The 62,584-nt window shown below is 42.7% G+C and overlaps 1 protein-coding gene, 1 non-coding gene and 1 pseudogene across 2 annotated transcripts; 1 reads left to right on the top strand and 2 right to left on the bottom strand.

Moving 5' to 3' along the window:
• Window positions 1-11,522: 11,522 nt before the first annotated feature.
• LOC132542372 (transmembrane protein 39B-like) lies at window positions 11,523-44,450 on the bottom strand. The gene is made up of 4 exons (XM_060204944.1): window positions 44,442-44,450; window positions 44,090-44,141; window positions 40,967-41,093; window positions 11,523-11,846 (listed from the first exon to the last, which is right to left on the bottom strand). The coding sequence occupies exons 1-4, from the start codon at window positions 44,448-44,450 to the stop codon at window positions 11,684-11,686; spliced, it is 351 nt and encodes a 116-aa protein (XP_060060927.1). The 3' UTR covers window positions 11,523-11,683.
• On the bottom strand, window positions 31,379-31,484 carry LOC132532493 (U6 spliceosomal RNA). The gene has a single exon (XR_009544447.1). It is a non-coding gene; the product is annotated as a U6 spliceosomal RNA (small nuclear RNA).
• On the top strand, window positions 44,449-45,671 carry LOC103128073 (protein zyg-11 homolog A-like; annotated as a pseudogene).
• The last annotated feature ends 16,913 nt before the right edge of the window (window positions 45,672-62,584 follow it).

Genomic DNA, 62,584 nt, shown 5'->3' with positions numbered 1-62,584 from the left:
GCAGAGAAGCAGCTACAGAAGCCAGAACTCCTACCTTCTGCTCCCCATAAACAACCTTGATCCATACTCCCAGAGGGGAGAAGTGCTAGGATGAAGATAAGAGGCTCTGCACTCCAGCTCCATCAGCACCCAGAGAGAGAGAAGGAAAAGGAGAGGGGCATATGGAGGTAGCTACGATGTTATGAGTGGATTAGAGAGGAAGAGAGGATTGAATCAGAAAAAGAAGGGGCAACTATGTATAAATGTGGACAGAGAGTTGTAGAGAAGATGGTTGGCCCATGTCCACAACTTTAGGCGAACTGCGGTGGATTGCAGTGGGGAGAGTGAAGATTCAGAACTCTGGAGGTGGGAATGGTGTGGATTCAAACCCCTGTCAACATGCCATTCTGTAATAATAAATATATAAATAATAGTAAAAAAACAAAACTAGCAGGACCTCCATTCACCAACTGGGTAGCCACGTAAAGGACCCTGATAGTTATCTGCAGACTATGGTGAATCACAGACCAGGTTTATCCTCTTATGCAGCTATGCTCAATTTTTCTCTTTTTTTTTTTTCCTTTGAGGGGAGGGAGGGGAGGGCGGCTGTGGGTGCGGCGCGGGGTCCCCCAGCCCTGGGCGCCGGTCGGGGTGCAGGGACCCTCCTCAGACTCCGGGGTCAGTGGGGCGCCCTGCTGTCCCCGCCCCAGGACCCCGCGAGCGCCCGGCCCGCTCACCCCTCCGTGTACTCCGCCTGCAGCAGCCCCAGGCAGGCCTCCCACTTGCTGCTGAAGATCTGCCCGCAGGTGAAGCAGCGCATGGGGATGATCATGGCGGCGAGCGGACTAGCGGACTAGCGGGCTGGAGGGAGGACGCACCGCACCAACCGACGCACCAACCGACGCACCAACCGACGCACCAACCGACGCACCAAAGGCCCACCGGAAAGACGCACTGACGCACCAGTGAGCGTAATGACGTAATGACGCACTGACGCAGGGGTGAAATGACGTGCTGGTGGGCAGAAAGACGCACCGACGTCTCTAATTATTTTTTATTGAATAGAGAAAGAGAGAGAGGGAGGGGAGGTAGGGACAGAGAAAAAAATTAAAAGGGCGGGATTAGATAGCATAATTATTATGCAAACAGGATGTCATGCCTGAGGCTTCAAAGTCCCAGGTTCAATCCCTCGCACCACCATAAACCAGAGCTGATCAGTGCTCTGGTGAGAGAGAGACAGAGAGAGAGACAGAGAGAGACAGAGACAGACACCCGCAGCCCTGCTTCACTGTTCATGAAGCTTTTCCCCAGCAGGTGGGGACTTGAACCTCGGTCCTTGCGCACACTGTCTGGCAGGGAGAGCCAACATAACACCAGGAGGCTTGGCCTCTGTGGCCTCCCTTTGCATCACTGCTGCTTGGTGGGCCTACCTCTACAAACTTGTCCTAGGGGCCTCCTCTCTTCCAGGCCTTGTGTTTGCCCAAGACAGACGTGATTCAGAAGTGGTCCCAGCCTTGAGGAGCTTCCAGTCTAATTGGGGGAATACATGCAGGAAAATTAGTATAATGTGGATGAGCGGTACTGTGATAAAGAGCTATAGAAAAGCTAGGCCCTTGGGGCCAGGTAGTGGCACAGCTGATTGAGCACACATGTGCAAGGACCTGGGTTCAAGCACCCCAGTCCCCACCTGCAGGGAGAAGCTTCACAAGTGAAGTAGTGCTGCAGGTGTCACTGTTTCTCTCCCTCTCTACCTCCCCCTTCCTCTCAATTCCTGGCTGTCTCTACCTAAGAGATAAAGAAAGAAAAGATAATCAAAATGTGATCTGGAAGGTGGTGCAGTGGATAAAGCATTGGATTCTCAAGCATGAGGTCCTGAGTTCAATCCCCGGCAGCACATGTGCCAGAGTGATGTCTGGTTCTTTCTTTCTCTGCCTATCTTTCTCTTGAATAAATAAACAAAGCAAAAAAAAAAAAAGATAATCAAAAAATAAAAAGAAAGAAAAGCTGGGCCCGCAGATGGGATGAGCCAGGTGTAGAAGGAGAGCTCAACATCTCAGGGCTCCTGAGCAGTGTGATGTCCACCTCTACTCTGGGTACAATGCAAAGTACAAAACTAGTCCTCTTCTCTGAGATTCATTCTATTTGTATGCACTGTCTATATCCCCTACAAGGCTGAGAACTGCTCAAGGACCTTATCTGAGTCATTTCTTCCCTGCTGCTCTCCTACCCTGGTTAGGGTTCACCATCAGGTAATAAAACATCACATCCTATCACTCACTGCTATTTTTTCTTTTTAATTAATTATTTTCAGGGCTTGGGAGACAGCATAATGGTTATGCAAAAGGCATGCCTGTGGCACTGAAGTCCCTGGTTCAGATCCTAGCACCACCATAAGCTAGAGCTGAGTAGTGCATTGGTGTGTCTGTCTGCCTCTCTCTCTCTCTCTCTCTCTCTCTCTCTCTCTCAATAAATAAAATTTTCTTTATTGGGGAACTAATGTTTTACATCCAACAGTAAACACAATGGTTTGTAAATGCATAAAATGTTTCAGTTTTCCATATAACAATACAATCACCACTAGGTCCTCTGTCATCCTTCTTAGACCTGTATTCTCCCCCCAGCCTCCAACCCCACCCCAAAGTCTTTTACTTTGGTGCAATAAAATTTTTTTTTTGAAGTAGATAACTTTGGGAGTCGGGCGGTAGTGCAGCAGGTTAAGCGCAGGTGGCGTGGCTTAAGGATCCCGGTTCAAGCCCCCAGCTCCCCACCCAGCAGGGAAGTCTCTTCACAAGTGATGAAGCAGGTCTGCAGGTGTCTTTCTCTCCCCCTCTGTCTTCCCCTCCTCTCTCCATTACTCTCTGTCCTATCCAACAACAATAACAATAACAACATCAATAATAACTACAACAATAAAACAACAAGGGCAACAAAAGGAAAGAAAGAAAGAAAAAAAAATCCCCCCCCCCCGAAAAAGCAGATAATGTTTGCTTGTCCCTCCTGTCCTCTTTCCGCCATCTTGCTGTGTCACCAATGTTCTGGCCGATGCTCTCAAGAGTATCAACAATGCTGGAAAAAGAGGCAAACACCAGGTTCTTATTAGACCTTCCTTGCTCCAAAGTCATTGTCCGTTTTATAACTGTGATGATGAAGCACGGTTACATTCATGAATTTGAAATCACTGATGATCACAGAGCTGGCAGAATTGTCGCGAACCTCACTGGCAGGTTAAACAAGTGTGGGGTGATCAGACCCAGATTAGATGTACAGCTCAGAGACCTAGAAAAATGGCAGAATAACCTGCTCCCATCTCGTCAGTCTGGTTTCATTGTATTGACAAACTCAGCAGGCATCATGGACTATGAAGAAGCAAAACGAAAACACACCGGAGGGAAAATCCTGGGATTCTTTTTCTAGGGATGTAATACATAAGTGAAAATAAAATGCCTCAATAGAAAATAAATAAGTAAATAAATAAGTAAATTGGGGCCAGGTGGTGGTACACCTGGTTAATTGTTCACATTATAGTGTGCCAAGGGCTCAGTTCAAGTCCCTGGGCCCCACCTGCAGGGGGAAAGCTTCATGAGTGGTGAAGCAGGGATGCAGGTATCTCTGTTTCTCCCTCTCTGCCTCTTCCTCCCATCTCAATTTCTGTCTCTACCCAATAATAAAAGAAAGAAAAGTATTTTAGTGGTCCAGGAGGTGGCGCAGTGGATAAAACTCTAGATTCTCAACCATAAGGTCCCGAGTTCGATCCCCGGCAGCACAAGTACCAAGAGTGATGTCTGGTTCTTTCTCTGCCTATCTTTCTTATGAACAAATAAATTCTTAAAGAAGTATTTTATGGTGGTCTGGGAGGTGGCACAGAGGATGGAGCATCGGACTCTCAAGCATGAGGTCTTGAGTTCAATCCCCGGCAGCACAGTTACCAGAGTGATGTCTGGCTCTTTCTCTCTCCTCCTATATTTCTCATTAATAAATAAATAAAATCTTAAAAAATAATTTTATGGGCGCAGGTAGATAGCATAATGGTTATGCAGAAAGACTCTCAGGCCTGAGGCTCCAGAAGTCCTCGGTTCAATCCCCTGCCCCACCATAAACCAGAGCTGAGCACTGCTCTGGTAGGAAAATAAAAATAAATAAGTATTTTATAAAATAAGTGAGTATTTAAACAAAAAATAAGTTCTTGTAATTATTTTCATGGGGGGAGCGGGCAGAGACAAATCAGAGAACTACCCATCTCTGGCAATTTGGTGCTGAGGATTGAACCTGGGACCTCCTGCATGCTAGCTTCATGAGCCACCACTGCATATGTAGTGGCCCTGTTTCTAAGGTACAGTTTGGAATAGGTCCCCTCATTGTTCAAAATCCTCCACAGAAGTGGTGAAATAGCTCACTAGGACAGGGTGCTGCTTTGCCGTGTGTGCAACCCAGGTTCAAGCCCGGCCCTACTGCACTGAAGGAAACTTTGGTGCTGTGTTGATTCTCTCTGTCTCTCTAAAAACAAACACAGTAAAAACCCTCTATAGATCTTCTCTGCCTGGTATGGATGAAGTAGAAGTAAATGCTGAAAGGGAGGAGACCTAGTGATTGAATGGATAAATGAATGAGGTGAGAGAAGTGAAACAACGAATGGGAAAGTCAGTCTCAAAAATGAGTGAGAAGTCAGTGGGCCTATGACTTTACTGCCTCCCTTTTTTGCCCCGACCAGCAGGGCAGTGAGCAGGGGCTAGGAACCCAAAAAGACTTAGAATGGAAGGGACACGAGACACAAGAGAATGACAGCAAGACAGGTTTCTGATCAAGCTGCAAAATTTTATTGTGTTCACAGGCATTATAAGGCTTTGGGGAAGGAAAGGGAATGCTGGAGGAGGGGGGAGGGGGAGAACACTTCAAAGCAGAATGTTCCTTGCAACAAATGGCGGAAACCAAACTGTGTGTTGACTCACTTGTGTTGACTCACTTGATTACTGATAAATGGTTTACCTAAGGGGAAATGGCCTGCCCAGGGGGGAATTAACACTTGTCTTGAGGGGTTCCATTGTCTCAAAGCTTATCATCTATCAAGCAGAGAAATGGCTCCTGGCATATCCTCCCTTTGTTATAATTTAAATTGAGGCTGGCATTTGGGGGTGAGGAGTGGAGACCCTAACAGCAGGTTTGGTGGACATAACCAAAGGGGGGAAGTATTGACCCGATTCCTCCCGTGGGGTGGGTGCAAAACCAACCTTCCCGCATCTTATAAGGCTCTCAGTGTCTTTTTGGGGAGGGGAGGCAGAGCCACAGTTTCTAGGGAAACAAATTTTGTTGCTGACACCAACCTCCATGCAAATCAGGTTTGCTTCACAGGGGACTCAGAAGCGGATGATAGGGTCCTCCCCCTGCAGTGCTTTGCCTTACACCCCTTACTGGTGTCCTTGCCCTGCCAAGGTTGGATGTCTCGATGCATAATTCTGAGTTTTATGCCATCCGAAAAGGGGGTCTGTCATCCTCAGGTTCAGCCAGGCCTCTGTCAGCCAAATCAAGTCTGTGATAATGTATTTGCAAAGGTTTTGATGCCAAGGAGTCAATCTGCCGTTTTATAAAATCAGTTATCTTATTAAAAATAGAGGGTCTTAAGGTAATCATTAACAAAAGACTAATAAGGGTCTCATAAGGGGCTCTGTTGTGACTTAAGACTATTTGTGGTGGAGTCTATAACCTGTTGTCATTTGTCAGAAAATTCATGGGAGGAATATATAGAGTGTCCTAGCATGCCACCAGCAAGTCTAAGGGAAGCAGTCAGTGGATGTTATGTCCAGGGGAAGAAACACAGCACATCTGGTCTTCTGGTCAGCACCAACTGATGAAATTTTTCTTCTTCATAGAGGGTCAGCTGTGGAACAAGCAAAACTAGGAGGCAAGGACCAGGTAGAGAAGAATTGACATGAAAATATAGGATGGTGTTGTACCAAAACACAGAGGAGGTACATACACATTAGAAGTTAAGGTGAGGTTCCTTGAACATCGAGGAATATTTTGAGAAAAGTGAGCAGTCAATAAGCATGCAAAGATGAAGTCAGCAGTGGCAGGTCAGCAGAAAGAGAAGACTTGGATAGGCTGGTGAGGTTAGCTGGACTATATACTGCCATGGCGTCCTTTGTGGGAAGGACTTGCCAACAGGGACTCTGTGGATTTTGCAAAAGCAATGTCATCCACCATAATAAAAGAAAAACAAACATGGACATCCAGTGTTGAAAAAAGAGAAAAAGGAAATATGTCTCTGTGACTGGAAAAGTGGGTGGCTTTGTCAATGAGATATAATAAATGGACAATTAGAATTTTGTAAATATTAAGAAGGTTTAGTATGTTAATTCATTGACGCTTTAGCCAACTGAATACTGGGGGGTGCACTACCCTTCTTTTTTTTATTAATTAAGCTTAAGGGTTTTAGTTTTTCTTGTTTGAGCTGTAGCCCACATAAATTTAGAAAAAATATCAACTGAGAAAGAAAAAATGTTTTTGTTTACTAAACATGGGCAGGTGAATTACATCAATCTGTCAGAGAGCATTGGCTTTTATCAATGGAGATTAATCTTAAAAGTGTGAATAACAGGATCTTAATTAAACAATGCAGGAGCCAGTAAAGTGCTCTCACTATGGCAGGTCAAGCGTTAAAATTTTTAAGAGGTTTGTAAAAAAATGAGAAAAAATTTAGGATATGAGTGACTTTAGAAGTCATCACACACCCATAAATAAAAAATTAAAAATGTTTAGTTTTAAATCTTACCATATGAGCAGTCAGTTCTTCATGTGCAGATGTACTTGTAATTATTTACTTAGGGAGAGAACTTTTACCAAGTTAATTGATGATCTAATGGTTAGAATTGGCTTGAGGTTTTTTCTATGATTTTAGAAGGCTCTTTATTAAAATATACCAATATGTTATAGAAAGTCAATACCTAATGTGTTGACATGATAAAATGTTTACCATTTTTTAGCATTATTTTAAACTGATTAGACAGTTTAAGTACAATATTATAACTTTAGTTTACTAAGATCTTTACTCATCACAAGGCTATCATGAGTAAGCATAGATATAAAACTCTTAATAGATTTTGTTCCTTAGAACTCTAATATGGCAACTTAAAAGGCTAAAATAAAACCTCATAACTTAAATATTCAAAATATTAATTTTGTTCAATCAGGATTTGCCAAAACAAATCTTCTATCAGACCAAAAGCACAATGTATTACCTTAATTTATCAAGAATAAACCTCTGGCAGTGTCTTAAAACAAACCAGATAATTTTTAAAAGCAGAAAGATATAAAGAGGTAAACCAGAGCAAAAGCCTCTGGCATGTAAATAATTAACATAACTATTGTGTTATCTTTTACTAACCCAAGCCAGTCTTGAAAACAATTTTAAGTAAAATGTTAACCTTTGTTTGCTAGGACCTTTGTTTATCACAAAGCTATCACACCCTTAGGGCAGCTATGAACAATGGTGGGTACACAACTTAATTGATCTTTTCATTTTGATTTGGATAGGTAACTTAAAAAGCTAAAATAAACCTCATAGCTGAAATGTAAAAATAAATTTTTACTGTTAACATTTCTTTTAGATGACCATTTTACACTAAATAATTTTGTTGAATCACATCTGCCAAATGAAAATTTTTTATCAGGACAGGAATATGTTTAACCCTTTTATTTTCTTGGCAAGGCCACTGCTCTACACTGATGGGGTTATTAGAAAGTCAGTTCAAGCATGGAATTAAATTAACAAACAGTGGCAGTTGGTATTGGGGTGCTGATAAGATTTACAATTCTCTCAAGAGTGAGAGAGACTGTAGAGGCATTTTACCATGCCTAGAGATCTCAGAAAATCTTTTAACTAATGAATTGATGCTGATATTAGCTATCAGAAGGAGGAAACTGTCTTATATTTTACTTTGGTAAAGGTGTGCCAACTCTATGAGTCGGGATCTTCAAAACCACATTTAGCTTAACTAAATCTTATTTAAAACTTAAAACAAACTTTAGTTACTTAGGGGTTAACACACATTAATGAAAAGAAGGTTAGCACAGCCTTAAAACATACATTCTTGGTGAAAAGAAAATTTTCCCTTTGAAAAACCGCTTTGGTTTTTGGATTCCTAACTCACAGACTATCTACCCCCCCCCCCCCCAGGAGGAGCGTTAGTGGCTAGGGAATGATTGACTGCAGTCTTTGCCAATCTGTGGAGTGGAGCTCTGTGCCACGATTGGCTGTGCGGGCGGAACAGGTGGGCTTAGTTTACCGCCACCGAGCAGAGAAAAATCTTTGAAATTCTTTTTCTGGGCTAAGGTACATTTTACAGTTTTAAAGAAAGTGGTCTAATCAGTATTATTGGCCAAGTCAAGGACCGGAGCACAAAACGGAGGGGCGGTGGTGTAGGGAGGCTTTTATTTTGACTGGGTACTGGGGGATCAAGATCAATAATCACAGAAGGGCATGGGAATGGGGACTTTGTCCTGGACGGCGGACGTGAAAGTTGCCGGAGGACCTTTTCACCCTCTGTAACAAGGTTTTTAATATCAGGGTGATTATTATAAATTTTTAAGATATCATTAATTAAATTCTAGTAACAAAAGGCAGAAACAGGTACACGTTCAGGACCAAAAGACTGATAGTGATCATTAAGACAATCACCAATTCTCCTCCAATGTTTCTCATCTATAGTGCCTTCCTGGGGGAACCAGGGACAAATATTTCCAATATAATCTAAAAACTTCTTTAATTCTTTCTTTTTAACCCTAGTTCCTCGTGTCTTGAGTGACTCCTTGAGTCCTTTAATAAATAAATCTTGTTTGCTAAATTCATGTCCCATGGTTTTGCTTACCTCAGCCGCTGTGACACTCTCCTTCAGATGCGACTCACGGTCAGGTAGCTCCGTAGCGATCTATGCGAGTCTTTGCATCACCCCCTCAGCGGCGGTGACTCTGTGAATTCGGATAGGCCTATCCTCTCGATCAGTGGAGTTCCTAGGTCCAGAAGGCTTCTTTGCCCCACGTTCCGGGATCCAGAATGCCCCGACCAGCAGGGCAGTGAGCAGGGGCTAGGAACCCAAAAAGACCTAGAATGAAAGGGACACGAGACACGAGAGAATGACAGCAAGACAGGTTTCTGATCAAGCTGCAAAATTTTATTGTGTTCACAGGCATTATAAGGCTTTGGGGAAGGAGAGGGAATGCTGGAGGAGGGGGGAGGGGGAGAACACTTCAAAGCGGAATGTTCCTTGCAACAAATAGCGGAAACCAAACTGTGTGTTGACTCACTTGATTACTGATAAATGGTTTACCTAAGGGGAAATGGCCTGCCCAGGGGGGAATTAACACTTGTCTTGAGGGGTTTCATTGTCTCAAAGCTTATCACCTATCAAGCAGAGAAATGGCTCCTGGCACTTTTTCTCTGATCTCTAGTCACTGTTCAGTAGTCCTGTCACTTCCAGTGCTGGCCGGGAGGTCTCACATTACTAGACATGCTCAATAATGATAAGCTGGCTGATTGGCAAGGGGTAGTAGGTGACTCCAGATACTGGCCAGCTAGAGTTGGGCAGAGATGGGGAGGGCAATGCACGGGTGCTGCAGCACATTGGAACACAGTGCTGGGTCCACCTTCTGCCAGCAGCCCAGGTGGGCAGTGGCCTTGTGCAGCAGGTCACAGTAGTTGGCAGGCAGCAGGTGCTGCATGAGGATCACTGATGTACTGATGGACACCAGCAGGAAGAGCTCACAGGACCAGCGCTTGTCATAGTAATGTGTGTTCTGCGGGCAGTGGAAGGTGGGTAAGACGAGGGATACTCACAACAGTTTCATTCTCTCCCCTTCCCTGATTCTATCTGCCTTGGTGATAGGGGCAGTTCTAGAGTGACCTTGGGGTAGCCTAAATCATGGATCAATCACCTACCAGAGAAGGTTTAATCATGGTGTTAGATCCCAAGCCCACTACTCAAGACTTTTACAAAGAAAAACTATTCCTATTGCCTACCGTTCAGAGATAAAGCACAGGCTCTATAGTTAGTAGACATGAGTTCAAATCTTAGCCCTCTGCTCATTAACCATGTGGCCCTGGCTAAGTCATCTAACTTCCTCTGTGATGTAATTTACACATTTGTAAAAGGAGGATAAGAATAACTATCAACTTATTATTATTATTTATTTATTTATTTTTGCCTCCAGGGTTATTGCTGGGGCTTGGTGCCAGCACTGCGAAATCCACTGCTCCTCAGGGCCATTTCCCCCCCATTTCTGTGGCCCTTGTTATTATTGTTATTTCTGTTATTGGATAGGACAGAGAGATATCGAGAGAGGAGGGGAAGACAGGGGGGAAAGAAAGATAGACAACTGCAGATGTGCTTCATTGTTTGTGAAGCGATCCCCCAGTAGATGAGGAGCTGGGGGCTGGAACCAGGATCCATACACCAATCCTTGCGCTTTAGTCCATGTTCACTTAACCTGCTGTGCCACCACCTGGCCCCCTATTTTATTATTCATTTATTTATTCTTTTGTTGCCCTTGTTTTACTGTTATAGCTATTACTGTTGTTGTTATTGATGTCGTCATTATTGTATAGGATAGAGAGAAATGGAGAGAGGAGGGGAAGATGAGAGGGGAAGAGAAAGATAGATACCTGCAGACCCGCTTCACCACCTGTGAAGATACTCCCATGCAGGTGGGATGCCGGGGCCTCAAACTGGGATCCTTATACCTGTCCTTGCGCTTTGCAACACCTGCGCTTAACCAACTGCACTACCACCCAACTCCCTATTTTATTTTTTTTACCAGAGTACTGCGCAGCTCTGGCTTATGTTGGTACAGGGGATTGAACCTTGAACCATCAATGCCTCAGCCATGAAAGGCATTTTGCATAACCATTATGCTATCTCCCCAGCCCACAACCATCTTCTTGTGAGAGGATTAGAGAAAGTAAATTACTCATGAAAATTCTAGCATGTGGTAGGCATACAACAGACATTAAGTCCTCTCAACTTGACAATCATCCAATGCAGCCCAAACTTGGAACCTACTGTCAGCTGAGGAGGCGCTCTCCCAGAATGCTATACAAATATGAGAGAGAGAGAGAGAGAGAGAGAGAGAGAGAGAGAGAGAGAGGAAGAAAGAGAGGGAGAGAGAGAGAGATTACATCGGCATTTGGGAGTCACTCAGATCTGGGTGAACTCTGGCTTTCAAACTTAATAATAAGGCAGGGCATTTGTGACATCTCTGCTAAAACAGTCACACTGAAAAAGTCATTGCTCTTTGTTTTCAGTTTTCATTAAAAGGAATGCCATGTTCCCCTCACTGACCACAGAACCTTATGCAGGGCACTTGCTTTTTAATAAATCTGTTTTATCTATGATACAATAGTCAGTGGTCATTCTAGCCCTCAAGAGAACAGATGGGAACCTCATCAAAAACAGTGGAGCTATTTACGCAAGCAGGAAGACTCACTTGGGGCAGGCACTAGGGGAAGACCCAACCCCACCCTTCCCTGGGTTGAGCTACACACCTTGAAGAACCAGACAGGTACAAATGCCACATAATAGGCACTCAGCATGGAGCTGACCAGCACTTCCTTCATGTGCCAGTTGAAGTCCATCTTGAGGTATTCCACCTCACTGTGGATGAGGCTGGGAGACAGGCAACAGGCATAGGTGGGCATGGCCTCTGGGCCATACAACTGTCAAGTGTGCTGTTTCCACGTTTCCCATAGTGTCAGCAGGTAGTCCCGGCTCCTTGCCAGTCCACTGACAGCCTCCCGAGGACCCATGGAGACCATGTTGCTGAAGAGGTTTGTCTTTCGAAGGTCACAGTTCAGCTGCAGGAACGGAATGTACATTCCAAACCTGCTGGGGAAGACAGTGGTGAGGGAAGGCCTGCTCACAGGCCAGGATCCCAACTCTTAGCCACTGAGAGAATTTTCTTTCTCCCTGAGCCTTAGCTTTCTGGGATGCTCAGAGGGAAGAATTTATCCCCCTTTCCATTCATTCATCCTGCCATCTAGTAATGAGTCACTCAACACATGTATTAACAGAGTGCATGCCAAGCATTAGGGATACAACAGGAAGCAAGAGATGAGTCCCTGCCTTCGGAGTCTAGCACCAACAATAATCTTAACAGCCCACATGCAACAGGCACAGACTATGTTGCAGACACAGGAATGAGAGCTTTACATGTATTTCTTCTTACTAAGAACACTACATACTTGGTAATGTTATTTTATTATTATACAGCGATAGGCAGAGAAGGAAAGGAGGGGGAAACAGAGAGAGACACACACACATGCCACAACACTGAAGTTTCCTTCAATGTGGTTAAGGGCTGGGCTCAAACTTGGGTCACGCACATGGCAAAACAGGGCACTATTCAAATGAATTATTTTGGCGGTTCAAGTACTGTTACGTTGTACTTCTTTTTTTTCTTTCAAGAGAGGGGGAAAAAGAGAGAGACAGAAAGAGACCAAAGCACTGAAGCTGCCTTCAGGATGGTAGGGCAGTTTGAACCTGGGTTGCACATAACAAAGCAGCACAGTTTCCAAATGAGTTATGTGGCTGGCCCATTTTGTGCCTCTTTATTTTTTTTAATTTTTGCCAGTAGGGCTTATTAATTAATTAATTAATTAGGGAGTCGAGTGGTAGCGCAGCGGATTAAGAACGGGGCACAAAACCCAAGGACTGGCATAAGGATCCCGGTTTGAGCTCCCAGCTCTCCAACTGCAGGGGGTTTGCTTTGCAAATGGTGAAGCAGGTCTGCAGGTGTCTTTCTTTCCTCCTCTCTGTCTTGGCCTCCTCTCTCAATTTCTCTCTGTCCTATCCAACAACAACAATGGGGAAAAAAAGATGGCCACCTGGAGCAATGGATTTGTAGTGCAGGCACTGAGCCCCAGCAATAACCCTGGAATATATATATATATATGATAGAGGGTGAGGCAGCCTAGGAAGTGGTACAGTGAATAAATACTGAACCTTCAAGTTTGAAGTCCCCAGTTCAAGCTCTAGCATCATGTATGCCAGAGTGATTACTCTGGTTCTCTCTCCTCTCCTCTCATTAAATCTTTTTAATATTTTTTAAAAGTTATTTCTTTATTGGGGAATTAATGTTTTACATTCAACAGTAAATACAATAGTTTCTACATGCATAACATCCCCCAGTTTCCCATTTAACAATACAACCCCCACTATGTCATTTATCATCCTTCAAGGACCTGTGTTCTCCCCACCCACCCACCCCAGAGTCGTTTACTTTGGTGCAGTATGCCAATTCCATTTCAGGTTCTACTTGTGTTTTCTTTTCTGATCTTGTTTTTCAACATCTGCCTGAGAGTGAGATCATCCCATATTCATCTTTCTGTTTCTGACTTATTTCACTCAACATGATTTTTTCAAGGTCCATCCAAGATTGGCTGAAAATGGTGAAGTCACCATTTTCATTGAAATTTCAAAACATTTTGATTTCTTCCTGGATTTCCTCTTTGACCCAGAGGTTGTTAAGAAGTGTACTGTTGAGCTTCCACATTTTGGGACTATTGCTAATCTTTTGTTGATTGTTAAGTGTTAGTTTCATTCCACTGTGGTCTGAAAAGATGCTTGGGATGATTTCAATGCTCTTGAATTTGCTGATGCTCTCTTTGTGGCCTAACATATGGTCTATCCTTGAGAATGACCCATGTGGATTTGAGTAAAATGTGTATTCCAGTTTCTTGGGATGAATGACTCTGAAAATGTCCAATAGTTCTAGTTTTCTATCTCTTCATTTAGCTCCCTTATGTCTTTATTGATTTTCTGCCTGGATGATCTGTCAAGTTGAGAGAGTGGGGTGTTGAAGTCTCCTACTATGATTGTGTTACTGTTAATATATTGCTGTAGCTCTTTCAGTAGAGTTTGATGTATTTAGATGGCTTCTCATTGGGTGCATAGATGTTAATAATTGTTAAGTCCTCTTGATTGACTGATCCTCTGAGCATTAAGTAGTGTCCATTCCTATCTTTTTTAATCTTATCTATTTTAAAATCTATCATGTCAGATATGAGAATAGCTGTTCCTACCTTTTTTTGAGGGCCATTGGCTTGTATAATAGTTTTCCATCCTTTGACTTTAAGTCTATGTTTGTTTTGTTGAGTTAGGTGGGTTTCCTGTAGACAGCATATTGTTGGGTGTGTTTTCTGATCCATCTTCCTACTCTGTGTCTTTTAATAGGTGAATTCAGGCCATTGACATTTATTGATATCAAAGATTGAAGATATTTTAACGCCATTCTTGTAGAGTTTTAGACTGTCTTGATCTATGTCCTATTTGTGGTGATCTGATTGTTTATAGGAGACCTGAACTTCTTTCAGGGCAGGCTTGGTGATGGTTGATTCCTTCAACTGTTGCTTGTCTGAGAAGGTTTTGATGCCTCCATCTCGTCTGAATAACAGTCTAGCATGATATAGTATTCTTGGCTCAAAGCCTTTCTCATTAAGCACTCAATAGATATCTTGCCATTCTCTTCCGGCCTGTAGTGTTTGTATGGAGAAGTCTGCTGCTAATCTTATGGGTTTTCCTTTGTAGGTGACTCTTTGTTTTTCTCTTGCAGCCTTGAATATCCTTTCTTTATCCTTATTCATTTCCATTCTAAGTATGATATGTCTTGGTGTCTTTAGGTCTGGGTTAATTCTGTTTGGGACCCTCTGGGCTTCTTGAATCTTTATGTCTTTGGTGTTGTCTAGACTAGAGAAATTTTCAGCTATTATGGCCTGGAAAATGCTTTCCTTCTCTCCTTCTCTTTCTTCCTCTGGTATGCCAATAATGCGTATATTGTTTCTTTTGAAGTCATCCCATAAGACTCTGTTGTTGTTTTCAGCATCTCTTAATCTCTTTTTGAGATCTCTTACTTCTTTTTTAGTTGTCTCTAATTCATCCTCAATCTTGCTAATTCTGTCTTCAGCCTCATAGATTCTATTCTCTCTGCCCTCTACTGTTTTCTGGAGTTCATCTATTTTGTTGCCCTGCTTGATACTGTTTTAGCTTGTTCAACTAGTTGCATTCTTAGCTCAGCGATTTCAGCTTTTAGCTCTCTAATAACCATGAGATAATTAGTATTTTCTTTCATAGTCTCATTTGTTGTTCCTGTATTTCTGATTACAATTTTTTCTAATTTATTACTCACTCCTGTTATTATTTCCTTAGCTAATGTTTGGATGTTGAACTGGTTATTTTGTGCTTCACCCTCTGGAGGACTTTTAGCTGGACTCTTGTCCTGGTTCGAGTCTCCAATATTTTTTCTTGTTGTTTTAACCATTTTATATATAATGTTATGAGTTCCTTTTATCAGTACTTTTCAAATTATTGATCAGTATTGCCTGGATTGACTTGTGTCTAAGTAAATTAAATAAAGTGTTCACAGTGTTGGACGTTAACAGTTGTTTTAATCCCTGAGCTGGAGCTCAATGGTTTAGAAACCTCTTTTTTTTTCTTCCCTGTAGGCTATGGGAGTCTGAGGGCTTTTAAACTATCAATAGGCTTCTTAGCTTAATCACTGACTCCTGACCAAGAGATAAAGCAGGGTGTGGCAGTGATAATCCAGTGGTTATGCAAAGAGACTTTCACAGCCCCTCAGCTATGCCACTGAGGTATAGGTCTTCTCCTGAGTTTCCTGGTTAGATCTCTGTCCCCTGGTGTCCCTCCCTGTTGCTGCTCCAGATTCTGAGGGTAGTAGCAATGGAGACACAGAGTTGCACTTGGTGAGTCTCTGGGGTGTCCTCTCCTTCCTTCAACTGTCCCCTTGTTGGTGGAGCAGACTGGAGGTGGTGTCTAAACTGATAAACTGCTGAACTGTTAGGAATCACTTAATCTCTCCTTAGGCTCCTCTCTCCTGTCACCAGCCACACGTGTTTGTACTCACTGGTGATTTACTGGGTTCCTGTGATCATTCTAGTCCTGTCTTGTTTTGTTCCCAGGTGGTCTCCTTTGGTATTCCTAGTTGATCCAGGAGAGGAGAGGAGAGGAGAGGAGAGAAAGCGATCTGCTCGTAGTTCCGCCTCCGGAACTCAAATCCTGAAATATTTTTAATATTTAATGCTCAAACTTGAAAATCAAGTCCTTTACCCACTGTGCCATCTTCTCACATCGTTTATTTTTATTTTTTAGTATTTATTTATTTATTTTACCAGACCACTGATCAGCTATGCTTTATAGCGGTGCAGGGGACTTAACTTGGGACTCTGAAGTCTATGGCATAAAAGTCTCTTTGTCAGGATTCGACTTCCAGAGGCAGAGCTACGAGCAGCAGATCACTTTCTCTCCTCTCCTCTCCTCTCCTCTCCTCTCCTCTCCTCTCCTCTCCTCTCCTCACCTCTCCTCTCCTCTCCCGGATCAACTAGGAATACCAAAGGAGACCACCCAGACCGAAACAAGACAGGACTAGAATGACTACAGAAACCCAGTAAATCACCCGTGAGTACAAACATGCGTGGCTGGTGACAGAGAGGAGAGAGGGGCCTAAGGAGAGATTAAGTGACTGCTAACATTCAGCAGTTTATCAGTGGAGACACCACCTCCAGTCTGCTCCACAACAAGTGGACAGTTTAAGGGAGGAAAGGACTCCCCAGAGACTCACCAAGTGCAACTCTGAGTCTCCATTGCTACTACCCTCAGAATCTGGAGCAGCAACAGGGAGGGACACCAGGGGACAGAGATCAAACCAGGAAACTCAGGAGAAGACCTATACCTTGGTGGCATAGCTGAGGGGCTGTGAAAGTCTCTTTGCATAACCACTGGATTATCTCTGCCACACCCTGCTTTATCTCTTGGTTAGGAGTCAGTGATTAAACTAAGAAGCCTATTGATAGTTTAAAAGCCCTCAGGCATCCATAGCCTACAGGGAAGAAAAAAAAGAGGCTTTTACACCACTGAGCTTCAACTCAGGGATTGAAAAAAAACTGTTAACTTCCACCACAGTAAACCCTTTAATTAAATTACTTAGACCCAAGTCAATCCAGGCAATAGTTTCAATAATTTGAAAAGTACTGATAAAGGGAACTCATAACATAATATATAAAATGGTTAAAACAACAAGAAAAAATATTGGAGACTCGAACCAGGACAAGAGTCCAGCTAAAAGTCCTCCAGAGGGTGAAGCACAAAACAACGAGTTCAACATCCAAACATTAGCTAAGGAAATAATAACAGGAGTGAGTAAAGAATATGAAAAAATTGTAATCAGAAATGCAGCAACAACAAATGAGAATATGGAAGAAAATTCTAATAATCTCATGGTTATTAGAGAGCTGAAAGCTGAAATCTCTGAGCTAAGAAGGCAACTAGCTGAACAAGCTAAAACAATATCAGAGCAGGGCAACAAAATAGATGAACTCCAGAAAGCAGTAGAGGGCAGAGAGAATAGAATCTATGAGGCTGAAGACAGAATTAGCAAGATTGAGGATGAATTAGAGACAACTAAAAAAGAAGTAAGAGATCTCAAAAAGAGATTAAGAGATGCTGAAAACAAAAACAGAGTCCTATGGGATGACTTCAAAAGAAACAATATATGCATTATTGGCATACCAGAGGAAGAAAGAGAAGGAGAGGAAGAAAGCATTCTCCAGGCCATAATAGCTGAAAATTTCTCTAGTCTCGACAACACCAAAGACATAAAGATTCAAGAAGCCCAGAGGGTCCCAAACAGAATTAACCAGACCTAAAGACACCAAGACATGTCATACTTAGATTGGAAAGGAATAAGGATAAAGAAAGGATCCTCAAGGCTGCAAGAGAAAAACAAAGAGTCACCTACAAAGGAAAACCCATAAGATTAGCAGCAGACTTCTCCATACAAACACTACAGGCCAGAAGAGAATGGCAAGATATTTATCGAGTGCTCAATGAGAAAGGCTTTCAGCCAAGAATACTATATCCTGCTAGATTGTCATTCAGACTATATGAAAGCATCAAAACCTTCTCAGACAAGCAACAGTTGAAGGAAGCAACCGTCACCAAGCCTGCCCTGAAAGAAGATCTGAAAGGTCTCCTATAAACAACCAGACCACTACAAATAGGACATATATCAAAACACTCTAAAACTCTACAAGAATGGCATTAAAATATCTTCAATCTTTGATATCAATAAATGTCAATGGCCTGAATTCACCTATTAAAAGACACAGAGCAGGAAGATGGATCAGAAAACACAACCCAACAATATGTTGTCTACAGGAAACTCACCTAATGCAACAAGACAAACACAGACTTAAAGTGAAAGGATGGAAAACTATCATTCAAGCCAATGGCCCACAAAAAAGGGCAGGAACAGCTATTCTCATATCTGACATGATAGACTTTAAAATAGATAAGATTAAAAAAGATAGGAATGGACACTACTTAATGCTCAGAGGATCAGTCAATCAAGAGGACTTAACAATTATTAGTATCTATGCACCCAATGAGAAACCATCTAAATACATCAAACTTCTACTGAAAGAGCTACAGCAATATATTAACAGTAACACAATCATAGTAGGGGACTTCAACACCCCACTATCTCAACTTGACAGATCATCCAGGAAGAAAATCAGTAAAGACATAAGGGAGCTAAAGGAAGAGATAGATAACCTAGAACTATTGGACATTTTCAGAGTCATTCATCCCAAGAAACTGGAATACACATTTTACTCAAATCCACATGGATCATTCTCAAGGATAGACCATATGTTAGGCCACAAAGACAGCATCAGCCAATTCAAGAGCACTGAAATCATCCCAAGCATCTTCTCAGACCACAGTGGAATTAAACTAACACTTAACAATCAACAAAAGATTAGTAACAGTCCCAAAATGTGGAAGCTCAACAGTACACTTCTTTTTTTTTTTTTTATTGTTGTAGTTATTATTGTTGTTGTCGTTGTTGGGTAGGACAGAGAGAAATGGAGAGAGGAAGGGGAAGACAGAGAGGAGGAGAGAAAGATAGACACCTGCAGACCTGCTTCACTGCCTGTGAAGCGACTCCCCTGCAGGTGGGGAGCCGGGGTTCGAACCGGGATCAACAGTACACTTCTAAACAACTTCTGGGTCAAAGAGGAAATCCAGGAAGAAATCAAAATGTTTCGGGAGTTCAATGAAAATGAAGACACAGGCTATCAAAATATTTGGGACACAGCTAAAGCAGTCCTAAGAGGGAAGTTCATAGCTATTCAAGCACACATTAGGAAACAAGAAAAGGCACAAATAAACAGCCTGATTGCACATCTTAAAGACCTAGAAGAAGAACAACAAAGGAATCCTAAAGCAACCAGAAGGACAGAAATTACTAAAGTTAGGGCAGAAATAAATAACATTGAGAATAGGAAAACCATACAAAAGATCAATGAAAGTAAATGTTGGTTCTTCGAAAGAGTAAACAAAATCGACAAACCTTTAGCCAGACTCACAAAACAAAAAAGGGAGAATACCCAAATAAATCGGATAGTAAATGAAAGAGGAGATATCACAACAGACACTGCAGAAATTCAACATATCATGCGAGGCTTCTATGAACAATTATATGCCACCAAGCTAGAGAACCTGGAAGAAATGAATGATTTCCTAGATACCTACCAACTTCCAAAACTAAGTAAAGAGGAAGTGGATAACATGAACAGGCCCATCACAGCTAATGAAATTGAAACAGTTATCAAAAATCTTCCCAAAAATAAAAGTCCTGGACCAGATGGTTTTACAAATGAATTCTACAAAACTTTCAAAGAAGAACTAATACCTCTACTTTTAAAAGTCTTCCAAAAGATTGAAGACACTGGAATACTCCCTGCCAGCTTCTATGAAGCCAACATCACCCTGATACCAAAAGCAGACAGGGACACAACCAAAAAAGGAAACTACAGACTAATATCTCTGATGATCATAGATGCGAGAATATTGAACAAAATTCTAGCCAACCGGATACAGCAGTATATCAAAAAGATTGTTCATCATGACCAAGTGGGGTTTATCCCGGGCATGCAAGGTTGGTTTAATATATGTAAATCAATCAATGTGATCCACCACATCAACAAAAGCAAGACCAAAAACCACATGGTCGTATCAATAGATGCAGAGAAAGCCTTTGACAAAATACAACATCCCTTTATGATCAAAACACTACAAAAAATGGGAATAGATGGAAAATTCCTGAAGATAGTGGAGTCTATATATAGCAAACCTACAGCCAACATCATACTCAATGGTGAAAAACTGGAAGCATTTCCCCTCAGATCAGGTACTAGACAGGGCTGCCCACTATCACCATTACTATTCAACATAGTATTGGAAGTTCTTGCCATAGCAATCAGGCAGGAGCAAGGAATTAAAGGCATACGGATTGGAAGAGAAGAAGTCAAACTCTCCTTATTTGCAGATGACATGATAGTATACATGGAAAAACCTAAGGAATCCAGCAAGAAACTTTTGGAAATCATCAGGCAATACAGTAATGTGTCAGGCTATAAACTTAACATTCATAAGTCAGTGGCATTTCTCTATGCAAACACTAAGTTAGAAGAAATTGAAATCCAGAAATCAGTTCCTTTTTCTATAGCAACAAAAACAATAAAATATCTAGGAGTAAACCTAACCAAAGTAGTGAAAGATTTGTATACTGAAAATTATGAGTCACTACTCAAAGAAATTGAAAAAGACACAAAGAAGTGGAAAGATATTCCATGCTCATGGGTTGGAAGAATTAACATCATCAAAATGAATATATTACCCAGAGCCATCTACAAATTTAATGCTATCCCCATCAAGATCCCAAGCACATTTTTTAGGAGAATAGAACAAATGCTACAAATGTTTATCTGGAACCAGAAAAGACCTAGAATTGCCAAAACAATCTTGAGAAAAAAGAACAGAACCAGAGGCATCACACTGCCAGATCTCAAATTGTATTATAGAGCCATTGTCATCAAAACTGCTTGGTACTGGAACATGAACAGACACACTGACCAGTGGAATAGAATTGAGAGCCCAGAAATGAGGCCCCACACAGATGGACATCTAATCTTTGACAAAGGGGCCCAGACTATTATATGGGGAAATCAGAGTCTCTTCAACAAATTGTGTTGGAAACAATGGGTTGAAACATGCAGAAGAATGAAACTGAATCACTGTATTTCACCGAATACAAAAGTAAATTCCAAGTGGATCAAGGACTTGGATGTTAGACCAGAAACTATCAGATACTTAGAGGAAAATATTGGAAGAACTTTTTTCCGCATAAATTTTAAAGACATTTTCAATGAAACAAATCCAATTACAAAGAAGACTAAGGCAAGTATAAACCTATGGGACTACATCAAATTAAAAAGCTTCTTCACAGCAAAAGAAACCACTACCCAAATCAAGAGACCCCTCACAGAATGGGAGAAGATCTTTACATGCCATACATCAGATAAGAGTTTAATAACCAACATACATAAAGAGCTTGCCAGACTCAACAACAAGACAACAAATAACCCCATCCAAAAATGGGGGGAGGACTTGGACAGAATATTCACCACAGAAGAGATCCAAAAGGCTGAGAAACACATGAAAAAATGCTCCAAGTCTCTGATTGTCAGAGAAATGCAAATCAAGACAACAATGAGATATCACTTCACTCCTGTGAGAATGTCACACATCAGAAAAGGTAACAGCAGCAAATGCTGGAGAGGGTGTGGGGTCAAAGGAACCCTCCTACACTGCTGGTAGGAATGTCAATTGGTCCAACCTCTGTGGAGAACAGTCTGGAGAACTCTCAGAAGGCTAGAAATGGACCTACCCTATGACCCTGCAATTCCCCTCCTGGGGATATATCCTAAGGAACCCAACACATCCATCCACAAAGATCTATGTACACATATGTTCTTGGCAGCACAATTTGTAATAGCCAAAACCTGGGAAGCAACCCAGGTGTCCAACAACAGATGAGTGGCTGAGCAAGTTGTGGTATATATACACAATGGAATACTACTCAGCTGTAAAAAATGGTGACTTCACCGTTTTCAGCCGAACTTGGATGGACCTTGAAAAAATCATGTTGAGTGAAATAAGTCAGAAACAGAAGTATGAATATGGGATGATCTCACTCTCAGGCCGAAGTTGAAAAACAAGATTAGAAAAGAAAACACAAGTTGAACCTGAAATGGAATTGGAGTATGACACCAAAGTAAAAGACTCTGGGGTGGGTAGGTGGATGGGGAGAATACAGGTCCATGAAAAATTATGAATGAAATAGTGGGGGTTGTATTGTTAAATGGGAATCTGGGGAATGTTATGCATGTAAAAAAAAAAAAAGACGTAGAAACGCAAAGCAGAAATTGACTGAGTTTGGAGTATGGCACCAAAGTAAGAAAGCAGAAGTACACTAGAGTTTGCAGTGAGTACCCTCCCTAACACTTCCTCTCCACTATTCCAAGCTTTGGGTCCATGATTGCTCAACAATTTGTTTGGCTTTGTATGTTAACTCTCTTTTCAGTCACCAGGTTCCAGACTCCATCAGGATACTAGCCAGGCTTTCCTGGATTGAAGACCCCACCAATGTGTCCTGGAGCTCCGATTCCCCAGAGACCCACCCTACTGGGGAAAGAGAGAGGCAGACTGGGAGTATGGACCGACCAGTCAACGTCCATGTTCAGCGAGGAAGCAATTACAGAAGCCAGACCTTCTACCTTCTGCAACCCACAATGACCCTGGGTCCATCCTCCCAGAGGGATAGAGAATGGGAAAGCTACTGGGGAGGGGGTGGGATATGGAGATTGGGTGGTGGGAACTGTGTGGAATTGTACCCCTCCTACCCTATGGTTTTGTTAATTAATCATTTCTTAAATTAAAAAAAGTCTCTTTGTATAACCATTATGCTATCTCCCCTGCCCCATCTTATTATTATTATTTTTAACATTTTATTTATTTATTAATGAGAGGGATAGGAAGAGAAAGAACCAGAAACATCATCATTCTTGTACATGTGCTGCCGGGGATCAAACTCAGGACCTCATGCTTGAGAGTCCAATGCTTTATCTACTATGCCACCTCCTGGACCACCCACCTTTTTTAATTTTATTTTTTTACCAGAGCACTGATCATGTCTGGCTTATGGTGGTGTGAGGGACTGAACCTGGACTTTGGAGCCACAGGCCTGAATCTGTTTGCACAATCATGTCATCTACCCCCGCACTATCTTTATTTATTTATTTATTTATTTATTTATTTATTTATCTATTCCTCCAGGGTTATTGCTGGGGCTCAGTGCCTGCACTATGAATCCACTGCTCCTGGAGGCAATTTTTCCCAATTTTCTTGCCTTTGTTTTTACTACTATTGTTGTTATTGCTGTTGTTGTTGTTGGGTTGGACAGAGAGAAATCAAGAGAGATGGGGAAGATAGAGAGAGAGAAAAAGATAAGATACCTGCAGATCTGCTTCACCGTTTATGGAACACCCCCGACCCACTGCAGGTGGGGGGCCAGGAGCTGCAACTGAGATCTTTATGCAGGTCCTTGCACTTTGTACCATGTGCGCTTAACCCGCTGTGCTACCGCCCCACCCCATCTTTTATTTTTTTCCCTTTTGTTGCCCTTTTTGTTTTACTGTTGTAGTTATTACTGTTGTTGTTATTAATGTTGTCATTGTTGGATAAGATAGAGAGAAATGGAGAGGAGGGGAAGACAGAGGGGGAAGAAAGACACTTGCAGACCTGCTTCACCGCTTGTGAAGTGACTGACTCCCCTGCAGGTGGGGAGCTGGGGGCTCGAACTGGGATCCTTACGCTGGTCCTTGTGCCACCTGCACTTAACCTGCTGCACTACAGCCCGACTCTCTCTCTTTTATTTTTTAAAGATTATTTATTGGGCTGGAGAAATATCATAATGGTTATGTAAAAGATTTTCATGCCTGAAGTTCCAAGGTCTCAGATTCAACCCCCAACACTACCATAAATCAGAGCTGAGCAGTGCTGTGGCCTTTCTCTGTCCTGCTCTCACTCATTAAAACAAAATAAATAGTTTAGGAGGTGGTACAGTGGATAAGGCTTTGGACTCTCAAGCATGAGGTCCCAAGTTCAATCCCTGACAGCACATGCACCAGAGTGATATCTGGTTCTTTCTCTCTCCTATCATTGCTCATGAATAAATAAATAGAATCTTTTAAAAATTAAATACAATATATTTAAAAAATAAAATAGGGAGTCGGGTGGTAGTGCAGTGGGTTAAGCGCAGGTGTGCAAAGTGCAAGAACCAGTGTAAAGATCCTGGTCTGAGCCCCAGCTCCCCACCAGCGGTGAAGCAGGTCTTCAGGTATCTTTCTCTCCCCGTCTTCCCCTCCTGTCTCCATTTCTCTCTGTCCTATCCAACAATGACGACATCAATCACAACAACTACAACAATAAAACAAGGGCAACAAAAGGGAATAAGTTTTTAAATAAATAAATTAATTAATTAAAGGGGGCTGGGCAGTAGTGTACCTGGTTAAGTACACATAGTGCAAAGTACAAGGACCAGCATAAGGATGGTGGTTCAAGCCCCTGGCTCCCCATTGGTGTGGGGGGGTGTCACCTCATAAGTAGTGCAGCAGGACTGTAGGTGTCTTTTTCTCCCCCTCAGTTTCTCTCTGTCCTGTCCAACAACAACAGCAATAAGAACAGTAACAACAAAGGCAACAAGGGCAACAAAATGGGGGAAAAATGGCCTCCAGGAGCAGTGGATTCCTAGTGCAGGCACAGAGCCCCAGCAATAACCCTGGAGGCACACACAAAAAAAGGAGGCCTGGTGGTGGCGCACCTGGTGAGTGCACAAGGGCCCAGGTTCGAGCTCCCTGTTCCCACCTGCAGAGGGAAAGCTTTGCAAGTGGTGAAGCAGTGCTGCAGGTGTCTCTCTATCTCTCTCTGTCTCTCTCTTCCCTCTTAATTTCTGGCTGTTCTCCAATAAAAAAAAATTTAAAATTACAAAAAAATTAATAAATAAAATAAAGATTGCTTATTAATGCAGAGTACGACTGACAGGGAGAGAGAAGCAGAGCATGACTGTGGCATATGGGATGCTGGGCCTGAGAGTCCCACACTTCAGCCAGTGTGCCCCTAAATAAGTCTTGCTTCCACTTTGCATGGTGTTTCTGTGTGATGGCCAGGGGCTTGAACCCAGGAGTTTGTTTATGATACAATTTTCACTCTACCAGAGGGGAGCAACCTCCGGGCTCTCTCCTTTATGCTCTTTTCAGTCAAGGAGCCTGTGGCTGAGGGAAGTGAACTGGATACGCAAAAGATAACACAATTAGAGCAAGTAACAGAGCTGGGATTCAAACCCAGAACTGTCTTGATAGATACTCAACAAATACTATGAGAATTAAAGGGCCAGCAAAATAGTACACTGCTTTGCCATGTGAGTAATCCAGGCTTGATCCTGGTTCCCACTGTTCTGAAAGAAACTTCAGAGTTGTGGCTTCTTTCTGTTTTAGCATTGTTCCATCTGAAAAACTAAAGTAAAATAAAATGTACATAGTGCCACAAAAGAGAAATGCAAATACTTTAAAAAAATATTTATTTATTTATTTATTTATTCCCTTTCGTTGCTCTTGTTGTTTTATTGTTGTAGTTATTATCGATGTCGTTGTTGTTGGATAGGACAGAGAGAAATGGAGAGAGGAGAGGAAGACAGAGAGGGGAAGAGAAAGACAGACCCCTGCAGACCTGCTTCACCACCTGTGAGGCGACTCCCCTGCAGGTGGGGCTGGGGGTATGAACTGGGATCCTTAAATGGTCCTTGCGCCACCTGCACTTAACCCGCTGTGCTACCGCTCCACTCCCAAAATACACATTCTTGTGGCTGTACATATCAGAGGCAGCTCTTTCTGCATAGGAAGGTAACTCATGACCAAATATATAACATAACAAATGTCTTATTCTTATTGAGAGGGAAAGAGAATCAGAGCACCTCTCTGGCACATATGATGCCAGGGATTTATCTGGGAACCTTACGCTTATAGGTCCTGCACTCTAATCGTTATATCAACCTTTAGTCCACAGCAGATGTTCTTTTTATATTAGAGAGAGGAGAGGGGCTGGATAGTGGTGCACCTGGCTAAGCACACATTACAATGTGCAAGGAACCGGGTTCGAGCCCCAGGTCTCCAACTGCTGGGGGGAAGCTTTCCAAGTGTTGTGGTATCTATCAATCTCTCTCTATCTATCCACCTACCTACATACCTATCTATCTACCTACCTACCTATCTATCTCTCCTCCTTCCCTCTCAATTTATGGCTGTCTCTATTCAATAAATAAATAAAATTTTAAAAAGACAGAGGAGAGGGGAAGGAAGAGGGGGAGGGGAGGAGGAGGGAGAGCAGAAACAGCATGGCTCCACTATCTGTGAGGTTTCCTCTGGTGCTGTACATTGCTCCCATGTAGTGCTGGGGCTCAAACCCAATGCCTCGAGCACAGTAAGATGCGCATTCTGGGGTTACCTGGGAAGATGCCTGTCTTGCCATGTACATGATGCAGGCTTGAGGATGGCCCCCATTACACTGGGAGAAGCTCTGGTGCTATGGTAACTTTTACTCTCCTTTTCCTCTTCTCTCTCTCTCTTTTTAAAAAATAATTTATTTATTCATGAGAAAGGAGGCGACACAGAAAGAACCAGACATCACTCTGGTACGTGTGCTGCCGGGGATTGAACTCGGGACCTCATGCTTGAGAATCCAATGCTTTATCTACTGTGCCACCTCCTGGACCACTTCTTCTTTTTTTAAATATTTTTATTTATTTTCCCTTTTGTTGCCCTTGTTGTTTTATTGTTGTAGTTATTCTTGTTGTTATTCACATTGTCATTGTTGGATAGGATAGAGAGAAATGGAGAGAGGAGGGGAAGAAAGAGAGGGGGAGAGAAAGATAGACACCTGCAGACCTGCTTCACCGCCTGTGAAGCGAACCCCCTGTAGTTGGGGAGCCGGGTGCTCGAACCGGGATCCTTACACCAGTCCTTATGCTTTGTGCCATGTGTGCTTAACATGCTGCGCTACTGCCCAACTCCCATCTCTTACTTTATTATTATTTACTGATAGAAACAGAGAAGTGGAGGGAAGGGGAAAGATAAAGGGAAAAGAGAGAAAGATATCTACAGTATAGCTTTACCATTCATCAAGCTTTTCCCCTGCAAGTGGGGGCAGGGGGCTTGACCCTGGGTCCTTGTGAATTGTCATATGTGCACTCAACCAGGTGTGCCACTACTCAGCCTTTTTTCTTCTTTTAAAAAAAATATTTATTTATGGGAGTTGGGTGGTAGTGCAGTGGGTTAAGCGCATGTGGCGCAAAGCTCAAGGACCGACGTAAGGATCTCGGTTCTAGCCCCCAGCTCCCCACCTGCAAGGGAGTCGCTTCACTAGTGGTGAGGCAAGTCTGTAGGTGTCTGTCTTTCTCTCCCCCTCTGTCTTCCTCATCTCTCTCCATTTCTCTTTGTCCTATCCAATAGCAAAGACATCAATCACAACAATAATAATAACTATAACTGTTGGGTAGTATGCCAGCTCCCCCCCCTTCTGTCTCTAATCCTGCTTAACTAAGCACCGGCATGCCTGTATGGCATTGGTTTGATCCCACTCAAGGCTGCGGTCAATTTACATAAATCACTAAGCACCACCCTTCCTCCAGGGTTTTGGTGGTTCTGTGGTAGAATTCTCGCCTGCTCTGCCCCCTCTCCTTGTCACACCCTGATTTTCTACCACTCCCCTTTCGCTCCACCCTCTCTATGTCACATCCTGTTTCCACCCTACTTGGAGAGTATAAAAACAGCTGCTCTTCTGATTAAAGACACTTGGAAATTGCTTTCCGGTTCCGAGAGTTCCAGAGTGTATCTCCTGGGAAGTTAGTGCGGCACGAGTTCCTGATCCCTCTCCCATGCAGCAGCCTAGATCGGCTCCAGTTGAGTTCTCTCCAACCCAGAGAGCACTAGCTCGGGAAGAAGTACCCTCAGGCTATCTCGGCAGTGTTCTAGTCCAGGAGGTGGCGCAGAGGATAAGCACTGAATTCTCAAGCAGGAGGTATCAGGTTCAATTCCTGGCAGCACATGTACCACAGTGATGTCTGATTCTTTCTCTTCATCTCACATTAATAAACAAATACTTTAAATAATAATAATAAAAGAGAGGAAAGCAAACAAGCAAGAAAACAAAGAAATATAAAATCTTTTAATTTATTTATTTATTCCCTTTTGTTGCCCTTGTTGTTTTATTGTTGTACTTATTATAGTTATTGATGTCATCCTTGTTGGATAGGACAGAGAGAAATGAAGAGAGGAGGGAAGACAGAGAGGGGGAGAGAAAGATAGACACCAGGGAGTCCGGCAGTAGCTTGGCGGGTTAAGCGCAGGTGGTGCTAAGCACAAGGACCAGTGGAAGAATTCCCGTTCGAGCCCCCGGCTCCCCACCTGCAGGGGAGTCACTTCACAGGTGGTGAAGCAGGTCTGCAGGTGTCTGTCTTTCTCTCCCCGTCTTCCCCTCCTCTCTCTATTTCTCTCTGTCCTATCCAACAACAATGACATCAATAATAACTACAACAACAAAACAACAAGGGCAACAAAAGGAATAAATAAATAAATAAAATTAAAAAAAGAAATAAAGACCCCTGCAGACCTGCTTCACCGTTTGTGAAGCAACTCCCCTGCAGGTGGGGAGCCAGGGGCTTGAACTGTGATCCTTACACCAGTCCTTGCACTTTGCGCCCCGTGCGCTTAACCTGCCTGCCTCCCAATTTTGACAAATTTAGGAAGCAGATGGACACATGGTGACAGATGAGAAGCCATCATCTAGAACAGTGCTATTCAACAGAAGTCAGTCACATACATATTTATTTCTTGTAGTCACACTGACAAGAGATAAAATTAATTTATTTAATCAAATATGTTATCGCCTAATCATTTAACCATTATTATTTTTTAAATATTTACTTATTTATTAATGAGAAAGATAGGAGAGAGAAAGAACCAGACATCACTCTGGTACACGTGCTGCCAGGGATTGAACTAGGGACCTTGTGCTTGAGAGTCCAGTGTTTTATTCACCTCCCAGACCACTCATTAGCCATTATTAATGAAAAACCTTACTTACTTTTTAAAAAATATTTTATTTATTTATTAATGAGAGGGATAGGAGAGAGAAAGAACCAGACATCACTCTGGTACATGTGCTGCTGGGGACTGAACTTAGGACTTCATAATCGAGAGTCCAACACTTTATCCATTGTGCCACCTCCCAGACCACACTTTTTTTTTCTTTATGAGAGAAATTTTCTTTTTTCTTTTTTTTTCCTCCAGGGTTATTGCTGGGCTCAGTGCCTGCACCATGAATCCACCGCTCCTGGAGGCCATTTTTTCCCTCTTTTGTTGCCCTTGTTGTTGTAGCCTCGTTGTGGTTATTATTATTACCATTGTTGATGTTGTTCGTTGTTGGATAGGACAGAGAGAAATGGAGAGAGGAGGGGAAGACAGAGAGGGGGAGAGAAAGATAGACACCTGCAGACCTGCTTCACTGCCTGTGAAGTGACTCCCCTGCAGGTGGGGAGCCGGGGGCTCAAACTGGGATCCTTACACTGGTCCTTGTGCTTTGTGCTACATGCGCTTAACCCACATGCGCTTAACCCACTGTGCCACCGCCCAATCCCCTACACTTTCTATTTTTTATATATATATTGATTTACTTTTTTTTTTTTTCCCCTCCAGGGTTATTGCTGGAACTTGGTGCCTGCACAACGAATCCACTGCTCCTGGAAGCTATTTTTTCCCTTTTGTTGTCTTTGTTGTTATTATTATTGTTGTTATTGCTATCATTATTGTTGGATAGAACAAAGGGAAATTGAGAGAGGAGGGGATGATAGAGACAGGGAGAGAATGTTAGACACCTGCAGACCTACTTCACTGCCTGTGAAGTGACTCCCCTGCAGGTGGGGAGCCGGGGGCTCAAACTGGGATCCTTACACCGGTCCTTGTGCTTTGTGTTACATGCGCTTAACCCACATGCGCTTAACCCACTGTGCCACCGCCCAATCCCCTACACTTTCTATTTTTTATATATATATCGATTTACTTTTTTTTTTTCCCCTCCAGGGTTATTGCTGGAACTTGGTGCCTGCACTACGAATCCACTGCTCCTGGAAGCTATTTTTTCCCTTTTGTTGTCTTTGTTGTTATTATTATTGTTGTTATTGCTATCATTACTGTTGGATAGAACAGAGGGAAATTGAGAGAGGAGGGGATGATAGAGACAGGGAGAGAATGTTAGACACCTGCAGACCTACTTCACTGCCTGTGAAGTGACCCCCTCCTGCAGGTGGGAGCCAGGGACTCGAATGAAGTTCCTTACCCTAGACCCTGCAATTCACACCACATGCACTGAACCCACTGAGCTACTGCCCAGCCACCTTACTATTTTTTGTACTAAGTCCAAGTCCAGCGGATAATTTACATTTAGGGTACATCTCTTTTTATTTATTTTTAACATATATATTTTTAATCTATTTTGTAAATTTTTAATAACTTTTTTTTTTTAGATTTCATTTATTTATTAGTGAGAACCATAGGAGGAGAGAGAAAGAGCCAGACATCACTCTGGTACCTGTGCTGCCAGGGATTGAACTCAGGACCTCATGCTTGAGAGTCCAATGCTTTATCTACTGTGCCACCTCCCGGACCAAAATTTTTAGTATTTTTATTTAATTATTATTGGATTGAGTTAAAGAGAAATTGAGAGGGGAAGGGAGAAACAGAGAGGGAAAGAAACAGCGTCATCTGCAGCCCTGCTTCACCACTCACAAAGCTTTCCCCCTGCAAGTGGAGACCAGAGATTTGAACGCGCAGTGTAATGTGTGCGATCAATCAGCTGTGCCACCACCTGGCCCTCTTTCGGCACATCTCAATTCCAACCAGTCTAGTTCACAGTTAAGTGCAGGCATCTAGAAATCACTAACTGGGGAAGAAGGTCTACAATATGCTATGAGAGGGCTGTCCAAGGTGGCTCAAGAAATGATCCAATTTAAACTGGGTTGGGTATATCTGATGGAAGGCAGAAGTGAGAATCGGTGCTAAACAGATGAGATCAAAGATTTTTATTTTTTATTGGATAGACAAACAGAAATCAAAAGGGAAGGGGGTGACAGAGAGGAAGAGAGTCAGAGAGACACTTGCAACTCTGCTTCACCACTAGTAAAGCTTTCCCCTTGCAGATGTGGACCAGGGGCTCGAACCCGGGTCCTTGCGCACTGTAATACATGTGTTCAATCAGGTGAACCACCACCCGGCCTCTCAAAGATTTTTATTAACTCATAAGAATTAGTTCTTTTGTTCTTCTACAGCTTCACAAACCTCCCCTGAAGGATTATTCTTTTTTTTTTAAGGGTGTATGATTTTACTGGAAATAAAAATATGGAACACTTCACAAATTTTATATCATCCTTGTGCATGGACCATGTTAATCTTCTCTGTATTGTTTCAATTTTAGTATATGTGCTGCCAAAGCGAGCACTTAAGGCTGGAATCTTTTCTTTAAAATATTTATTTATTCCCTTTTGTTGCCCTTGTTGATTTATTGTTGTAGTTCTTATTGTTATTACTATTGTCTTGTTGTTGGATAGGACAGAGAGAAATGGAGAGAGGAGGGGAAGACAGAGAGGGAGAGAAAGATAGACACCTGCAGACCTGCTTCAAGGCCTGTGAAGCGACTCCCTTGCAGGTGGGAGCAGGGGCCTCAAACTGGGATCCTTCCTAGTGCTTTGCTTTGCGGCACGTGAGCTTAACCTGCTCTACTACCACCCTACTCCCTAAAGGATGAATCTTTAAAGAAACTGAAGAGGACTGAGTTACCTAATGGTGACCTCTCGAGTAACACTAGGTCCTTGCCAACTGCTTTTTTTTATTTTTTATTTTTAACCAGAGTACTGCTTAGCTCTGGCTTATAGTGGTGTAGGGGATTGAACCTGGGACTTGAGAGCCTCAGGCATCAAAGTCTCTTTGCATAACCATCATGCTATACCCCCCACGCTACCAACTGCTTTTTTAGCTATTGAGGCCCACAGCCCAACAACTATCATCTTTTATTTTTTTAACATTTTATTTCTGTATGAATGAGAAAGATAGGAGGAGAGAAAGAAAGAACCAGACATCACTCTGGTACATATGCTGCTAGGGATTCAACTTGAGGCCTCATACTTGATAGTCCAGTGCTTTATCCACTGTAGCACCTCCTGGATCGCACAACTATTATCTTAACCATCTACCCTAGAGCAAATTCTGCCAGTCAATGTGTTCTGCCCACATACTTAAACTCAGTCAGATTCCCCACTCACATATATATAATGGTAGAAAGAAAGAATTTATTCCTTCATTTTTAAATATAAATGGGTAACCAAAGAAGGTAACTGTACTTAGAAAATTAGCATCCACATGGGAAAGACAGAAATAGATTGGGGTTATGGCTTGACCTACCAACACCCATGTCCAGAGAAGAAACCAATTAAAGAAGCCACCAGACCTTCCACCTTCTGCATCCCATAAAGAATTTTGGTCTATACTCCCAGGGGGTAAATGATAGGGGAATAGGACCATAGGGAAAGAAAAAGAGAATTTACTTGTGAAAACTAGTAAATTAGAAAACTATTACCCTGACATTAATAAAAGTAGACTTATCAACAAATTTAAAAAATTAGCATCATAAACAGAAAAAGCGAGCCTCCAGCAGAGAGGCAACATTGAGAGAATATGAGACAAAATTTAAACAAGCGGGAGTTGGGCAGTAGCGCAGTGGGTTAAGCACACTTGGCTCAAAGCACAAGGACTGGCAGAAGGATCCCGGTTCGAGCCCCTGGATCCTCACCTGCAGGGGAGTTGCTTCACAGGCAGTGAAGCCAGTCTGCAGGTGTCTGTCTTTCTCTCCCCCTCTCTAGCTTCTCCTCCTCTCTCCATTTCTCTCTGTCCTATCCAACAACAACAATAACTACAACAATAAAACAACAAGGGCAACAAAAGGGAATAAATAAATAAATATAAAAAAATTTAAACAAGCACAGAATGCTCTGAGAACAACCCAAACACCAGAAAGAGGCCTTCGAGATGAAAAATATGACTGCTGAAAAAATCTCAATATAAAGTTGAAAGATGAAGTTGAAATCTTTTCTTTTTTAAAAATATTTATTTTTATTTATTTATTCCCTTTTGTTGCCCTTGTTGTTTTTATTGTTGTAGTTATTATTGTTGTTGTTGTTGTACAGAACAGAGATAAATGGAGAGAGGAGGGGAAGACAGGAGGAGAGAGAAAGATAGACACCTGCAGACCTGCTTCACTGCCTTTGAAGTGACTCCCCTGCAGGTGGGGAGCCGGGGCTCAAACCGGGATCTTTATGCCGGTCCTTGTGCTTTGCGCCACCTGCGCTTAACCCACTGCGCTACAGCCTGACTCCTGAAATCTTTTCCTAAAGACAGAGAGAAAGAGAAGAAAGTCAGAGGGGCAAAGAGACAGAGACATAAGCAGAAAAAGGGCAGGGAGAAGAATTGGAGATAAAAATATATAACAGGGGTTCCCGGAAGATGGCGGACTGAGAAGCTGCTAGTGGCTTGAGCTCTGATCACATCTGCTGGAAACGGTAGGATTTTCTGCCTTTAGTAGGCCAGTCAATAAGTGGTCCTAGCAGTGACACCAAGGAGGTGACTATAACTTAATTTGGGTTAAGAATTAGAGTAGAGGTGGTGCAGACTAGCGAGTGGGCTGCTCCAGACTTCCCAGGCGGCGCGAGCAAGGCGCGTGCGCCAGGCACTGTCCTCACCCAAGGAAGTCGGCTCCTTGGCCGGTTGCAGAGCGCTGCTGGGCGGCTGGCAGAGGACCAGGAGGGAGCACTGTAGCTCGGGGGCTTTCTCTTGGGAGTCTCCAGGGACCACTGCGACCCTGAGGGCAGATGCGAGGACATCTTGAGTACAGCTCTCATTGGATCAAAAGGACTTGGAGCTAGTTTTCATTTTTGAGAAATCCTTTAAAAAAGCTTGGGGGGGAGGGTTTCCGGAAGATGGCGGACTGAGAAGCTGCTAGTAGCTGAGCTCTGACCACATCTCCTGGAAACGGTAGGATTTTCTGCCTTTAGCAGGCCAGCCAATAAGGGGTCCTAACGGTGACACCAAGGGAGTGACTATAACTCAATTTGGGTTAAGAATTAGAGTAGGGAAAAAAAGGGGAAAAATTTTTTTTCTTCATTTTAATTTTCAAGCATACCTCCTTCCCTGCCCCCTCCCATAACAAGTCCCTGGGGACCAGCTCCTAGCAGGATTCCCTGCTAGGAGCTCCTTTTCTTTACCAAATTCCTGTCCCACCAGGGAGTATCATTAATTCTAAGTCTATATGCTTCTGAAACCTCTGGCCTTTTTTCTTTCTTAGTAGCCAAGCCCCCCACCTCACCCCGCAAGCTAATTAAATAATTAAAAATAAATACTTAAAAAAAAACCCTTTCCTTTCACTGCCCTTTTATGACTGTTCTTTTTCTTATCTTTTTCTTTTTTTTTCTCTCTCTTTCTCTATTTTTCTTTTTCTTTTTCTCATTCTTGTCATCCTTTCTTCCTTAATCCTACAGCTTCCAAAGTCACAGCCCCAAGCCCCCACACCACCAAACAGTGTGCTTTTTTGAATTCACTGATACACATTTGGGAATTTCCTTTCACTGCTCTTTAATTACAGCTCTTTTTCTTATCTTTTCCCTTTTCTCTCTCTTGTCTCTCTCTCTCTCTTTTTTTTAATCTTGTCATATACTTCTTCCTTCTTCTTTGCCTTTCTGAATTTGTGAATTATTTGGGGGAAGAAATCGGACTCAGAGTGGACTCTCTATGTGTGTATCTCTGCTCTAGTTCCCTTTCCCCTCTTGTTACCCCTAGAGTATACAGTGGATAGTAGATTTGCATAACTGTCTATTCTTGCTATCCTTTCTTTCTTTTCTCTTTCTTCACTGGGATTTGGTTACTATTTTTTCACAGACTGGAGAAATTGTTTGGCTAACTGGTAATGATTAAACTACTTCAATATTGCTTCAGTTGCTACTGTAATTCCTGAGGTTGGTGAGTGCAATTGTCATAAAGGTATTTCGTACAGTGTTACTTGTACTCAAGACACAACAACTGCGGAACAACAGAGCATAAAAAAGAAACACATAAATCAAAAAAATGGGTAGATCAAAAACAAATAAAACTGCTACTCCAATGAATGAAGACAGGAGTCCAGAAGAAACTACAAATCAGCCAGAAGTAACCATAGATAAGAAAAGTATGCAAGCAATAATAAACTTATTAATCACAGAAATGAAAACAACATTGAAGGAAAGGAATGGCAGTATTAGGGAAACAACAGTTGAGACCAACAAGGAAAATACTGATTATCTTGAGGCAATTAGAGAACTGAAAGCTGAAATAGCTGTAATGAAGAAAGAAGCTGAGGCAAGGGAAAGCAGACTAACAGAAGCAGAAAACAGGATTAGTCAGACAGAGGATGAGTTAGAGAAAACAAAGAAAGAGGTGAAAGAGCTTAAAAAGAGATTGAGAGACACTGAAAACAACAACAGAGACATATGGGATGATCTCAAAAGAAGTAACATTCGTATAATTGGCCTGCCAGAGGAAGAAAGAGAGGAAGGGGAAGCAAACATTCTAGAGGAAATAATAGAAGAAAACTTCCCAGACCTGAATAACAGAAAGGACATCAAGATTCAAGAGGCCCAGAGAGTCCCAAGCAGAATCAACCCAGACCTGAAGACACCAAGACACATCATAGTCACAATGAGAAGAAGTAAGGATAAAGAAAGGATCCTGAAGTCTGCAAGAGAGAAACAAAAAGTCACATACAAGGGAAAACCCATAGATTATCTGTAGACTTCTCCACTCAAACTCTAAAAGCCAGAAGGGAATGGCAAGATATCTATCAAGCCCTGAATGAAAAAGGGTTTCAACCAAGGATAATATATCCTGCTAGAGTTTCATTCAAACTAGATGGATGGATCAAAACCTTCTTAGACAAACAACAGTTAAAGGAGGCAACCATCACCAAGCCAGCCCTTAAAGAGGTTCTAAAAGACCTCTTATAAACAAGAACATCACTATAATACTTGCAATATATAAGAGCAAACAATTTTTTTGAACAATGGCACTACAATACATTAAATCCATAATATCAATAAACGTCAATGGCTTAAACTCACCCATCAAAAGGCACAGGGTGGGGGGATGGATCAGAAAACATAACCCAACCATATGCTGCTTGCAAGAATCCCATCTGTCACAACAAGATAAACACAGACTTAAAGTGACAGGATGGAAAACTATCATACAGGCTAACGGACCACAAAAAAGGGCAGGAACAACCATTCTCATCTCAGACACGATAGATTTTAAATTAAATAAAGTAATAAAAGATAGGCAAGAACATTACATAATGATTAGAGGATCTATCAGCCAAGAAGACTTAACAATTATTAACATATATGCACCCAATGAGGGACCATCTAAATACATTAAGCACCTACTGAAAGAATTTCAAAAATACATCAATAGTAATACAATAATACTGGGAGACTTCAATACCCCACTCTCACACTTAGACAGACCAACAAAGCAGAGAACCAATAAAGATACAAGAGAATTGAATGAAGAGATTGACAGACTAGACCTCTTGGATATTTTCAGACTCCTCCACCCCAAAAAACTGGAATACACCTTCTTTTCAAATCCACATAACACATACTCAAGGATAGATCACATGTTAGGCCACAAAGACAGAATCAATAAATTCAAGAGCAATGAAATCATCCCAAGTATCTTCTCAGACCACAGTGGAGTAAAACTAACATTTAACAACAAACAGAAAATTATTAGAAGTCACAGAATTTGGAAACTAAACAACATACTCCTTAAGAACCACTGGGTCCGAGACTCACTCAAGCAGGAAATTCAAATGTTCCTGGAAACAAATGAAAATGAAGACACAACCTATCAAAATATTTGGGACACAACTAAAGCAGTACTGAGAGGGAAACTTATAGCCATACAATCACATATTAAACACCAAGAAGAAGCTCAAATGAACGACCTTACTGTACACCTCAAGGACTTAGAGGAAGAGGAACAAAGGAACCCTAAAGCAACCAGAAGGACAGAAATCACTATAGTTAGAGCAGAAATAAACCACATCGAAAATAAAAGAACCATACAAAAGATTGATGGAGGAGATATCACAACTGACACCACAGAAATCCAAAAAATCCTGTGAAACTTCTATAAAGAACTATATGCCACCAAGCTAGAGAATCTGGAAGAAATGGAACAATTCCTAGAAACATATGCCCTTCCAAAACTGAACCAAGAAGAACTACAAAATCTAAATGCACCAATCACAGACAAAGAAATTGAAACCGTTATTAAGAATCTCCCCAACAACAAAAGTCCTGGACCAGATGGCTTCACAAACGAATTCTACAAAACTTTCAGGAAACAGTTAATACCCATACTTATAAGCTATTCCATAAGACTGAAGAAACAGGTATACTCCCTTCTACCTTCTATGAAGCCAACATCACCCTGATACCAAAAGCTGATAGGGACAGAACAAAAAAGGAAAACTACAGACCGATATCTCTGATGAGCATAGATGCCAAAATATTAAACAAGATCTTGGCCAACCGGATACAGCAACATATCAAAAGGATTGTTCATCACGACCAAGTGCGATTCATCCCAGGAATGCAAGGCTGCTTCAACATCCGTAAGTCAATCAGTGTCATTCACCACATCAATAAAAGCAAAGCCAAAAACCACATGATTATTTCAATAGATGCAGAGAAAGCCTTTGACAAGATCCAACACCCATTCATGCTCAAAACTCTACAAAAAATGGGAATAGATGGGAAATTCCTCAAGATAGTGGAGTCTATATATAGCAAACCTACAGCCAACATCATACTCAACGGAGAGAAGCTTAAAGCATTCCCCCTCAGATTGGGGACTAGACAGGGCTGTCCACTGTCACCATTACTCTTCAACATAGTATTGGAAGTTCTTGCCATAGCAATCAGGCAAGAGAAAGAAATCAAAGGAATACAGATTGGAAGGGAAGAAGTCAAGCTCTCACTATTTGCAGATGATATGATAGTACACATAGAAAGACCTAAAGAATCCAGCAGAAAATTACTGGAAGTTATTAGGCAATATAGCAAGGTATCAGGCTACAAAATCAATGTACAAAAATCAGTGGCATTTCTTTATGCAAACACTAAATCTGAAAAAGACATCCAGAAATCACTCCCACTTACTGTTTCAGCAAAATCAATCAAATATCTAGGAAAAAGGTGACCAAAGAAGTGAAAGACTTGTATGCTGAAACTATGAATCGCTACTCAAGGAAATAGAAACTGATACCAAGAAATGGAAAGATATCCCATGCTCATGGATTGGAAGAATAAATATCATCAAAATGAATTTTCTCCCCAGAGCCATATAAAAATTTAATGCAATACCCATCAAAGTTCCACCAAGCTTCTTTAAGAGAATAGAACAAACACTACAATCATTTATCTGGAACCTGAAAACACCTAGAATTGCCAAAACCATCTTGAGGAAAAGAAACAGAAATGGAGACATCACACTCCCAGAGCTTAAACTATATTATAAAGCCATCATCATCAAAACAGCATGGTACTGGAACAAAAATAGGCACACAGACCAGTGGAACAGAATTGAAGCCCAGAAATAAATCCCAACACCTATGGGCATCTAATCTTTGATAAGGGGGCCCAAAGTATTAAATGGAAAAAGGAGGCTCTCTTCAATAAATGGTGCTGGGAAAACTGGGTTGTAACATGCAGAAGAATGAAACTGAACCACCTTATCTCACCAGAAACAAAAATCAACTCCAAATAGATCAAAGACCTAGGTGTCAGACCAGAAACAATCAAATACTTAGAGGAAAACATTGGTAAAACACTTTCACACCTACACCTCAAGGACATCTTTGATGAATCAAACCCAATTGCAAGGAAGACTAGAGCAGAAACAAACCAATGGGACTACATCAAATTGAAAAGCTTCTGCACATCCAAAGAAACTATTAAATAAACAGAGAGACCCCTCACAGAATGGGAGAAGATCTTCACATGCCAGACATCAGACAAGAAACTAATTACCAAAATATATAAAGAGCTCAGCAAACTAGCACCAAAATAGCAAATGACCCCATCCAAAAATGGGCAGAGGACATGAACAAAACATTCACTGCAGAGGAGATCCAAAAGGCTAACAAACATATGAGAAACTGCTCTAGGTCACTGATTGTCAGAGAAATGCAAATTAAGACAATACTAAGATACCACCTCACTCCTGTAAGAATGGCATACATCAAAAAGGACAGCAGCAACAAATGCTGGAGAGGATGTGGGGACAGAGGAACCCTTTTACATTGCTGGTGGGAATGCAAAATTGGTACAGCCTCTGTGGAGAGCAGTCTGGAAAACTCTCAGAAGGCTAGACATGGACCTTCCATATGATCCAGTAATTCCTCTCCTGGTTTATACCCCAAGGACTCCATAACACCCAACCAAAAAGAGGTGTGTACTCCTATGTTCATAGCAGCACAATTCATAATAGCTAAAACCTGGCATCAATCCAGGTGCCCAACAACAGATTAGTGATTGAGAAAGCTGTGGTATATATACACAGTGGAATACTATGTAGCTATCAAGAACAATGAACCCACCTTCTCTGACCCATCTTGGACAGAGCTAGAAGGAATTATGTTAAGTGAGCTAAGTCATAAAGATAAAGATGAGTATGGGATGATCCTACTCATCAACAGAAGCTGACTAAGAAGATATGAAAGGGAAACTAAAAGCAGGACCTGATCAAATTGTAAGTAGGGCACCAAAGTAAAAACCCTGTGGTGAGGGGTAGACATGTAGCTTCCTGGGCCAGTGGGGGGTGGGAGTGGGTGGGAGGGATGGGTCACAGTCTTTTGATGGTGGGAATGGTGTTAATGTACACTCCTAGCAAAATTAGACATATAAATCAGTAGTTAATTAATATGAGGGGGAAAAATCAACTGTATGTCTCAAAGTTTTTCAAAACACAAACTGAATCTTTTTAATATATAGGCTGTGTATTTGATATGCGGACTCTCTCAAAAGCCTAGACCAAGTAGAATAGAAGCATCCAATAGCACAGCTATATAAAAGATACTGGATACTGTACAGCAAACCCTAACAAAAGGACTTTTCAAAGTTAACCCAATTACCAAATAATGTGATGATAACATTAACCATCGGTTGTCTTTTTGAACCCTAAGACAGCAGAAACCTCACATCTCCACTATAGAGCCCCTACTTCCCCCAGTCCTGGAACCCTTGGATAGGGTCCACTTTTCCTAGTTCTAATCGTCTTCCGGCTTTCCAACACTCTTCAGAAAGGAAGGAATAATTAGGTCCATCTCACAGTTGAAGGTAAGTCCAGGCCTTTGGACTGACTATGTTCTATTGCACTTGTTCAAGTAACCACCCTCTGGACCTTTTCTGGGGCTCACTGATCTTAAAGCCCCCATTTGGTAACTGGAATATCATATCTTAAGAGTCTGGTAGGGAGTCTGGCGGTGGCGCAGTGGGCTAAGCGAACATGGCACAAAGCGCAAGGAACAGCGCAAGGATCCTGGTTCGAGACCCTGGCTCCCCACCTGCAGGGGAGTCACTTCACAGGCAGTGAAGCAGGTGTCTATCTTTCTCTCCCCCTCTGTCTTCCCCTCCTCTCTCCATTTCTCTCTGTACTATCCAACAACGACGACACCAAGAATAACTACAACAATAACTACTACAACAAGGGCAATATAAGGGAATAAATAAATATTTGAAAAAATAAAATAAAAGAGTCTAGTAAAGGAGAGATCTGTCCACATTGGCCCCATGAACCAACCCATCATGAAGGGCAAGAGACAGAGAGGTGGTTTACCTGGCACGGGAACGAACACTGGTGACTGATGCACTGGAGGTGTGGCCCCCACCAGAGCCTCCTGAGGGTCCTGGCTCACAGAGAGGGTTCCGACAGTAGGATGTCCTATTGGGACCTCTTCGTCCTCCTGTGGGGATCAACATAAGGTCGCTTTTCAAGCCAGAGGAATATATCAGTACATCAATGGTACTGGTTACCAGTTACTTGGTCTCTTCTTATCACTTCTTCCTCCTACAGACTTATCATCTAGCTGCCATCTCTTTTTTAAAATTAGTATCTTTATTTATTTATTGGATAGAGACGGTCAGAATTCGAGAGGGAAGGGGGTGATAGAAAGGGAAAGAGAAAAAGAGACACCTGCAGTACTGCTTCACCGCCTGTAAAATTTCTCCCCTGCAGGAGGGACTGGGGGCTCGAACCTGGGTCCTTGCACATTCTAACATGTGTGTTCAACCAGGTGCACCACCACCTCTGGCCCCTCTAGCTGCTATCTCTCCCACTTCATTTCTTATCGTTCTCTGCTTCTACCTCCATGCTTTAAGCAAACTGGTATCTCTTTTTCTCCTTTTTCCTTTTTATAAAAAATATTTTATTAATTTATTTATTGATGAGAAAGATAGGAGAGAAAGAAAGAACCAGATATCACTGTGGTACATGTGCTGCAGGGGACTGAACTCAGGACCTCATGCTTGAGAGTCTAGTGCTTTAGCCACTGCACCACCTCCTGGACCACTCCTTTTCTCTTTTAAATGTATTTTATTTATCAAATATGAGGGAGAGAGAGCGAGAGAGAGAGAGAGAGAGAGAGAGAGAGAGAGAGAGATGGAAAAGAAACCTGACCATTTCTCTGGTACATGTGAATGCCACTTTGGGGACTGAACTCAGGACCTCATGCATGTAAGCCCAGTGCTTTAGCCACTGCACCATTTCCAGGCTGCTGACCTCTCTTCCAAAGTTAAGTTACACTTATTACTATTTCTACCTGGTATAGCCACTGTTTTCCCCTCTTTTTTTTCTTCTTTCTGACTACCACTATTAAAGTGGCTGCCCCACCACTATTCCCCTCCCCACAGCAATTTGCTCTCAGACATTAAACTTCATTTGTTAACTGTGTGTGGAGGGGAGTGGGGGGAGGTGCTGAGGCCTTGCACATGTGCACCTCCAATGTTCCTGACTTACTTTTTTCACAATATATGTGTGTGTGGGGGGGAACGCATGCAGCATGAGAACTTCTGCTTGTGCTGTAGCATTCCCATATGGTGCTAAGGCTTGACCTCCAGTCCTGCACAAGGCAAGGTGCATGTCCCCTACCAGGTGAGCTATCTCTGTCTTTCCTACAGAATGGAAAGTCAGTGAAGTCAATAATCTTATCTTTTTCACTACTATGAATGAATCCAGCAAGGTGAATTTTACACATACTGAGAAACTCAGCTAACAATGTGAACCACAGGTAGTTTCTCTGGGTCTTGGTACTAAGCTCTGGTGTACAGAGTGACTTTTTGATACTACAAATTTCTGTAGAGGGGGTCCAGGTGGTGGCACACGTGGTTAAGCACATACATTACAGGCCACAAGGACCTAGGTTCAAGCCCTTGGTCCTCACCTGCAGGGGGAAAGCTTCACAAGTGAGGAAGCAGGGCTGCGAGTGTCTGTCTCTCTCTTTCTCTGTCTCCTCTATCTCCCCATCCCCTCTCAATTTCTGTCTGTCTCTATCAAATAATAAATAAGTAGGGGGCCAGAAGGTTTACCTGGTTAAACACACATAGCACAAAATGCAAGGATCCCAGTTCGAGGCCCTGGCCCCTCACTTGCAAAGGAGTCGCTTCACAAGCGGTGAAGCAGGTCTGCAGGTGTCTCTGTTTCTGTCTCTCTGTCTGGCTCCATCTTCCCCTCCCTTCAATTTTTCTCTGTCCTATCCAATCAAAAAATAAAAATGATAAATTGCCACCAGGAGCAGTGGATTCATAGTGTCATCACTAAGCCCCAGTGATAACCCTGGAGGCAAAAAACAAATAAATATCTTTAAAAGAAACAAATTTCTGGGCACGAGTAGACAGCATAATGGTTCTGTAAAGAGACTCTCATGCCTGAGGCTCTGAAGTCCCAGATTCAATCACCCACACCATCGTAAACCAGAGCTGAGCAGTGCTCTGGTAAAAAAATAAATAATAAATCTTTTTTTTTTTCTGTAGGCACAATCTTGATACATAATATTCTAGTTACCCATGAGACAGTTTTTCCCTCCAGGATGTAAACCTGCACAATGGCCACCCTGGTAACTCATGATCAGGACTCAGAATAAGGCCATACAGTGGGCTCTGAGAGAATGCTGTGATTGCGGGCCGCAAAGCTGCACCCACAACCTACTTTCCTAAGCTCAGCAGTCTAGTCCGAGCTCCCAGACCCCTCACTTACAAAAGCCCTACACAAAGGATTGGCTGAAAGGTGATGCACCTGGTTGAGGGCACTTTAGTATGTGCAAGGACCTGTGTTCAAGCCCTCAGCTCCCACCTGCAGGGAGAAGCTTCTTCCCAAGTGGTGAAGCATTGCTACAGGTGACTCCCTTTACCTCTCCTTCCCTATCTTCCCCCCTGGATTACCCTGTCTGTACCCGATACATACGTGTGTGTGTGTGTGTGTGTGTGTGTGTGTGTGTGTCCTACACAAAGGTCCTATGGTAACACCCCAGTCACAGTCAAAAGTACAGTCATATTCATACCTCTTCACAGCAGCTCTCCCAACTCACTCCTTTACCTTACTTAGCTGTAGTTCAGAAGCTTTTCCCACAAACCTCTAAGAACTCAATATCCCCTCTCAATCTCTGTCTCCATTCAATAAATAAATAAATAAATAAATAATGGGGCTAGGTGGTGGTGCACCTGGTTAAGAGCACACATTACAGTGAGCAAGGGCCCCGGTTCAAGCCCCTGATCCCCACCTGCAGTGGTGATGTAGTGTTGCAGGTGTGTCTCTGTCTCTCTCTTTCTTCACCTCCCCTCTCAATTTGTCTCTGTCCAATAATAAGTAAGTAAATAAATGAATAAATCTTTTTAAATTCTCCAAGAAGCTCTTGTCTCGGAGCTCAGACCCCAGCACCAAAGCTCTGCTCACACACTATCATACCTGGCTCGGAAAGTCCTACACAAGCACCATCGTGCCCAAGTTCTGCCCATGCCTGTGCCCCTCTCTCTCTTCAGAAACTCTGCACCCACTTCAAGTCCACAACCCAGAAGCCTCGCCTACACACAGCTGTCAACCCAGAAAACCCGCCCCTCTTCTCCCTACCTCACACCTATTTATTTTCATCTTTTGTTCCCCCTCGCTGTGGACAACATTACTGTGGAATTTCAAAGTGTGGGTACTGCAGTAAAAATCTGACTTTTAGTTCCTGACTCTGCCACCTATTTTGACATTGAACGGTTAATATCTTTAAGCTTTAGTTTTGTCATATAACAAAGTCCCTTCATAGTATTACAAAGAGCATGTTAGGTAATTGGAATGAAGAGCATGGACTGACTAAGCAGTGAGTGCATGGACTAAGCAGTGAGTGTAGTCATTACTGTTCGTAGCATCTGCCTTAGTTCATTGCCATTGTTGCCAGTTTATTTGTTAATCCAAACTGGTTCTTGCTCTGTTATAGGCAAGCTAACTGATAGAGCAGCAAGTATTTTCCAAGGCAACCAAATGAAACTGAAACTGGTCAATATTCAGAAAGCTAAAATCTCTACTGCTGTATTCGTAAAAAGCCTTCTGCCATCATCAACTCACTGAACTGGAGGCTACTGAAGTGCACAATGACCTCTGCATCTCAGATATCCTAAGTGGGCTGTGCAGCAGTAGTTGGATCCAGCAAAACCTCCAGTGTCTCCTTTTGGATTCAGCAAGCACTCCTCAAGATTCAAGACTTCTCTTCATTGGTCAGCTCACTGGCCTTCGAGTTCTAAGTGTTTTCGATGTTCCTTTTTATAGCGAAGATTTGGCTACTGTTGCTCAGTTACCAAGACTAGAAAGCTTGGATATCTCCAGTATTTTGGTCACTAACATCTCTGCTCTCCTTACCTGTAAAGATCAACTCAAATCTTGCACAATGAACTCTCTGAAATGCCTGACCATGACTAAATCAAAGATTCTCCATGTAATGAGGGAACTTAAATGTCTGCTTCACCTTGATATTTCTGACCACGGGAAACTCAGATCAGAGCTTGCTTTTCATCTGCTGCAGTAGGAGGCTATTCTGCCGAATACCCTGTCCCCTGTGGATAGATATCTCGGGGGCCAGTGCCATCACTGATGAAGCTGTAGAACTGGTTATTCAGCAGCGGCCCAAGCTGCAGTTTGTGGGACTGCTGGCCACAAATGCTGGTTATTCTGATGTCTTTACTACTAAGGAAGGTTCGAGGGCTGGTTATTTTCCTTTCTGTTCAATGCAGCAGTGCTAAAACTCAGGGCTTTGTATATGTTTGCTACCACCACACAGCCTTGCTGGTCCAATTTTCTATACTTCATTCTCTTTTTGAGTGAGAGAAAGAGAGACAATAATACAGCACTGCTCCACCATCCACGGAGCGCCTCCATTATTGTCCATGGTGCTTTCATGTGGCACTGGGCCTTAAACCCAAGCTGGTTTCAGGCATGGTAAGGCCTATGTTTTAGGGGATGAGCTATCTTCTGAGAATTAAAAAGAAAAGGATCCATTACATATTATGAAAGAGACTGTTCCACATGGGAGAGTCCAGAGCTTCGCTCTGGTTTATGTGCCACCAGGATTGACCTGGGAACCTTAGGCATTACAAATCCAGCACTCCCCCAGGGGAGCTATTTTCCTGACCTGATGGTTTTTGCCTGAAAGAAGTATGTTCCATTTGTTCAGAAGAGAGTAGTAAGCTTTTGTTGTATATCAGAATTTGTACTAGGTATTAAAAAGCTATAAAGGCATGCAAGTTCCTGATCTTGACAGTACTCATTGTGTACCTACTGTGTGGTAAGTAGTGGAAATGCAACCTTAAGCAAGGTACAGCTTTGGCCTCCATGTCTCCCATTGTAACTGAATAGTGACACGTACAGACATATGCACAGTACTTCCTGTGTAGCAACTGTGTCAACATGTTGTTTTGTACTTAGTCATTCTTTTATATAGGTAAGGAGACCAAGCTTTGGGAGGGCAAATTACTCCCCTGTACTTGTACGAAAGTCTTTATAACACAAAACGCTTTTGTTTTTCACCTATTGACAGCTACATAAAATTATTAAAGCAATGAATCTATATGACTGATACCACTTAAAAAATATTTATTTATTTATTTATTTATTATTTATTTATTTATTTATTTTATTTTACCAGAGCACTGCTCAGCTCTGGCTTATGGTGGTGCGGGGGATTGAACCTGGGACTTTGGAGTCTCAGGCATGAGAGTCTCTTTGCAAAACCATTATATACTAACTATCCCGCCACCCCTGACACTTCTTTTTGGTGATTGACAAACAGCAGTTTTTAAAAGAGCCCAGGAAATAGCTTACCTGGTAGAGCACACACTAATTACCATGGATAAGGACCCAGGTTTTGAGCCATGAATGATAGGGTTTTTGCTCTGGTATTTTAAAAAATATTTATTTATTCCCTTTTGTTGCTCTTGTTGTTTTATTGTTGTAGTTATTGTTGTTGGCTAGGACAGAGAAATGGAGAGAGGAGGGAAGACAGAGGGGGAGAAAAAGATAGACACCTGCAGACCTGCTTCACAGTGGGGAACCGGTGGCTGGAACCAGGATCCTTATGCTGGTCCTTGTGCTTTGTGCCACCTGCTCTTAACCAGCTGTGCTACCACCCGACTCCCTGCTGTGGTATTCTTGTTAGATGGCTGTCTTCTTCTCTATCTGAAATTAAAAAAAAAAAAAAAAAGAGCCAGTGAAAATGAAAGTATGCTTCACTGCACTGGAATGACTTTTTCAGATAGAGACAGAGGGCACCCAAGCTTCTCCTTAGTGCTGTAAGTACTCCTGTGTCATGTATCCAGGGCTTGACCTGGGTCATACACACGATAAAGCAGTCGCCCTCCCAGGTGAGCTGGCTATACCGAAGTCCTACTCCATCCTTGTTGCTTTCTTATATGGTACTGGAGTTCAGACTCCCGGGATATGCACATGCCAGGCATGAGCTCTGTTAGCCCTTAACCCCCCCTTTTAAAAATATTTGTCATATGTAGTTTTTCTTTCTTAAAAATTATACTTATTATTGGATAACTACAGAGAAAAATTGAGAGGGGATGTTAAGATAGAGAGGGAAAGACAGAGAGAAACCTGCCGCCCTGCTTCACACTTGTAGAGCTTCCCCCTGTAGGTGGGGACCAGGGCCTTGAACCTGGCCCTCGTGCACTATGATGTATCCACTTAACCAGGTGCATCACCCCCTGTAATTTTTCCTGTACTGAGTGAGAGATTAAAGTTGATTTGCGGAAGCACTGGTTGCATTCACATTTTATTTTGATTTGAAAATAGCAACTGTGGAACTTGCTAGAACATAGCTCATCCATAGAACACACAACTTACCATGGAGAAAGACCCTTGGCAGCATGTGGGTGGGAACACTATGCGTGGTGCTGATGGAGGCTTCGTGAATGGAGGACCATTGCTGTAGTGTCACTCTTTTTCTATCACTCTTTTTCCCTTTTCTGTGTCTACCTCAAATTTAAGAGGAAAAGAACAAGTCTACTAAGAGCATAGAGTTGCACATGTGCAAGGCCCCAGCAGTCCAAAAAACAAGCACAAAAAACAGCAATTGTATGAAAAGTTCTATTAATCATTTTGGTGTCTCTAGGAAAAGGTGGGAGCCATCAGGTAGATTAGTGATTGCAATGTTCAGATTGAGTAAGAGACTTGTTTTCTGGGACTTGTACAGGAAGATCTATTTGTGATAAGGAGCTTTTTCTCTCCAACTTTTTAAACTTTCAGACTAGCTACATAGGATAGTCCTCTGACTTTTCCATGTGCACTGTCCAGCTTCAAGCCTGACCCCACTCTATCTGTATCTGAAAAAGTCAACCAGGAGTGGTGCCGTCCTGGTAAGCTCAATTCTTCAGGCAGTCAAAGGTTTGCTTCCTTGTTTTTCTTTCTTTCTATGCCACGTATAAATGAGATCATACGGTTTTTGTTCTCCTTCTGAGTTCTTGCACTTAGTAAAGTTCCCTCCAGCTTCATTTTTGTTGTAGCAAAGGGCAAGATTTCATCCTTTCTCATATTTGAATATACCTACAGAAATACTTCTGCAAAAGACTTTCATGCCTGAGGCTCTGAGGGCCCAGGTTCAATCCCCAGCACCACCATAAACCAGAGCTGAGCAGAAAGACCCAGAGGTCTTTCTGGGTCTTCCTCTGTATCTCATTCTCAAAATAAAATATTAAACATATATTGTAACGAACAGTGTAATGAATTATTTACAGGGGAATAGTTCTACACTGCACCCATTTGCATTGTGTCTACCCTCCAAATAGAATCACTATATTAATAGTTCTTGCAGAGTCCTAGAGACCATTTGACTGTTTTTTCCCAAGTTCATGTTGCAGTTTCCAATATCCCAAGTATGAACAAAACCATCTGGTAGTTTTCTTTCTTATCCTTACTTCATTCCTAGTTCCATCCATCATTTTTGTTCCAAAGGATACTATCTTTATACATTTTTTAAAATATATTTATTTACTCCCTTTATTTCCCCATTGTTGTTTTATTGTTCTAGGATAGGACAGAGAGAAATGGAGAGAGGAGGGGAAGACCAAAAGGGGAAGGGAAAGATAAGACACCTATAGACCTGCTTCACCGCCTTTGAAGCGACAGCCCTACAGGTGGTGAGCTGGGGGCTCGAACCAGGATCCTTATGCTGGTCCTTGCGCTTTGTGGCACGTGCGCTTAACCCACTGTGTGACCACCCAAGTCCCATAATTGTTTTTTATATTACAGTATTACATGTCAACAGGGGTTTAAATCCATACCATTCCCACCACCAGAATTCTGAATCTTCAGTCTCCCCACTGCAGTCCCCCACAGTTCCCCTAAGGTTGTAGACATGGGCCAACAGTCATCTTTACAACTATCTGCCAAAGGACAAAGGACACTATCTTTTTTTTTTTTTTTTTTTTACCAGAGCACTGCTCAGCTCTGGCTTATGGTGGTATGGGGGATTGAACCTGGGACTTGAGAGCCTCAGGCATCAAAGTCTCTTTGCATAACCATTATGCTATACCCCCACCCACAGGACACTATTTTTAATTGCAGAATAATATTCCCTGACTTTATCCCGTTATCTGATCATGGGCATTTAGGTTGCTTCCACTCCTTACTGATTTCATCAATTTAGGAACATTTGACCTCTAATGATCCATCACTAAAACTGAGAGGCTGAGGTAGAATTCATTCACTTCTTAGACTCACAATGAATGAAAGCAATGCTATAAAGCACTTAGAACAATTTATTGTTTCAAGCACTGCAGATGATGGGTGAAACATTGTTTTACAGGTTGCTGGTGAAGCCAATATGTGTCAGATTTCAGAAGCACTGAGCCAATACAGGAATAGGTTATGTTTTATGAAGGAAGCCCTCTACAGGCTTTTGATAGCAACATTTTCAGTGCAAGTATCTATATCTGCCATTTTAAAGGTAACTGCATCCCAGAAACATAGTTATAACTTCTTCTTACTTGGATCAATTACAGTTGTTCACCAAACATATTGACTATAGCTTTTTTTTTGTCTTCATCTATCCTGCTTGCTCTTTTTTTTCTTCTCTCAGTCTCTCTTTTTAAATTTATTTTCCCTTTTGTTGCCCTTGCTGTTTTATTGTTGTAGTTATTATAATTGTTTTTATTGAAGTCATCATTGTTAGATAGGACAGAGAAATGGAGAGAGGAGGGGGAGACAGGGAGAGAAAGATACCTGCAGACCTGCTTCACTGCCTGAGAAGCGACTCCCCTGCAGGTGGGGCACCCGTGGATTGAACCAGCATCCTTAGGCTGTTCCTTGCACTTCCTGCCATATATGTTTAACCTGCTGCACTACTGCCCAACTCCCTCAATCTGGGAATGGTGGAATCATATAGGCATGGAGCTCCAGTGTCTGATAGAGAAGGGGTAATGTTAAGTTTCAGATTTAGGTGGTGGCACACCTGGAAAGGGTACACATGAGACCTTGGACAAAGATACAGGCTCAAGGCCCTGTCTCCACCTGTGGGGTGGGGTGCAGGGTGGAGGGGAAGCTTTTCCATTGGTGAAGCCATGTTACAGATGTGTCTCTTTCTTTCTCTTTGTCTTCCCCTACTCCTTCTCAAAATGGAATAAAAAAAAGACAGCCAGGAACAGTGTATTCATCATGCAGACGCTGAGCCCCAGCAATAATCCTGGTGGCAATTAAAAAATATTTTAAAATGTTAGTTGAACTGCAAGTTTTCTTTTTTTTTAATTTCTTTATTGGGTAATTAATGTTTTACATTCAACAGTAAATACATTAGTTTGTACATGCATAACGTTTCCCAGTTTTCCTTATATAACTATACAACCCCCACTAGGTCCTCTGTCATCCTTCTTGGATCTGAATATTCCCCACCCACCCACCTCAGAATCTTTTACTTTGGTGCATTAAGCCAATTCCAGTTCAGGTTCTACTTGTGTTTTCTTTTCTGATCTTGTTTTTCAACTTGTGTCTGAGAGTGAGATCATCTCATATTCATCCTTCTGTTTCTGACTTATTTCACTTAACATGAATTTTTCAAGGTCCATCCAAGATCGGCTGAAAACGGTGAAGTCACCATTTTTTTATAGCTGAGTAATATATATCACAACTTACTAAGCCACTTATCTTGTTGGACACCTGGGTTGCTTCCAGGTTTTGGCTATTACAAATTGTGCTCCCAAGAACATATGTTTACACAGATTTTTTTGGATGGGTGTTGGGTTTCTTAGGATAACTGCAAGTTTTCTTGTTTTGAGCAAACGAATCTATTTGGGACCAATCGTAAGTCATCTGTACTTTTGCCCAAGAAGAGATCATTGGATAATTGCACTATTTGGCTTAAAACAGGACTTAGTTGAGAAGCAGGAATTCACTGTGCCTTATTTATTTATTTATTTATTTATTTATTTATACCAGAGCACTGCTTAGCTCTGCCTTATGGTGGTGCATGGAGATTGAACCTAGGACTTGAGAAAGGAATTGACTTGCTTAAAGCCAGTCATGGTAATGGCTACATTTGAGTAGGAAGGTATCGCTGATCACCTTAGGAAGTAAATGAATAGCTGTAAATCAATTGCTTTCTCTGCTATTTTTTGTCAGTCTACATAAAAATCTGACAGTGTCGAGAATATTAATGTTGTCATATGCTACACTGTCAATCTGTCATATGTTACACTGTCAATCTGTCATATGCTACACTTTCAATCTGTCTTCAGCTTGTGGCTGTAGGAATGAGGATTCATCCATTTGATTTGTCAGTGCAATTCACAGCCAGTGCTTGCGTTCTCAATCTAACACGCCTGGGACTGGCCAGGGGGATGCCTGTCTGTCTGTTGTCAGAAGTCACCTGTCTACTTTTTAAGGCTCTGAAAACTTTCCCCCATTACCAGCAGGTAATTTGAGCTGAGTATTTGATTGTATTTTTTTAAAAATTGAAAGCACCAAGTATTGTCAAGGGCATTGAATAGCTGAGTCTCATAAACTGATGCTAAGAATGGAAAATCTCTGCTGGGAAGTGGCTTAGTGGGTAGATTGATCACATTGTTTGCATTTGTGAGACCCTGGGCACTGTACATGTCTTTCCAAATCATGAAAAAAAGAGAATGGAAAAGGATACACCCATCAGTCAATAGGCTTTTTCTTTCAAAGTCTTTGGTAACTACTCTATAATCATTACACTCTTAGTTACCGAAGAGACATGCAAACCGAAGAGACATGCAAGCATAGTCATATAAAGACATGCATGAATACTCATATTCATAGTCCTTTTTTTTTTCATTGCCACCAGGATTATTGCTTTATTGCTGAAGTTTGGTGCTGGCATTACAAATCTACCACTCCTGGTGGTCATTTTTTCCTCCTTTCCATTCTCTTTTCTCCTTTTTTATTAGATAAGATAGAGAAAAATTGAGCGGGGAGAGGAGATAGAGAGGGAGAGAAAAAGACACCTACAGACCTACTTCACCATTAAAGTGTATTTTAAAACATTTCTTTGTGAAAATTCAGAAAGGGCTTGGGAACTTATAAGTATGTATATGTATACCAGACATATGTGAAATTCTGTGTTCAATCCTTGGTATTCAATTCTTGGTACCACATAAAAAAAAGACAAGGAAAAAAATTATAACATCTTAAATAGCAGAGCTGTGCTGTAATGTCTCTGGCAAAAAAGAAGTTGGAGAATCCTCAGTTTAGTAGTAACTCCTGCATGAGGGTCATCAGTGGTGACTGAGTAACATTAGCCCCTGTAAAAGGTTAGACATTTTCCATACTCCCTAGCTCCGCACTCTGGTTTCACTTGGCCCTCTTTACTTGCTTAAACTGCTGCCTGGTTCCTGTTATTTTCAGGCTTGCTTTGCTCCTGTCTTATACATGGATTTGTTATACTGGCCTACTCCTGGCATTTCAAAGTGAAATTACATTTTCTATTTCTTTCTACTTTATCTTTTCTTAGAAACTGTGTTTCTTTCCTATCTTTAAAGGCCCAGTTCGGGCCTGGGCGATGATGCACCTGGTTGAGCACACTAACACCATGCATAAGGATCCAGGTTTGAGCCCCCATCCCCACTTGCAGTGGAACACTTCATGAGTGGTGCAGAAGGTCTGCAGGATTCTGTATTTTCTCTCCCCCTCTCTATCTCTCCTACCCTCTCAATTTCTCTGTCCTGTCAAATAAAAATAGAAAGGAAGAAAAAAATGATCACAAGGACTGGTGGATTAATAGTGCTGGCACAGACTCCCCACCCCCCAGCTGTTGTTGTGGCGGTCTGGTGTTGGGCTGCACCGCGGAGAAGAGAGTGGACGTCCAGAGCAAAGGGGTACAAAAATCTTTATTATAGGATGGGGGGGTTGGTTCAGACCACGTGGGGCCAGTCGGCAATGGCCGTCCCCACTACCTGACCACGGGGGAGAGCAGGGGGCGATATCTCAGAGAGGGAGAGCTGAGAGCCCAGAGAGAGAGGGGGGGGTGAGGGGGCTTTTTATTGGGCGACAACCAGGGGTGACGTGTAGGGCCAGGATTGGTTGAAGGGGGCACTGCTAGGATTTCGCCGGGCATAGTAAAACCTGGGGGCGGAGACTGCATCAGAATAACTCCTCAGCAACACCCAGCAATAACCCTGATGGAAAAAAAAAAAAATCCAGTTCAAACTTTAAGAAACTTACGAAGAAAGTCAGAGCTCTAGTAGACTTAGTTATGGCATCTGGTAAGGGCATAGATATTTTTAGGTAGTTGATTTGAAGAGATAGGCATGTCCCTTTCCACATAAACTTCTAAGATTCAAGATCTGGTGGTTGGGGGAGGGGGGAGTATACCAGGAAAGAAAATTTACTCTTTTTGACAAGGTGTGACAGCTTATTATTAAAATTGAAGGAAGAACTTGATTAGCTGTCATAATGGTGGGGTGTATCCTTTGCATGTGTGAGGCCCTGGGTTTGATCCTGGCAAATATGAAAACAAGAAAGATAGAAGCATGAATGGGGAGCAGTGCTCTAGTCTCTCAGCCTCTCTCACACAAGTTATAAAGTGTTTAAATGAAGATGGCTGGTAGGGTGCCTGCCTTGCCTTGCATATGGCCCAGGCTGAAGCACTAGCACCACATAGGAAATGCCATTGTGCCAGGAAACTGGTACCTTGATGTCTCTCTCATTCTTTATCTGAATGAGAAAGTCAGATGAAGGTAAAATCATGTATGCTAAGCCAGCAAAAGGGGGAAGAGGGCCAGATGTAGTGTGAGCACAATCAATCAAGCTTATTGTTAGCACCTTTCGAATAGTTAGAACCTTTATTTAGAAAGACATTTTTGCTTTAAAATTTATTTTTCTTTCTTAAAAGTTACAGAAGAACTGTCTTCTCTCCTTAACCAATTCCAGGATTCCTGTGGATATTCCATTTGACAGGTAAGTGTAAAAATTTGATTACATAATTTTAGGGTGTTGACTATTAGTTACTCTGAGCATTGCTGCCTTTTCGTTACTAGCTTAGCAAACACACAATTAAGACTGGTAAAAACGTTTGGGGATAATCATCTTCCAAAGTATGATTCTAGTTCAAGGCAGATGGATGATAAGAACATGAGTTGCAGAGAGCCAGTTTTGAACTTTAGTTCTAGTCTTTTCAAAGTATAGGTTTCCTCATTTCCTAGTCGCTTACAGGCAGGGGTAGATAGCATAATGATTATGCAAAGAGACTCATGCTGGAAGCACCAAGGTCCCAGGTTCAATCCCTGTACCACCAGAAGGCAGAGATGATGGCCTGCACTTCCCAGAGAGCGAGCAGGCTTTCCCCCACATGACTGAACTCAGCACTTCATGCTTGCAAGTCCAATGCTGTATCTGCTTCACCACCTCATAGGTAGTGGGAATTGACCGTTGTGGCAAATGAAACCAGAGATTCAGAAAGAGGAGAAATTTATTAACACTAACAGGCCACAGGAAGAGCCTGTCCTCTTACAGAATTCTGGATCCTGAACAAAGGGGACATATCAGCCTCTATAGGGGGCTGCAGGCTGAGAGCAGAAAGTGGCACCACAGAAGCAAGCAGAGGCTGCATGGTTAAGGGGGCGGGACTTGTACCCAGTGCTCAGGGTCTGATGCCTTAGTCACTGTTATCTGTACCTGCATAGCTGTGTCTGGGGAAAGGTTAGCCTTAGGACTTGGACGTTTTATGACTTGTCAGAATAAAAAATATACCCCTGGCGTGGGTTTGGGGGGAGTTGCTATCCTGTTATCCATCTTCTCCTTCCTACAGTTTGGTTAGTTAACGCTTTCTTTGCCTTAACATTTTCCCTTTTATCTATTTCATGACATTTAATAAAACAATAGGGAACGGTTTTCCACATTTCAAAAACCAATGTTTCTACTTTGTCTTTCAAAGTTGGAAGCTTTGTCAACTCAGTCTTCTTTCTGCATGGTAGTTACCAGTGGGGGTAGAGTAACAACTGCCCTTTTTGAAGAAGTTGAATTTCTAGTTTCCATACAACTTGCCTGTGGCATTTTAGCACTTAGCACTGTCTGCAATTCAGATCGCAAATTGTTACCTCTTAGGGAACCTTCCAAAAAGGACATTTTTTTTCACTCATAGTAGAAATTGAATGCTAAAAGTTCTTAGACCTATCCATTCTTTAATCCTGTGCACTCCTTACAAATCCACCATTCCCAGTGGCTATTTTTTTTTCCACTTTAGGTAAGATAGAGGAATTGAGAAGGAGGTAGAGAGACGAAAAGTTATGTTGAGGGGGAAGGAGCAGCTAACTGGAGCTGTTTTCAGTTCCTTCCCATGGGATTCTAGACTGACTTGTACATGGAAGGATCATAAAGAGAGACAGTCATGTTTCAGTGAGAAGAGCATTTATTGGGAGAAAGTAAGGACATAAAAGGAGAAGAAAGTACCAGCCATGTAGGCATGTAGCCCTCCACCCCCCACCCCCCACCCCCCGCCAGACACACACACACACACACACACACACACACACACACACACACACACACACATGCCCTGCGCTTCCTGGTCTTCCATGTTTTGTTTTGCTTTTTAAATTATAGTATTTATTTATGATGTCTTTATGGATAAGGAACAGGGTGCAAGCCTCTGGACTCTACCTGTAGGAGGGAAGCTTCACGAGAGTGATAAAACAGGGCTGCAAGTCTCTCTATCCCTCTCTTCTTTCTCACTTTCCCTTTCTTCCTCTCCTGTCTCTCCCTTCCTTCTAAATTTCTGTTCAGTAAAATGATAAGAAAATACTTTAAAAAGGAACAACTGAAAAAACTGAATGTTAATGAAAAAAAAAAGATGTCTTACTGCTTCTGTGTTGGTATGAAATCAGTCCTCAAGTCACCTTGAATTTTTGGGTTCTGTGTGAGTGAATCATTGAGTGGTAGATTTTTGTCCTGTGTAGTTTCCAATGGCAGACCAAATGGAGAAGAGAGAGTCCTTCTGGGAAGTAATGGAAAACCAAGCATACAGAACATCATCAACAGTCCCCAAGGAACAAAGTGGGTAGGGTAAACTCCTCTATTCCTTCTCACTGCTTCTGTGATGATGTTGAGAAGAAAGACACGGATGGTCGCTGCTGTGGTGATGGATCTCACGGTCTTGCTTCCTCCTTGACACTAGCCTGGGCTTTGTCAATACGCTTGTCTTTGTCTCCGTTTGGTGACCAGAAGCAGCTGCAGTTCTCCCAAGGACCCAGCTCACTTGTCTGCTAGTAGTCAGGTCGGGTGCAGTTTGCTTCATTGGTTGGTTGGGTTGTTTGTTTCTGTTCCTTGCTTGTCTGGCTCTCATGGAAAGATGGCACAACCACCGCAACAGAACCTGACTCTCACCTTTCTCAGATCATTTTCTCACTCCTGCCGACTCCATTTGCTTCAGACGTTTTCTTTTCTAGTTGACTAAATAGCACATGTATTTTCTCTAAATCTTCTCAGGTCCTTTATAAATAGAAGCAGGTGCTGAGACAAAACATCACGAACAAAACAGGAAGACCACCTTTGGAATAGTCCAGCGTTTTTGTTTGACCAGAAGGGAAAAGAAATATTGGTGCTCTCTGCCAGTTTAAACTGAACCACTCTCTGCCAGGAGTACGCGTGCTTAGCAATTTGTGGTGGTTTCACAGTAATGAGCAGAGATTTTACAAATGGTCAAAGATGTCAAAACCTGTGCCTGAGAAGCACAGTGTTTTCCATAGTGAAGTCGCTCTGATCTTGCAAGGCTGCAACTTGCTAATGCTGGAGGAGTCTAGGAGAGTAGCTGAAGGACTTGTGAGGCACAGCTGGAGTCAAGCCAGGCAATTCACATGTCGCACACATTCCCAGCTTGCACTGAGCCTGCCAGGACAGCCACCAGTGTCAAGCTGAGCTTGTTCCTTCATAGAGATAACAAGGGGGGCCGGGCAGTGGCACACCTGTTTAAGCCCACATAGTACTAAGCGCAAGGACCATGCAAGTATCCAGGCTGGAGCCCCCAGGTCCCTACCTGTAGGGAGGTTGCTACACAAGCTGTGAAGCAGGTCTGCAGGTGTCAATCTTTCTCTCCCCTTCTCTGTTGCTGTTCCCCTCTCAATTTCTCTGTGTCCTATCCAATAAAATGGGAAAAAAATGGCCTCCCAGAGTAGTGGATTCATAGTGCAGGCACCAAGTCCCAACAATAACTGTGCAGACAGAGAGAGAGAGAGAGAGAGAAAAGAGGGAGCTAACAATAGCCATCTCCCCACCATCACCCCTGCTGTATTTACTTATTTGCTTATCAGAGTGTGGCACATCTCTGGTTTCTGATGGTTCTGGGGATTGAACCCAGGATTTCATAGCCTCAGCATGAAAGTCTTTTTTGCAGAACTATTGTGCTACGTCCCCCTAGCCCTTCCCAGTGTTTTGCACAGTCCCTGCTTTAGGCAACTTAATTGCAAACTCCACTGTTTAGTTGTTGTTGTTACAGCAACTTTGACTGTCACCATTGACAGCACATGGTTTTGACTTGGCTGTGTTGCAAAAACTTCAAGCAGCCAGGTGTGAATGGAGAAGATGGTGGACACGCCAAACCACTTCTCAGAGAGAAGTATTGCCGACAGTTTGAGGGGCACCTATCCAAATACTTTTCTTTCTTTTTTAATTTTAGTTTCTTTTGCCTTCAAGGTTATAGCTGAGGCTCAGTGCCTGCACTACAAATCCACTGCTCCTGGAGGTCATTTTCCCCATTTTTCTTGGACAGGACAGAGAGAAATTCGGGTGGGAGAGAGAGAGCGGGAGAAAGAGGCCTGTAGACCTGCTTCACCAGATGTGGAGCAACCCCCCTCCCCTGCAAGTGGAAACCCAGGGCCTTGAACCGGGATCCTTCCATGGGCCCTTGAGCTTGGTACTATGCGTGCTTAACTGGATGTGCCACTTGGCCTCCTCCAAATATTTTTCTCTCTGCAGCTTGACACTTACTCATGCCGATGAATGTCCTTCCATTTTTTCTCAAAACAAGCAGTCCTGTGATCTATGTTTCTGCCTAGAATTTCCAAGCACTCTTCCATGACCACACAGAGTTCCACTGGGAGGAAGGACCATGTTTTTCTAAAAGTCTTCCTACTACTCCTGGGCACTTAGTTTGTTCCCTTCCATCTCAGCATTAGACACAACATACGCCATGAGAATAGTATCTTTTACAGAATTTTTATTATCTGTATTTATTGGATAGAGACAGCCAGAAAGTGAGAGGAAAGGGAGTGCCAGGGAGAGAAACAGTGGGACACCTGTAACCCTGCTTTACCACTTGCAAAGCTTTCCCTCTGCAGGTGGGGACCAAGGGTTGGAACCCAGGTCCTCATGCACTGTAATTTGCACTCAGCCAGGCGTGCCACCACCCAACCCCCAAGCTATCTTTTGTATCTTGAGGGACTTAAAACAACTGCAATTATCTCAGTAAACCCCTGGAATATGACTGTTCTGCCCATTATTTTTACAATGTATTTGATTGATTGATTGAGAGGGAATGGGAGGTTGAAAGGGAGATAGTTAGATGGATAGATAGATAGATAGACAGACAGACAGACAGACAGACAGACAGATAGATAGATAGATAGATAAAGGGACCTGCAGCCCTGTTTCACCACTCATGAAGCGTTCCCCCTGCAGGTGGGGACTGAGGCCTTGAACCTGGGTCCTTGTGCATAGACTTAAGTAAGTGCACCCCCACCTGGTCCCACGTTTGATTTATTTTTATGAAATAGATACATAGGTAGGTACACAGACAGATAAAGAGATTAGAACACCACTCATTTATGCCATAAGGTGATATCAGGATTGACCTGAGGTCTCCGGAGCCTCAGGCATGCATGCTGGTGCTCTAACCACTGGGCTACATCCCCAGACAATCACACTGTATTCTGATAAGTCTTATGAATGATACCAGCACACAGTGTTGCCTGTGTCACTGAGGTTTCTTCCTGAAGGAGTCCCATAATGATTGACATTCAGTTAGGTTACTGTGAGTGTCTCTTAGTGTCTGAACCACTCTTTCATCTGCTCCCAGAACCTAGGTGGTGGGTCTCAACTCAGGCTTAGTGTTGAACACAGTAAAACAACAAAGGGCAGCAAAAGGGAATAAATAAATATTTAAACAGTTTTTTTAATAAAAGGGAGTTGGGTGGTAGCGCAGCAGGTTAAGCACAGGTGACGCAAAGCATAAGGGCCAGCGTAAGGTTCCTGGTTTGAGCCCCCGGCTCCCCACTTGCATGGGTGTTGCTTCACAAGTGGTGAAGCAGGTCTGCAGGTGTCTATCTTTCTCTCTCCCTCTCTGTCTTCCCCTCCTCTCTCCATCTCTCTCTGTCCTTTCCAACAACTGGGACAATAAAACAACAAGGGCAACAAAAGGGAATAAATAAAAAAAGACTGACATTTAAAAAAAATAAAAAAAACAGATTATTGGGGAAATGTTGTTTTACAAGTCTCTTGTCAGAGGAATGCCTGTCACAGCACCCCTAAATATGTGTGCGCTCACCTCACCTGGCATTCATGTGCCCTGTCCCTCCAGAGCAGATCTTAGGGTCCCCTGCCCCCTGCACTCCCCCTCCTCCTCGTGGCCCCAGATCTATGTCCTGGGTTTGACCCCTGTCACCTTGTCTGTCCCTTGGCTGCACCTGACCCACTTTGTCACCTCTGTTTCTACCAGATGACTTCTCGAGCCTGAAGACAGACATGGCCGTCCCCAATGAGGACACCTATGTTGTATATGACAAAGGTACTGACTGTCACCGTGGGGAGGGGGCAGTGTCACCCCTGTCACGGACCCTAAAGTTTGTGACTATGTGGTAGGCTCATCTGTGTTTTCCTTGAGACCCTGAGACAGATGAAGGGGAGAGAGAGAGAGAGGGAGAGAGAGAGAGAGAAAAGGGAGCGACACTGCAGCTTGGCTCCACTGCTCATGAATTCCCTCTTTACCTGGTGCTCCCAAGTAGTGGTGGGGGACTCGAGCCAGGGCCCTCACATGGTGATGTGTGTTCTCTCCCAGGATGTCCATCTCCTGGCCCCTAAATAAAACGGTTTTGAAGAGTGTGAAATGTGCTGGCAGCTTGTGGAGCTGCACCTCCATTAAAGTTGAAGTGAAAAAGGTGAATTTATCACTTTTAATAGCTGAGTAGTATTCCATTGTGTATATATACTACAGTTTGCCCAGCCATTCATCTGTTGTTGGATACCTGGGTTGCTTTGGCTGTTACAAATTGTGCTACTATGAATATAGGTATACACAGATCTTTTTGCGTGGGTGTGTTGGGTTCCTTAGCATCTATCCCCATGCGAGGAATTACAGGGTCACAGGGCAGGTCCACTTCTACTAGCTTCTGAGAGTCTCGAGACTGCTCTCCACAGAGGTTGGACCCATTGACATTCCCACCAGCAGTGCAGAAGGGTCCTTTGTCCCCACAGCCTCTCCAGCGTTTGCAGTTACTGCCCTGTCTATATTATATTTTTAATGGTAAACAGTTTGTTCTCTTAGTAGAAATAATCCTAATCCACTCAAGGGGAAAAAAGTTTGATTTTTATATAAGCTTTGCTTATTTTGTTTATTTTCATAAGAGAACAAACAGAAAGAAATCAAAACACTGCTGAGCTCTGGCCGGTGCTGCTCTGAGAGATGAACCTGGAGTCTAGAACTGAGGAGCATGGAACTGGGGATCTACCAAGTGCAAGTCCAGAGCACCGCTGCTGAGCTCAAGTTTATCATCTGATGTCCTTAGGACTGTCAGAGGATTGGCAAAAGTAGAGAATGGCCTGGGGGCAGTGACAGGAGTTTGATAGACTGGAGGGATTCTGTTTCCTCTTCCACATGGGTTCTGAATTCTCATTTGTCTTGGTCTGGTGCTTTTCTCTTTACTTATTTACTTAATTATTTTCTGGCAGCTGCTTTCTAAAGGGCTCTGAGGAGGGGAGGGGAACATGCTGTTTTGTTAGAAACGAATAGTGTCAAAAAATTAAACATGTTGGGGGCCAAGTGGTGGTGCACCTGGTTGAGTGCACACGTCACAGTGTGCAAGAACCCGGGTTCAAGCCCCCCGTCCCCAAGTATAGGAGGAAAGCTTTGCAAGTGGGCTGCAGGTGTCTGTCTGCTTCTCTCCCCCTCTATCACCCCCATCCCTCTGAATTTCTGGTTGCCTCTATCCAATAAATAAATAATCACCGGAGATTCTGCTCTCAGTTTCTTTCTTTCGCATTAAATAATAATGGATAAGCATCTCACCTCATGTTATATTCTTTCTGTACAACTTATCTTTAGCATTCTTAGTAACATGAGGAGAGGAAGCAGTGCAGGTTGCTGGCTGCCACCCTGCTTAGCACCTGCTAGACCAGGTGGTTAGGTCTTCTCTGGAGATGGGGGCAACAGGAGACAGAGGCACAAAGTGCAGTGGGAAATGAAATGACCTGTGCCTTGGTGTGGCCTGTGAAGACAAAACTCAGGAGAACTTAGCACTGCAGGAACCAGGGCTCAGGGAACTCGGGCTACTGGCTAAACTCCTAAAGGCCTGTCTGTGTGTGCAGGAGCCCTACCTCCTGTCACAAGAGTGCCATTTTCCTCAGTGGTGTTCTCACTTCCCTCAGCTCCATTTATTAATATAAAAGAGAATATACATCCTATAACTTCTTTGCTACCATTACCAGTTAGTTCGTTACCATGTTCAGTGACTGTATTAGCTTGCTCAGCTAGTTGAGCTAAGATTTAAAAAAAAAAAGCTTTAATTCATTACTTCACTTGTCAGATTCCTAACACAACATCCTTAACAGCTGACATTCCAATAGACATTGTCCAATAGCTGTATAGTTTTGCTCCCCATCTCTTTCTTCCTTTTTCTGTTTCTTTCTTTCCTCTTTTCTTTTTAAAAATGTATTCCCTTGTTTTACCCTTGTTGTTTTCTTGTTGTAGTTATTATTGTTGTTATTGGTGTCCTCATTGTTGGCTAGGACAGAGAAACGGAGAGAGGAGGGGGAAGACAGAAAGGGGTAGAAAGATAGACACTTGCTGACCTGCTTTACCGCCTGTGAAGTGACTTGCAGGTGCCAGTCTCTCCAAGTCCTCAATACCTGTCACTGTCTGTCTGTCACACACAGCCCTTTGTGGGTCCCATCTGGTGGAGTCTGTGGGCTGATGGAGCTGAACGTCTTTCAGGGGCTGACTGAGCTCTGTCTACTTTTGGAAAAGTTTCTGTTGAACTCCATGGGCAATGATTAAATTGAGTTCTGCCATTATATTACTCGCTGTGAGACTATCCTAAATGATTTGAATACCTGTCCTATTGTGACCCCAACAGGAGTTTGGGGCAGTTAGCATGTGAATGACGTCAGCCTGAGGCAGAGCACTCCAGCGTGGGGACATGTAGGTAGCACTGACTTGCAGCAGTTGCTGTCTTGATGGGAGCACCTTCTACATGGCCTCTC

The sequence above is a fragment of the Erinaceus europaeus genome, chromosome 13 (assembly GCF_950295315.1).
Source record: "Erinaceus europaeus chromosome 13, mEriEur2.1, whole genome shotgun sequence".
NCBI classification, from domain to species: Eukaryota; Metazoa; Chordata; class Mammalia; order Eulipotyphla; family Erinaceidae; genus Erinaceus; species Erinaceus europaeus.
The sequence above is the reverse complement of the archived record's forward strand: the minus strand, read 5'-3'. Positions and strand labels throughout refer to the sequence as shown.

What these genes read in the sequence shown, in the direction of transcription:
- LOC132542372 (XM_060204944.1), bottom strand. An exon ending in TGTAGGACTTTCCGAGCCAG is followed by an intron (nt 41,094 to 44,089) that starts GTATGATAGTGT and finishes TGATCCCCACAG; the next exon opens with GAGGACGAAGAGGTCCCAAT. An exon ending in AGTGTTCGTTCCCGTGCCAG is followed by an intron (nt 11,847 to 40,966) that starts GTAAACCACCTC and finishes CTTCCCCAGCAG; the next exon opens with GTTTGGAATGTACATTCCGT.